Here is a 72,089-nt window from a genome sequence, read left to right on the forward strand (position 1 = left end):
ATTGGGAGGGCAATGTCAAAATATCCAGACTAGTGAATAGGGGTTGACAAGAGGTTCGCGAACTTACACCACTTACTGTTGGAACTGCCTGTTTCTGAGCCAAAAATATCCTTTTCGAATGGGAAGAGTTACCCCAAAATATTATACCATATGACATAAGCGAATGAATATAACCAAAGTAGACTAATTTTCGTGTCGAACGATCACTCACTTCAGATACCGTTCGAATAGTAAAAATGGCAGCATTAAGTCTTTGAACAAGATCCTGAACATGTGCTTTCCATGACAGTTCACTATCTACCTGAACACCGAGAAATTTGAGCTGTTCTGTTTCACTAATCATATGCCCATTCTGTGAAATTAAAACGTCAGGTTTTGTTGAATTGTGTGTTAGAAACTGTAAAAACTGAGCCTCCTGCGATTTAGCGTTAGTTTATTTTGTACAACCCGTGAATTTAGGTCATGAACTACACTATTTGAAACAGAGACAATGTTGCACACAACATCCTTTACTACCAAGCTAGAGTCATCAGCAAACAGAAATATTTTACAGTTACCCATAATACTAGAGGGCGTATCAATTATATACATAAAGGAACAGGAGTGGCCCCAACACTGATCCCTGGGGCATCGCCCCCCCCCCCCCCCCCCCCCCCCCCCCCCCCGTTGACAGTACCCCACTCAGACACCACATCACAGCCATTCTCAACATTGTGAATAATGACCTATTGTTAAAGCAACAGGTGAACCAATTGTGAGTTAATGGTCCAACTTCTGGAGCAATATTTTGTGATCAACACAATCAAATGCCTTAGTTAAACCAAAAACTACGCCTAGCTTTCGAAACCTTTCGTTTAAACCATCCAGTACCTCACAGAGAAAAGAGAATATAGCATTTTCAGTTGTTAAACGACTTCTAAAGCCGAACTGTACATTCGATAGCAAATCGTGTGATATAAAATGATCAATTATCCTCACATACACCGCCTTTTCAATAACTTTAGCACACACTGATGGCATAGAAATAGGTCTAAAATTGAACGTTATCACTATCTCCATTTTTATAAAGCGGCTTTACTACTGAGTACTTTAATCATTCAGGAAACTGACCATTCCTAAAGGAAAAATTACAAATATGGCTAAATAGAGGGCTAACATGTGCAGCACAGTACTTCAATATTCTGCTAGGCACACCATCATATCCATGAGAGTCCTTAGTCTTCAATGATATAATTATTATTATGAAGATGAAGGTCGTACTTGTAGCAACAGGCAACAAATGACTAAAACACAGTAGGCCTACAGAACGACAAATGGGATGTCAATCCTTTTGTACGTAGAGGCATATGTCTATGCTTCTTATGTGTGAATCTGTGTTTATATTATTTTGATATCAATGTGATGAGCTACATTTCTATTCAACGTCATACTGTGTTTCTTCACAAATGCATTGTAGCTTGCTACTGGATTCATGATTTTCATCCCTATTTGTGCTTATTTTTGAATTATTTTTAGAAACATCTAATCTTCTGATATTAAACAATTTCTAGAAGGTGAAAAAAATAATTCAATTATTTCGGAAACCACATAGGAAAGGGATACAAAACAAACATTGTGCTTACCACGCATCTGACGTTCTCCTTTCTTGCCGCTTGGAGCCCTAGTGACCATCCAGCTGCCTAAAGGTAACAATTTTTACAGCAGTAAGTGTCCCGGCTATTATGTTAGACTGTGGTGAAAATTGCTACCGCAGTTTTAGCGTCTGGAACGATCCCGAAAGTCGATACGCAGCCTCTGTCGTCATAGGCCAGAGACAATATATAGTCTATGACTATCGTATGCGATTGTATTGTAGGCTTTCTTGGCGTATTTCAGCCATGAACTCTTAACGGGTTATCAGCCGAGTGGCGTCGTGTACTTGTCGCAACGTTTCAGTGGACTGCGTATCAATCATCGCCTGAAGATGATGAATACGCAATCCATTGAAACCTTGCGACTAGAAGATGACGCCACTCGGTTGATAATCCGTGAAGATTTCATGTATGCCCATCGTTTTCGATACAACGCGTACACGTCATAATGACGTCAGTCGTGATTCCATCAACGTGGAGTAAGACTCCAGCGCCAGGCGTTTTACTGGCGTGATACACTCCGTGTATGGACATACTTTTATTTCTAGCTTTTTTAATTTTCTTTCAGGAGTATAATCCCAAGCGAAGATATTTTATAAGCCCCAATAAAATGACTGACATATTGAATGTGGCCTAAACTCGATACTGCGTTTTTACGGTAGGGTATATTCTGCGCTGATTTGCTTTCAGATTGTCCTTACTTTGTATTCAATGAAAAATCGTATGTATGCGATGAATAATATCAAGTTTAATACTATGTATCTTATAAAAAGTAATACGAAAAACAATTTTTTCATTAATAACTAGTAGTAACATTTTCCTGAGAAATAAAAAATGTTAAGTAACTCATATGTTCAGAATGTGACAGTTCCAATTATTTTTACATACGACAAATTTCTTTGGAGCGACTGCAACGATTCAGACAGAACTGAAGGTCATTCGTTCAGTCAGGCAATCACTTCGATGGGAGTGGCTGTGTTGGTACTAAATAGGAGGGCGCTGTTGTGCGGAAGTTCTGCAGTGTTGCACAATTTGACAGACAGTCGTTAAGTGGCGTCTGCTGTATAGCTTTGTGTGGAAGGCCTGTGTAGCGCATCGCATAGGTTAGTCACGTATTTGAGTTGTATGTTTCCATTGCCGTCGAAAATTTTTTTTGTATGTGAATACGTCTTAAAGAGGGAAAGCTTGCTAGTGTAACTGATATTGCTTTTTAACGTTGTGATGCAGCGTATTTCGTCGATGCTCAGAATTCTTAGAAAAGTGTAGCATCGTTCCGTCAAGTTGCTCTCCGGCATTCAACTAATAAGGTTCCGTAAAGCAGGGATATTTTCCTCGGCTTCTAGACAGATTATTCAAACTAAATCGTGTAATCCATAGTAGTATTGCGAAAAGACTTTTGAAAATGTAAGTCTATTCTAAAACAGTGTCAAAATCATCTAGTTACATACAAAGACAGCAGATTTGTTTGATAATGTTTTAAAAATTGCTGGAAAATAGTCCCTGGAGCGGGTTACTTTGCTCCACACAATGTAAGTATTAAGACAAGACAATCACTTGAGGCAATGTTACCGTCTTTGAAATTTATGCTGTAGGACCATAGTATCACCATTTATATAGTTTTTGGTGTTACAGACCAAAAATAAGAAATCCAGGGTAGTTCAGTTTTAAGATGTTAAAAGTAACAAGCGTGTACGAAATTCAGTGTTGTCATGCACTTTTTAAAGTTTCGTTAGGTATGTTGGCATGTCAAAATATCAGTAACTATAACAGCAAAAATTTCTCGTATTACTCACCGTTAACTCTACCACTGAGGAAATGGCTGTTTCGTTTAAACTTTTTAGAAGGTTTATTTCTTAAACTACATCCTCCCATTTATGAAAATGTAAGAGACATCCGTTTTTTCCCCACAAAACCCCAAATTGGCATTCGTAAGAAGAAGAAGAAGAAGAAGAACGCAACGGGAACGTAATATGTAAGAATATTGTCCACGCAACCTGCCACTGATGATGCCTTGCAGAAAATAAAGGCGAAACGCGCATGGCAGTAAAACTGTTTTATTCAGTTGCTGTCAGACGGTTCATAAGTAAAAATTATCGATATACAATGAAGTGAGTGTTATTTGCTCAGAACTCCATGATTATAAGCAAGTACTGCCTACATGTAAGGACGTACAGCCTTTTGCTATCTGGGACTTCTGTTTGGATTCTGTGTTCCATTAAATCAGTCCATGGGCACAAGAACATTTAACATGAAAGAAAAGATATTATTCAAAGTTTTGAGGTAGTTTGGAATTTGAATCTGAGCTCTTAGCTCATTGCTGCCCCAGAATCATTTCATATAACTTATTGGGCCTTGTTTTGGGGTGACTTCTAGTGACTAGGTAGACACAATATTCTGAATGAATGAACATTGTATAGCAAGCAGTTCTTCTTTTGAGCAAAGCTGTTAATCTTTCTCCATGGATTTGGTGGCAAGAACAACACAGTGTTAAATAACACACTTTGTTTATGGAAATAACAGTTTTACCCAGTATGTATGTATTCATGCATCTCTGGAGATTTGAATTTAGAGATTCATTTGACATAAAATTAAATAAACACAGTATTTGTTAAAAATGTTGTATTTCGATAGTTGCTATCTCTTCATGAAAATATTGCCATTTAGAAGAGTGCAGAGAATGAATGGGGACTGCCACTGATTAAATTATTCACATTTTTAATAGTGTGCCAAATAAATACATAATGTAGTAAAGCAGTTTCATTGTTTAATTAGATCATATAAATTTGTCTAAGAAAAAAAGACGAACTATTTTGCAGGAACAAAAGGTGGTGTTTCAGGCTTGACTCAAATGCCATACGTTCTAGTTAGAGGGAATCTCGCATCTTACGGACAGAGGCAGCCGTGGAGAGTCCTAGTGTCTGGATTAAAAGGTAACTATAGTAGTTATTTTTTAAAATCACAACTGTGCTTAAAATTTAAACTAAATTGTCATTTTTGAATATTTACATTTATCTGTAAATGTACTCTGTAAATTTTTGTCACTTATCATTTCTTGTACCTCTGGTAATGTTTCTTGATCTGAAAAATGCTGATTTACATTGTGGTTCAGAATCCACTTTAAAACATGTCTCCCCGTATAATTGACTGGATAAGCCAGTTAAAAGATCAGCGGAAGGCAAAGGCACACCACCTCCAGCAGGACAATGCACTGTGCTGTTCACAGCTTTATTTTTTTTACTCTTGTGAGATTGTTTGCAGTGTGACGGTACTGGTACTATGTGGAGATGGTGTAGTCATGTCCAGCCTTGCTGGTCTTAACAAAACACCGGCTGTGAGCAGCCAATGTGGCACTTAAACAAAAAAATGGGGGTGTGTAGGTGAGGATAGAGGCAGAATCTTGATGTGAAGACATGTGTTCTAGTTGAGATGTAAATACTCCTTTTTGTGGAAATAAGGCACTTGGAGTTCAGAATGTAAGAGATCTGGTCTGACAACTTGTTTCAGATACAGATTTAAGAAAGTAGTACCAGTGTAATACGTAGTTACGATTATCAACTCTGCGTGTCACTACAAATTTTAGCTGTCGTGCTCTGCAATGTATTCAATTACTGTTGACGCTACGCTGTTGCTGGCAGCTGCTGCAGTGCATAATGCAGTAATAGAAGGCTGATTGTTTGCTTTCTGTCAAGAGATGCTTGATGTACAATATTGAAAAAGTGAAGAAGGGGGGAAAAAACACGGTGTACAGGAGGAATAAATGTGGTATCTTTTAGCATGCGGACACAGGTGGGCAGTATTGCAGATGTACTGAAGTTCGTAAAATTTTTGGGTAAAAAGCCAAAGAATTGCTCAAGGTGGGTCAGTGTGGGATCTTGTTGCTCAAAATCTCTCTCTTCTCAGAGGACACCAAAGCACAGCAATCTTCAAGATTGCTAAGTGCAGATACCAAAGTGTCAATATTAAAATTGTGTTCTGGCTTTATCTGATTTGTTTCTATACCTAAATGCGAAGCAACCTTTAAGGCACATTTTTGAGCCCAACAAAGATGCTAGCCCCCCAGGGGGTCACAATTCTTTTGTGGATACGTGCATAGTGGGGGGCACCTCCAGCTGGTGTGGCCCTCCTTCGTTTCCGGGCTGCGTGCCTTCCTTTTCCACATCCTTCCCTCTCCCCCCTTCCCCCCTTCCCCCCCTCCCCACCCTCCCCCCCCCCCCCCCCCCCCCCCCCCCCCCCCCCCCCCCACCTCCACCTCTTCCCTTCCCTTTCTCCCCCTCTGGGAGTTTGTTTAGTGCATATGTCCAGAGACGGACACTCAAAACTGTAAAACAGTCTCTCTTCTTCGCTTTCTGTGCTGGCAAGTCTTTGTCCTTCTCTTTTCCTAACCTCTTCTCTTTACCATTTTCTCCGCTGCAGCGTTTGAGACCTCTCTTCTTTCCTTTCCATTTCTTTGTTACTCCCTTTCCTTTTCTTTCCTCTTTGTGCGTGTCTGAAGGCTGACCCATGCATTCCCACACATAGCCAGTGACGGGGTAACGCGTAATTCCCCACCCCAGGTAGACAGGTAGGGCACATACGTACCCCCTGGCAATGGCCAGGCGCAGGGAGGGGTGATTACCCGAGCTGATACCTTCCGAAACTGCCGATTGGTCCCTCCGTCCGTTTCTCGGGAGGTGTGGTCTGAGGGTGACAGAACAATCACCTAAGGCAGGAGTGCCCTCAGAGAAGGCCCCCACAAGGAAGGAGCGCGCCACCGGAGATGCTGGTAATCATGGGGGATACTTCCGCAATGGTTTCCTCATCATCTACTATGTCTGCTTACAAGCGAAAGTTAAATGAGCCTCAGCCATGGACAATTCTTCCATCAGTGCCACAGTTCCTTGTTGTTTCTTGGTCGGATGAAGGTCAAGACTTCTCCACAGTCAACCCTTTCATTATTCAGAAAGGTGTCGACGCAATTGCAGGTCCTGTAAAGTCTTGTTCCCAATTACGAAATGGCTTCTTGTTGTTAGAAACAGTCAGTGCCCTCCAGGCACAAAAATTGCTGTGTACTTCACTGCCACACACCTTCCCTGTCCGGGTGGAAGCGCACCACACTTTAAATTCATCACGTGGGGTCGTTTATACACGCTCCCTCGACAGATTGTCCAACGAGGAAACCTGTCAGACCAGGGCATAATGGCTGTTCGTTGAGTCATGAAAAGGGTTGACGAGGACATGGTTCCAACCCATACTGTCTTCTTGACATTTGACAGAGTTCAACTTCCTTCGAACATAAAAGCGGTCTATGAGATAATTTCTGTTCGCCCTTACATCGCAAACCCTGCGCACTGCTATCAGTGTCAGCGGTTCAATCACACCAGCCAGTCATGTTCCAATCCGGCCAAATGCGTTAGGTGTGGCAAGGATGCCCATGAGGGTGCTTGTCCACCTCCATCCCCTTGTTGCATCAACTGTAGGGTGACTACGCTGCTTCCTCCAGAGATTGCCCCATATTTAAAGACGAATGCCTCATTCAGGAAATCATAGTGAAGGAAAAGGTGTCAGCCTTTGCTGCTCGAAAGTTATTCGCCAGTCAAGAGCCGACTGTGCCTCACGCAGGTAAATACAGCACTGTCCTTGCCTCTCCTCGGCCTACAAAGGAGGCAGCCACGCAGACTTGTGATCTTACCTTTAGTGCCACGGTCGTCAGATCGGCCAGCGCAAAGATCGCCCATTCAACCTCCCTACTCCCACCTGCTCACTCTATGGCTCACCCTTCATCGGGTTCTGCTAAATCCCGAGCCCCAAGATCAGACACCCGGACTTCCAAAAAAGAGCCTACTTGCGAAGATTTTTTACGTTCCCCAACTTCCTGTTTCCAAGAAGGCTCATAAGAAACTCAGTTCCTTTCCTTCTCCGCCATGGCGTGTCTCATCTACAGCACCACCTCGTAACTGCCCTCGGCTGTCTTCTGTGTCGCCAAAGCGCACTGCAGGCGGCCGCTCAACCGGCTGATCACTGGTGGCAGGAGCTGCTCCTGAACAACCTATGGATCAGGATCTTCTGCCTTCGGCTGAATGCCGTTCCACGCTGTCGGCCGCCGGCTCTGAGCGTTGTTGAGTTGAGGGCAACCTTGGTCACATTCTTCCCTTTTCTGTCCTTCTTATGTCCATTATCCACTGGAATATCCATGGCATTAGAGCCAATCGGGATGAATTGTCGATTCTCTTACGATCATACTCGCCGGTCATTTTCTGTCTTCAGGAAGCAAAGCTGCGTCCCCACAATCGCTTTGTTTTCCCCCATTTTCAGTCAGTCCGATTTGATCTCCCCTCTGTTGAAGGCACTCCAGCACATGGAGGACTCGTGATTCTTCTCCATGATACTCTCCATTATCACCCAATCCCCGTAAACAGTTCCTTCCAAGCTGTCGCTATCTGTCTTTCCCTTTCTGGATACACCTTCTCTCTTTGTACTGTATACATTCCATCGTCCACACCAATGGCAAGAGCTGATCTCCTTCATCTTCTTGGTCAGCTTCCGTCCCGCCCCTCCCCCGCCCCCGTTTGCTGGTTGGGGACTTCAATGCCCACCACCCGCTTTGGGGATCTCCTTGTACGCGCGGCTCACTATTGATAGAAGTTTTCCACCAAGCAGATCTTGTTTGCCTCAACACAGGGTACACTACGTTTTTGTCTGCCTCCACGACAAATTTCTTTCATTTGGAACTTTTGGTCGGTACTGTTCCGCTAGCTCGGCGCTTCGAATGGTTCACTCTTGCTGATACACACTCAAGTGACCACTTTCCGTGTGTCCTTAGATTGCAACCACAACTGCAATATATGCGCCCGAGACGCTGGAAGTTTGCCCAAGCCGATTGGACACTTTTTTTGTCCATAGCAACATTCGATGACCGTAACTTTCCTAGCGTCGACAATGAGGTCACTCATATTGCAGAAGTTATTCTTACAGCTGCGGAACTTTCAATACCTCGCACCTCTGATTTGCCCTGGCGCCCCCCAGTTCCTTGATGGGATGAGGCATGCCGTGACGCATTACATGAGCAGCGACGTACTCTTCGCGTTTTCCGCCACCATCTTACTTTGGCCAACTGTATCTGCTATAAGCAGTTCCGTGCGCGATGCCGTTGAGTCATCTGCGATAGGAAGAAGGCAAGCTGGGGCTTCTTTACTAGCTCATTGAACACCTTCACTCCCTCCTTGGAAGTTTGGAGTCGGATTCGATAGTTATCTGGCGCACTAATTTCTCCTGGACCCCCCGTTGCAATTTCTAGCTCATTGGATCAACACTTTGCTGAGATTTCAAGCTCTTCAAATTACCCGCCAACTTTTCTCCCAAAGAAATGTGTAGCGGAAGTGCGACCTCTTGCTTTCTCCTCTGAAAATCGCGAAAGCTATAATACTATTTTCTCCGCGCGGGAACTCCAACACGCACTCTCTTCTTCTCGCTCTTCCGCCCCAGGACCGGATGGTACCCACATCCAAATGTTGCTGCATTTATCATTACCTGTGTTACCTCCTTCGCCTTTATAATGGAATTTGGACCGAGAGTACCTTTCCCAGAAGATGGCAGGAAGCTGTCGTCATTCCTGTTCTGAAACCTGGAAAGGACAAACATCTCCCCTCTAGCTATTGCCCCATTTCTCTCATGAGTAGTGTATGTAAGGTTTTGAAGTGTATGGTGAATTGCCGTTTAGCCTGGTGGCTGGAGTGCTGGAGTCCCGAAGCCTTTTACCACCTACCCAATGCGGTTTTCGAAAGCATCGATCTGCAGTTGACCATCTTGTTGCTCTCTCCACTTATATCATGAACAATTCTCTCAGGAAATGCCAAACAGTAGCAATATTTTTTGATCTCGAGAGAGCATGCGATACCTGTTGGAGGACAGGCTTCCTCCGCACACTGTTCTCTTGGGGTTTTCGAGGTCGGCTGCCCCTTTTTCTTTGTGAGTTTATAGCAGAGCGCACATTTAAAGTGCGGGTGAACACTACTTTCTCCCAAGAAAACGGGGTACCCCAGGGCTCCATGGTAAGTGTTTTACTGTTTGCCATTGCCATAACTCCAATTATGGATTGTCTCCTTCCTGATGTCTTGGGCTCCCTCTTTGTGGATTATTTTGCGATCTTCTACAGCTGTCAACGGACCAGTCTTCTTGAACGATGTCTTGTCTCTCTAGAAGTAGCAGGGGGGAATGATAGAAATATTAAATGAGCAGCATCCAAAAAATTAAATTCACATTGGAGATGGAGCAATTAACTGTCTTTAGTTTCATACTAAGAAGTGAGGTAGGAAAGCACACTTTTGAAGTTGTGCCTGCCCAGGTAGTATTATAGGGGGTGACTCGCACCATCCAGCCTAAGGGTGCAAGGTGCCAAACATGTGTTTACTGAAATGAAAAAAAAGTTCATGGACACAGGTGGTCAAAGTAAAAAGTTTAAAATTAAAAAGAAGTTTGTCACTTTTAGATATAAAATGTGTGTTGGAGAGAATTGCTAAATTCGTTCTAATGTCGGTTCTCATCCCAAACCACAAAACGTTTAGCGCATGTTGATCATTTTAACGCAAGTAATATTAAATTTAGTAGTTTGGAATGTGAGCATGACTGTAATTAACAACCAGCGAGTGGTTTTCTCGCTATTAGGTACAGACCGGAGCCACTTGTTGCAGCAGCTGGTACAGTAATTGAGCATAATGCTGTGAGAGCTGCCATTCTGATGGGGAAGAGCTATTGGAGCTAGTAACAAGATTATTAGCTGTACTTGCCCTGGAAGCCACCTAAGATGGTGCAGAGGTTGCAGAAAATCTGAAATTGAAATTTAGTTTGTGAAGAAGTCAGTCAGCATTAGAGTTTGGTGTGGAACACATTATGTGTGTCTTACATTGAGCTTGTAGTGGTGCCATGACTTAATGTGCTACTAAACTGGGCGAGTTTGAAGGTGAACTTTGGAACTGTGCAACATCACAAATGATGATTATGATATATGTAGCTGGAGTGATGAGTGTAGGTGAAGGAATGAGAGTTCCATAAAAATTGTGCAGTTGAAGATGATTACATCCACAAATGGATTACAGTTGATGGAAACTTGTTTTTTTATTAAAGGCAATCACACCATAATCCACCAACCAACCTAAGTGCAAAAGCAATTAGTTTTCAGCTGACAAGTGCTGCATCTGCAGTGGACAAGCAGTGACAGTATGAGAGGTATGTCTGTCACAGACCATACAATGCTAACCTACAGTTTAGTGCAGGTACTTACTTTATCCAAACTGCACCTTCTTTCACAAGATACCTGCCAGAGCAGTTTTATTGTTGCATCAGTGCAGCTTATTGGTAAAATGGTAGGACAGAGATGTTCAACCATAGAGCTTACACTCAAACTTACCTCTTCTGTAATAGTGCTAGCAGCAGAAGCTGCAATCCTTGTCTCTTATGATCGTCACTGAATGAAACGTGGTGGATGTGTGAAAAGGTGGTCACCATTAAATATTGCAGACAAGCACTTCAGCAAACACAAATGATCTTGATTGAGGTAAGACATTTATAGTCACTCTGAGCCCAGACTCACTACGGAATTAATAAATATGAAGAATGGTTCTGGGAAAGATTTGCCATGACTATTGGGTCCCATACCATCACCTCAAATGCAGGATATACTATGCAGCATTTATGAGCACCAGTCATTGTCAAGTATCCCAGATATCAGGGTGTCATTGAATTTGCCACCTCCTCTCCCCACCCCCACCCCCCCCCCCCCCCCTTCCATGGCAGTGTGTGTGTATCCATCCTTCAATCCTCAACCCTCAGTATCATACAATCATACAATGAGTAGTCTAACAAATCTAGCACTGCTCAATGCTTCGGTGTAATGCCACAAAACGGCACTGTTTCTGTCTGTTTCCATAACTATTTTCTACATTAATGCTGAGAACACAAACATAATATTATTGCTAACTAAATTGCATCTGGAATGAGGGTGGATTCCCCACCCCACAATGGAATGAAAGCTTAGTTATCCCAGTTTAAAAGTGGGAAAGAACCAGCACATTGTGGATGGCTGTAACCTCATTTGTAAAAAAAATTCTTTATGCAAGTGGTGCAGATGAATCGTGAACCCACAACAGATTTGAACTATATAGACTAAGGGATTTGTATTTAGATTTTAGGCTAGTTTTCAGGAAGACTGATCTACCAGCAGTCACTTAATTTGCTTGCATTCTGCTCTGAAAATGGTTCAGCTTCTGTCTACGCTTTATATGTGTGCGACGTTAGATTGTTATCTCTAATTTAGTCTCAGTTCTGCATTCAAACAGGTGTTTTCCACAGTCTTCACCACACACAGAAAACAGCCTAAAAGATTCTGTTCTTCGTGTAGATCTTTTGATAACAGCAATTATAAATTTTTTATAACATTTAAGGCCTGCAAAAGCTTACCCTTCGGACTGGCACCCCCCATTGGTGCTACACCTTATAGGTAAAGTTCCTTAATGGGAGCTTAAATTTGCTACAAGTTCCTTATTATGAATCTTGTATCTATATTCACTTAAAGGAAGTGAGGATTCCTCCTCCCCTGTAGGGATTTGGTGGTGCTAGCTACTGCTTTAACAATGATGTTCACATACATACCCTCAAAGAGCAAATTAATGATCATATTATCTTCCCACATAAGAGCACTATCTCCACAAAAATTTCCCTTGGTCTGATGTTGCAATGTCTGTACATGTCCAGTTCCTCAGAACTACATGTGACCTTTCTGAACTGTCTCACTAAGATCCTCATGGATGTTTATTTTCCACAAATTCATCTAGATGCATTATTCAAAACCAAAAGCCGTGATAGGACCATCTATTTTACAACAATGGTTTTATTTAGTGGTAAAATAATTTGAATTAGAAGATTATCTACAATGGTGCACCATGCATTACTGATTGAACTGGCTATGCCTTCACACATGTAAATGACAGTGAAAAACTGTCCCTGTCACAGGAATATAGTGTCCTTAGTGTAAAACTAGTACTCATTATGTGTGCTCTTTATGATGTCTGCACTTTTCCAGTTTTCAGTGCACCATGAATAGTTTCCAAGCCATAACTCAACTTCTATCTCTGATATCTACTACTACCACTGCCACTAAAACTACAACTACTACTACTATCACCACCACCACCACCACCACCACCACCACCACTGTCCACTGAAGACCTTGCTGAGCTCCAAAATACTGGAACTTGGATCACATTTCTCTGGATCCCTAATCATGTGGAGTCTCGGGAAATAAGTTCTCAGGTCATTTGGCCAATGAAGCTACCAAAAAGGATGCCTTGGTATTAAATACTGGATCCTAGAGGCAGGTTACCCACATAGTACATGCTACAGGCAATGTGCTGATAGGGTCACTACAGCTGCACTGCCCAAATTTTCAGTGAAAAAATTGATTACCAGTTTTGAATTGAAGCACAATAATACTGTGCAGTATACTTTTACTGAATGATAATTCCATGTGAGATTATATGTGCACGATAATAGTCAGAAAGCGAAACAGTCTGATAAGCAGAATACTCAAGAGTCTGATGGCTATCCATTTGAATGAAAGTTAATAATATTCGAATGCTGTTTTTTACTGTACTTTCACCAATTATAATTTCAGCCCCATTTGCCTTCGTGGTATCACATTCTGCTCCATTACTATTGAAGGAGAATTTTACTGGCAGGTCTGCAGTATTTGTTTCAAAAACAACCATTCCACAGCAGCATTTTGTTTTTTGTTATAATAAAGTAAAATAAATCAAAATTTAGGTGTGGATGGCCTACGTACTAAACAAATCCCTTATGGTATGTTTGCCTGCCATTTTGAGCATGTTTTATTGTTTAACCCATTCAGATATTGCAATGGGGTAATTTTCTCCCACATGTGCCACAGTGTTAATTTTCCAGCATGAAGCAACATCTGTACTTATCAGCCAGAACGTAATGACCACTATCGATGTAAACCCGTCCAGGCGATAGCAGCATCACCTGGTGAGGAATGATTGCTAGCCAGACGCACCCACAGTGCATATAGTAAGAGCAATTGTGCTATCCATTAGTAGAATGAGGAAGGCAAACAGTCTATCAGACTTTGACTGAGGGCCGATTGTGATAGCTCAAAGGCTCAGCACAAGCATTTCGGGAACTGCATGACGTGTTTAAGAAGTGCTGTGGTGTCATCAACATGTGGTGAACCACATGCAGATGTCATGGGTTTGGGCAGCTACCCCTCATCTACATCTACATCTACATTTATACTCCTCAAGCCACCCAACGGTGTGTGGCGGAATGCACTTTACGTGCCACTGTCATTACCTCCCTTTTCTGTTTGAGTCGCGTATGGTTCGCAGGAAGAACGACTGTCTCAAAGCCTCCGTGCGCGCTCTAATCTCTCTAATTTTACATTCGTGATCTCCTCGAGAGGTATAAGTAGGGGGAAGCAATATATTCGATACCTCATCCAGAAACGCACCCTCTCGAAACCTGGCGAGTAAGCTACACCGCGATGCAGAGCGCCTCTCTTGCAGAGTCTGCCACTTGAGTTTGCTAAACATCTCCGTAACGCTATCACGGTTGCTAAATAACCCTGTGATGAAACGCGCCACTCTTCTTTGGAGCTTCTCTATCTCCTCTGTCAACCCGATCTGGTACGGATCCCACACTGATGAGCAATACTCAAGCATAGGTCGTACGAGTGTTTTATAAGCCACCTCCTTTGTTGATGGACTACATTTTCTAAGGACTCTCCCAATGAATCTCAACCTGGTACCCGCCTTACCAACAATTAATTTTATATGATCATTCCACTTCAAATTGTTCCGCACACATACTCCCAGATATTTTACGTAAGTAACTGCTACCAGTGTTTGTTCCGCTATCATATAATCATACAATAAAGGATCCTTCTTTCTATTTATTCGCAATACATTACATTTGTCTATGTCTCATTATAGATGTTGGCAGTGCTTTTTTCTAAAAAAAAAGTTTGAGGGTACTCAGACATTAGATATAATGCAGCAAAAATTACTTGTAACTGAAGCATGGGATACCACGCATCTGCTATTAGCCATGACGTCATCAACATGTTGAACTACAAAAAGATGGTATCAGACTTTTCAGTTGACTTTATAGCTCAAATGAAGCAGGTGATACCGGGAAACACCCAGACATACAAGAGAATGTGGTATCGAACACTTCAGATTACATCATCTTAAATGAAGCATGCAATTCCCATCAACCACTGAACAATAAAAGAAAATGGTATTGTACACTTCGATTGACCTATAATACACCTCAAATGAAACGGGTGAGTCCAGTCAAGCCTCCGACATACAGAACAATACAAGGAAATATTACCGAACACACATTTCAACCTATAAAACACCACTAAAAGACATGATACAACAAAAACCATCCACACCTATCATGGACATCAATAGAAACTACACTACAAAAATCTTTTGTAACCTTGTTTGGCTCCCGAAATGGCATAGATGATGGGTGGTATCCCGATCTTCAACTGACCCATTTTTTAATACAGCTGAAAACTTATTTAACTATAAAACTACAGTGTAACTTACATTAATAGCATTACAACAGTTTCCAAACTGACTTGAGTTCATGGCTGCTGTAGTCTTTGCGCCTTCTTACTTTAATCTTGGTATCAGTAGCAAGATGTCTTCCTTTCGTGAATCAAGGGTGTACATAGTCCATGGGCTGGAACATCATCAGTGGAGGACCAACCAACTTTACGAACATCAGATTGCTGACTGTGGAAAGATGAAATTAAACTCTTGTTGGCAAAACGATCATATTCATTTGGGAAAACCCATGTTCACATTCACTCATTGATATGGGAACACATTTCAGTACATTCTGAAGAGGAAGGAGGGATACTGGCTGCCAGCAATTCAGTTGTCGAGAACAGTTGCTGCAGCTTCGAAATGCTTGAAACAGTCAATGACATCGCTTTTCCCACCAAAAACTTCACTGGTATCATTCGTATTGCAATTACCAACACGAAAAAATGAAATAAAAAAATTTACGTCCTTGAAATAAATCTTTGGTACTCTTCCAAGTTCTCAACATTGTAAAAAAATTACTTTGTCGACGAAAAAGTTTAGGGGTACGCATCCCCCAGCGTTCCCCCAGAAAAACAGTACTGGATGTTGGATGCTGTAGGATAGACAGACTGATAAAATAGGAAAGACTGCGAACGGTGACGGAACTAACATCTGACTTTAATGCAGAGTAAAAGTGTGTTTGAACAAACAGTGCACTGTATGTTCCTAATGATGCGCCTCTGCAGCTGACGACCCATGCATGTGGCAATGTAGCACCATGACATTGTCAACTACAACTGAAATGGAGGTCTGATGAATCCCAGTGTCTTCTTCATAATGCCAATAGGTGGGCATGAGTCAGTTGTCTTTCAGGGTAACAGCTTCATGACACCTGTACTGTGAGATGGACAAGCTGGCAGTAGCTCCATTATGCTCGGGAGAACATTCATGTGGGCATCCATTGGTCCAGTGGAGCTCGACAAGGCACCATGATGGCGAAGAAGTATCGTACACTCCTTCGTGACGATCATGTTTCCTGATGGCAGTGATATTTTTCAGCAAGGTAATGCACCTTGCCACAGTGGCAGGAATGTAATGGAATGGTTCAAGCATTGTGTATACAACCCGGGAGATCCGGGAAAGACCCGGGAATTGTTTAGAATTCCGGGAATTGTTTAGAATTCCGGGAATTTTTCATTGTTTTGGTTTTCAGTTAAATTTTTGTGATTTTTGACTGGTAAGAACCAATACTCCAACTAAGGATATTACTGTATCCCGCTACTGCAGAATAATACTGCAGCAACAAAACATGAACAAGAGAAAAAAAAAAAACGAAAATAAAACTTCAGTTGCAGAGGAAATGCGCCGTATACAACAACAAAACACAGTGCTCATACAAGCGTCTGCCAACAGCACAGTGTGTCGAAGGCTTAGCAAGACTATGCAATGCTTCATAACAACAAATTGCCTCCGATGAGCCTGATGTGACAACTGTTTAAATTAGTCGTTTGAGAGCCGGCCGGAGTGGCCGTGCGGTTCTAGGCACTACAGTCTGGAGCCGAGCGACCGCTACGGTTGCAGGTTCGAATCCTGCCTCGGGCATGGATGTGTGTGATGTCCTTAGGTTAGTTAGGTTTAATTAGTTCTAAGTTCTAGGCAACTGATGACCTCAGAAGTTAAGTCGCATAGTGCTCAGAGCCAGTCGTTAGAGCAGTTGCAGGCGGGCTCTTGTGCATGCGCAGTTCAGTCGCGTATGCGTAGCACCTTCTCCTGTTTCTGGTTACCGAAGTGTGGCTGGGCACCACTACCTAATATTGCCCCGGTTTGGGAATATAGTAAATCTGGGGCTGACGCACAGAGCAGAGTTGTGGTGGGGAAGTGGGTCGTCTCCACGTGACCCGTCTTTCGTTCAGTGATTTTGTTGTTTCGTCTTCGTTTATTGCTCTCACGTTAAATGATGATGAAACGGATTTTTGTCGTCGAGAGCTATCAGATGAATTCAAATACGTTCGCTTCGTAACGAAAGGTGTTGGCTTAGTAACGGAAGGCAAAAATGTTATTACTTTCAGATTTTATGTACACTTTTCTGACAGTCAAGTATTAATCGTCTTGCAGAATAATGAAGTTATTTTTGTCGGTTTGCTAAAGAGATTTGGCTTTTATTAATCTTTTCTGCTGAGGCAGTAAATTTATTTGAAACGAAGAGTTTAATTTCACACTCTTGGTTGGTTTCAACTGTTCGCTGCATTTCAAGTGCATGTATGGCATTATACCATAATAAAGAACCAAACATGAGATAATACAGCACTGGTACTCCAAGAAAATTTACATCCGAATATGGACATACGAATGTGCACTATAAGCCAAATTATTCATTTTAGTGTGGTTTACGAAATTCCGATGCTCTTGAAGTATCCTCTGATGTCTTGTTTCTTTTATGACATAATATAAGATCTTTTAATATTTACACGTACGAACATATGGGCTTCCTGCGTCATCGTAGCTGCGCAAGTGCAGTGACGCCTGTTATCTGGCGCTCTCTTGCAACTGCTGAAATGAACCAATATCTAACAGGTCGCGGGAAAATATTGCGGATGGTGGTTTGAAAAGCTTTACATTCAAAGCAAATTTCCTTTTGCGCAAGATGAACTGTGTGCGAGAATGTATGATGAATTTCTTAAATCACAAAGCGTTTGACTCTCATTTAAAAATCAACTCTTTGAGGACGACCATTTAGAAGAATTTCGAGCCCAGATCAGACATTTATGTCGTTATTAAGAATTTTATTGGCACATTTGTGTGATGTATCTTAATTTAAACCATGAACTTTTCTTATTTGTGTGTTCGCGCTACTTAAGAGTGATCTTGCTATTGACTGACTAAATCACGTGTCCTATGCTGTCATCAGCGGGCGCGGTCAAGTGACATAAGTGATGACTGGCTTACAACAGCGCATCGCAATCTCAATTTCAATGCTTTGGAAAGTGACATGCGGTGTTTGGTGGAATTCAAATTTATACCTTCATAATACGAAAATAATACCCCCTCCTGGCAGTTTTGTTTTCTGAAGTGCCTGGAAATTCTACGTCGGTATATAAAACCATAAACATTCAAAGGATTGAGTTTTACAGTGCCGAGAAAGAGTGTACTGTCGCTTAACACAGAGAAAGTGTATTTTCACCTGGGAGAACGTGTATTTTTTACTGGGAAATCCGGGAAAAAGCCAGGAATTTTTTTTCTTTGTTTCTTTGTCCACCTATACACCCTGTCAAGGTACACAGTGGTGAGTTCCAGTTGATATACTCCCCCCCCCCTCCCCCAACTCTCCCCAGATCTGAATTCAATTGAACATAACTGGGATCTGATTGAACTCATTGCCCCCCATCCCCAGAATTTATGGGAATTAAGCAATATGTGTGCGCGCGCACACAGGTGTGGTGCAAATTCCTTCCAGCGACCTATCAAGGCCTCGTTACTTCCATGCCATGAAGCGTTAATGCTGTTACCCATGCCAAAGGTGGACAACTGGCTATTAGGTAGGTGGTCATAATGTTTCAGCTGATCAGTGTAGATCAGGCATATAACTTTGGTGTTTCCAGAGATCTTAGTTTGATAGGGCTGTACATTATCCTTTTTAGCATGAGCTGTAATAATTTATAATCAGTATTGAGGTGGTCTGTACCACAAGGTAGCAATCGCAACAGGAGCAACTATTAGTTCTGCTTCTTATTAATTTGAGCAATGCTAAAAGTCTGGAAAAGAATTACTTCTTTCCTTCTACTTCATGAAAACTAGTGTAAGAACGCCCTCGTCTGATGGTAAGAAGGTAGTTATACAAAAATATTATTTCAGTTTTGTGATGGAGATTTTTGTTTGTAAAAGGCAAGCTGAATAACCTTTTTGGGCTCAACACTGTTATTTCAGTTGCAAATAATGTGAATGAAAATTGTGGTCCTCTTCAGCATTTACAAGAACATTCTACAGGGCTGGACATTCATAATATGTTTATATATGAACATTTAATAATTTTTTCTAGACAATGAAACATAAGAAGTCCACAGCTTTGTGAATTTAGTATTTGCCTGGAGAAGGCAAAGAGAAGCAAGAAGTTGAGTTTGTTGCCAGTTACCACCACTCAGTGTTCTGAATATGTGCATACCTGGAATAGTGCAAATAAAGCATGCCATGCAGACAAGCAAAATTACATGGAACATAAAAATATAATTATATATGTGGTGTCTGTTCTTTTAGACAGCGCAGATTAACAGGCGGTCCATGGTTATGTAATCGCTGTGAACACAGAGGTGGCTCACAAACAGAGCACCCTAGAGTGCCCCTGAGAAGTAAAACACTAAGAAGAATCACTTCTCAGCTTTTGACAAGATCAATGTGTAGGTTTTTTTTTGGAATAAGGAAATTTTATTTAATTTCAGTAATAATGGGTTACATCACTGACAATTTATATTTTTACGTAAAGGATCATTCTTAATCCATATTCATGTTCCTTCTTGTTCATTAATTTTGCAATGATTCCTTGTCCTTAATACTAATGGCATTGTAGATGTAAAGTAGGATTTACCCACATCTCCGTTATATACCTCTCCAATCTAAAAGGTATGACAGGCAATTACATCCATACTATTAAGTCTCAAGTCCTGGAACTGTTTTCACTTTTTTGCCATTATATCGCACTACTGCGATAGTTAACCAACCATTACCATTGCAGGTAAGGTTCAGTGCAGATGTACAAGAAGCTCAAGCTCTTACAGGAATCAACAAGTTGCCACAAGTAATGAGGCTAATGATTAGGGGCACTATATCACTAGTGTGTGGTGTTAAGTTGAGAATTTTGGTCTGACAAGAGGCATGCTAAGGTAGTCAGTGCAGTTGTGGTGATCACTGTGTCCAGATTGCACAGTGATCAGCACACCTGTTTAAACTGGAGACCAGGGTTCGATCCCTGATCCAACACAAATTTTCCATTGGCCTGATATAAACCAGTGCCCACTGGCAGCTAATGTATATGATTCTTCTGTGTCTTAAAAATGTAATTGGCTTTGTTCTGAGTCTGGAGGCTGGTTTGATGGAGCTCTTCACACTAGTCTGTATTGTGAAAGCCACATCTCTGTAGAACTACTGCAACCTACATACATTTCAAGTTGCTCTATTGAAGTAAAGCCTTGGTGTCCAAAATTTTTACACTTACCACTACACTTCCCTCCATTACAAGATTAACTATTTCTCTTTACTTCTACTGTTAAATGTTGTGCTCACAAAATAGCAAAACCCTTTCTACTTTCAGCATCTCATTTCCTACTTACAATCTCCTGTCAAGATACTGTCCACTGCACTCAGCTGATCTTCAAGCTCCATACATGTCTGCGACAAGTTTAGAATGTGAGGTGTTCTTACTTCAATTCTTTTTCCACATTTTTCCTTAGTTTCCTTTACTGTTAAGTCTATGCAGAGATTGAACAAGTGGAATAAAACATATAACGCTCTCATTCCCTTCTTAACTACTGCGTCTCTTTCATGTCTTACATGAAACAATGGAAAAGCCAGGATGGAAAGTAACAATATTATGAAAGGAAAGTTGCTAATCACCATATAGTGGAGATGGTGAGGTGCAGATACGCACAATAAGAAGACTGTCACAATATAAGCTTTATACCAACAAGGCCTTTGTCAAAAATGGATGACCCACACACAACTCACACACTTGATGGGAGTGGCAACTGGGTGGGGGTAAGGAGGAGGCTAGGAGGGGGATGGGGAAGGATAGCAGGGTATGGGTGGGGCACAGTGAAATGCTGCTGTGGAGCATGCATGGACAAGGTGGAGAGAGGGTAGGGTGGCTGGATGTCGTTGGTAGGTTAGATGGTAGGCAGGAGAGAGGTTGGAGGGGGGGTAGTTGAAAAGGAGAGAAGTAAAAAGACTGGGTGCATTGATGGAATGAGGGCTGTATAGTTCTGGAATGGGAACAGAGAAGGGGTTGGATGGGTTAGACAAATGACTAACAAAAGTTGAGGCTCATCTCTGGCTGCCACCCCTCCTTCCATAATGACCTCCATCTGTTCAGATTCCACCAATCCTTAGCCCTCACCAACATAGTCCTGCAAAACAATAACAACCAAGCTCAAATCTCCTTGCAAATCTTCTCTCCATCTGTACAGTTCTCCTTCTATGCAATCTCAAATTCCTGGAACCCATAACACACACAAACTCTTGCTCATCAGGAACTAGAGCAACATGCACAACGCCACCTCAAAAAACTTCACTGCGCTCACGTCCTGCTCCCGCTTTGGAGTACCACTTCCACCACCTCTACAATCATCTCCAAACCTCCCTCACATTTCCTCATAGCTGACAAACCCTGTCTCGCAGACCTATTACACTTACCCCTCCCTCCCTCCACCACACACAATCCAGAACCTAAACAGACCCAAAACACAGTTGTGAAGTTTTCCTATAGAAGCCGTAGCCCCACAGAAATATCAGTCCTTTCCAAAGGCCTCAGCTTTTGCCCCACTCCCAATTTCAATCATGCAAGACTTGGTGGAGACGTTCTCTCCTTCTTCCAGTCCCTACATTGAAAACACTTTTTCACCACCAACCCTACTAATCAGACCAATGTTGAACCCTGGCAGACTCAGTTCACTCCTCCATCCAACCGTGATCAACCCACACTGCCCCCAAATCACTCCCTGTTAACTTTCTAGAATTTCTTAACGTCAAATCCTGCCTCACCATCATTCCCCAAATCCCGCAACATGCAAACTAACCCTACATCTGCAAAAAGAACCGCAGTCCACTGCCTAAAAACTGAACCTGACCTTCTGATCCTACTTGTGGACAAATGCTTCACCATTGTTGTTTTGAACCACTCTGATTACCTGGCAGAAGGACTCCGCCACCTATCAGACACATCCACCTACAAACCTTGCACAGTGACCCCATTCCAGAAATCCAGCAGGATCTCCAGTCTCTCCTCAAATCCTTAGGCCCATCCCAGAACCTCTCCTCGGAGTCCATCTCTCTGCTCACCCCTACAACTCCCTGCATTCTCCATGCTTCCTAAAATCCATAAATCCAACCACCGAGGAAGCCCCATTGTAGCCAGTTACTGTGGCCCCACGGAGAGAATCTCTGCTCTTGTAGACAAACATCTTCAGCCTATTACCTGCAACCTACCCTCCGTTATAAAAGATACCAACCATTTCCTGTCCTGTTACCAGAGGGTGCCCTGCTCGTCGCTATTGATGACACCTCCCATTTACAGGAACATCCCCTATGCCCATGATCTTACTACTGTTCAACACTGCCTTTCCCAGTGCCTGACAGATTCCAGACCAACCACCTCCTTCCTAGTCGCCATGACCAACTATACCCTCAACCACAATTACATCTCCTTTGAATGCATTACCTTCAAAAATCAGGGGTATGGCTATGGTCACCTGCATGACACTATCCTATGCCCACCTATTCACGGGCCACCTAGAGTAATCCTTCCTAAACACCCAGAACCCTAAATCTCTTACCTGGTTCAGATTCATTGATATCTTAGCAATGGTGAGGACACCCTATCTACATTCCTCCAGAACCTCAACTACTTCTCCCCATCTGCTTCATCTGGTCCTACTCAACCCAACAAACCACCTTCGTAGATGCTGACCTCCACCTGAAAGATGGCTACATCAGTACCTATGTCCATATCAAACCTACTAACATCATGTGATACCTCCACTTGAACAGCTGGTGCCTATTCCATACCAAGAAGTCCCTTTAATACAGCCTAGCCACCCATGGCTGTCATATCTGTACTGATGAGCAGTCCCTCTCAAAATATACCAAGGGTCTCACTGAAACCTTCACGGACTGTAATTACCCTCCCAACTTTGTACAGAAAGATATCTCCCATGTCTTATCTCTCCAGCCACCTACCACTATCTCAAAGTCCCAACATCTGGACACGAGGAGAACTCCTCTCATGACTCAGTATCACCCAGGAGTGGAGCAACTGAATTACATTCTCTGCCAGGTTTTTGACTACCTCTCGTTGTGCCCTGAAACAAGAAATGTCCTGCACACTATCCTTCCCACTCCTCCCACTGTGGTATTCTGCTGTCCACTGAACCTGCTCAATATACTCATTCATACCTAAACAACCGCTGCTCCCAACCCCTTTCCTCATGGCTCATATTCCTGTAATACGCCTAGAGGCAAGACCTGTCCCATACATCCCACCACCACCACCACCTACTCCAGTCCAGTCACAAGCATCACCTATGCCAGCAAAGGCAGGGCTACCTATAGAACCAGTCACATAATCTATAAGCTAAGCTGCAACCACTGTGCTGCATTCTATGTGGACATGACAGCCAACAAGCTGTCTGTCCGCATGAATGGCCACTGACGAACTGTGGCCAAGGAACAACTTTACCACCCTGTTGCTGAGCACACTGCCTAATGCAGCGTCCTTCATTTCAACAACTGCTACACAGCCTGCGCTGTATGGATCCTTCCCATCAACACCAGCTTTTCTGAATTGTGCAGGTAGGAACTCTCCCTGCAATATATACTATGTTCCCATAACCCTCATGACCTCAATCTTCTTTAGCCATTTTTCTCACCTGTTCAGCCCCTTCTCTGTTCCCATTCCAGCACTACACAGCCCTCATTCCACCAATGCACTCAGTCTTCTTACTTCTCTCCTTTTCCACCCCCTTCCCTCCTCCCACCTGTCCCTTGTCAACTGTCTAACCTCCTGACTGCACCTGTCCCTTGTCAACTGTCTAACCTCCTGACTGCACCTCGTGTGTGTGTGTGTGTGTGTGTGTGTGTGTGTGTGTGTGTGTGTGTGTGTGTGTGTGTTTGTTTTGTCTATTTTTGACAAAAGCCTTGTTGGTCAAAAGCTTATATTGTGACAGTCTTTTTGTTGTGCCTATCTGCGACTCAGCATCTCCAATTCAGGTCCTTCGTCCTTAGACTCTTAGCACCACTGTCTGGTTTGTGTGAGCTGTCGTTAACCTTGTGCTCTCTATTTTATCTCTGACAATTTTAGAATTCTGGGAAGTGTGTTCCAGTCAGTACTATCAAAAGCTTAGATAGTTAGAACATTCCAATAAAAAAACATATTCATTGCGTATTTACCTTTAATTGGGAGATGGAAAAAAATTTCTTATACATATTTGTAACATGGGCAGAATTTTTGATGTGTCTAGTGATGTAGCAAGTTCTTATTACGAAATACATGGATGATGATCTGTAGCTGTAGTAATATTATGAGATTTTGTCACAATTTCAGGTTTTTATGATATCAGCTGTATTAGTCATGGAAATTATACCTATTTGTGACATTAAAATTTGTGCCAGACAGACACTATGGCATGTGGAGATTTGTATTTGTCCTGGATGTGTGCGTGGATAGCTGAGATGGTTAAGGCGACTGGTTGTGATAAGCAGGAAATCCAGGTTAAAGTCTCAGTAAGACACAAATTTTCTTGCGTCTCCAATAGGTATGATTTCCATGCCTAGTACAGTTGATGTGAAAAATATTTGGAATTGTCACGAAAGTTCATAATGCAACAAGTAGTCCCTAGAATGCAAATAACTTTTGCATGTTCCAGTTTGAAAGAGATAATTCAGGCAAATGGTAAACTCTAATAACACAATAATAGACAGATGCGTAGATTGTAACTGCATCTGCATGCTAAAATACTTTTATTAAATAATGCTGGTCAGCATGATCAAGGATATTGGCATAAGTTTCTTCAAATGAACATCCAGCAAAGTATTAAGAAAATGTGGGTTTGAGAATGGGCTGTGGATTAACTAAACTTTTGTTTAACAGAGTGCACTACTGTCTCATTACATTAATGCTTTTATGGTGGCAGCTGCTTCAGAGTATAATTAGTGTTGTCATCTATGTGCATGTATACCAGAAGCTGTTTCTGTACCTTCACCACACTTAGTGAGGCCTTGGTTAAAGAAGAGTCATTAGGGGCGAATATTGTCAATTACATTGAGAGTTGTGAAACACGAAATCAATTCAACTTGTCGTATTCACTGTGTAATATAATCCTAGGTATGACTCTTAAAACAGCATTCTGTTCTGAGAGACATTTTCTTGTAGTCAGCAATTGAAGGAAGTCCAAAAAAAGACTAAATACAGGGTGCACATAAAGTCCGGGGACTCTTTCAATTATTTATTGCACAAGAACCAAACATTTTACAGATATCATACATATGTCATTTTGAACAGAAACCCTTAGTTCCCCCCCCCCCCCCCCCCCCCCCCCCCCATGTATACCATCACAGTGTAGTTTGGTGATTTGCTGATAGTCGGCGCAGGTCGCAAACGTGGTGAGTTCAGGTGCGGAGCCAGCTTTCTGAGTACTGTGTCACCCTGATCACCAGATCTCTCTGTGACTTTTTTCTGTGGGGACACATTAAAGAGCTGGTGTATGTACTGCATTTACCACGTGATGTAGCAGAGCTCCGGGAGAGAACACGGGAAGCGACTGCCACAGTCGACAATGTCGTGCTGGGACGGGTATGGCAAGAATTTGATTACCATATTGATATCTGCCAGGTCACACGTGGTGCGTGTATCAAATGTTTGTAAAAAAAAAAACTTTGAGTTTCTCTGAGTTTCTCTTCAAAATGCAATATGTATGACATCTGTACACTGTTAAGTTCTTGTGCAATAAATAATTGAAATGTACACCCTGTACATTACACATTTATTGGTTTGTGATATGTTTATCAGTTTTACGACCATTTGTTATCCTGGAGAGAGTGGTAAGATTTTAATTTTCTTTAACTCAGTTTGACTACACCGTTAATTCACAAATTTTGTCCAGATGTATTCTGAACAGACATATCAGCTGAAAATCTTAACTCTTAAGCATTAAGATATTATTTTAGATTCATTTTTTCTTTGCATTTTTATAAGAATGTAGTGAATAAGAGGCATTTTTGAAAGAGCCGATTTGTAATATTGTACTGTGCTTTTTTCGTGTCATTATGAAGCATCAGATATTGAGCAGATGGACAGGTTTGCTTCAGGAGGTTATAGTGATGAATCTACTATTGTATATTTGCAACACCCCTGTGTTATTTTGACAGCCCTTGAAGTTTTGGGCTATAAAGTAGTTGCATCTTCATCTACATCTGTCAAACAGGACTATAATGAATACATGTGGACACTGACAAAGGATTTTGCTCAACAGAAAGCTAGTGAGTAATACTCTTGCTGATATTGTCTGCTGTTACAACTTTTTGCAGTATCTCACAGCTGTTTTGTAGTGGCAGTAATTGATTTGTGTGCCCTTTCCTCACTCATAAAATTTTGCATGAATATCTTTCATCTGATTGAATGACTTTAACCACACTCATTTGAATGAAAATTTGAACCTCTCTCCTCCACACAAAAATAGCTCTTTTGACATATAAATAAAATTTTTGTTCACAAATCTGCAACTTCATTTATACTTGTTAATAACTATGTGATAACATCATCATTGAGTTCTAAATATTATTGGAATAGTATACTTATTTTGTCTTTGAATTTTTGTAAATAATAGAATGTATACTTGATATACTTCCTTGTCTCTACTACAGCTATTCCATCACAGAGTTCTTGATGGTGAGCAGATGATTAAATATCCTAGAAGGACTTAGCCAAAAGTTGGGATTGCGTTTGAATGTCCCAAAACAGGTAATACAGTCTTTGAACATACAGTGAAGAAAGAGTAACTGATTGACCCTTTCGCTGCCAAGATCTCCACAGCAAACGAATGGCATACCTCAGGTGTGATAGACTGCTACAGCAGTTTGACTCAGACATGTTCATGATGCACACAGCTGCTGTAAAAGTTTTGAGACTCATGCTTATCATTTAGTGGTGATTCTGTAATGTCTGTCTGATGGCAGCCCTGCTGACAGACTTGCCAAAGTATTCCATTTCATTTCAGTACAACACATGGTGGATCAATGTGTAGCAAATGTAGATTTTTTTGTAAACTCATCAAATGCAGCTTCAAACCAACGTCATTATAAAAAATGAAATAGTTTAGTTAAACATGTACTACAAACAGCCAACAGTAAATTACCTGTCTAAAGATTGATATGAGAATGTATGAATGCAAATACTAAAATAACAAACCTAACTCTCCCATTGTTTGCAGAAAGAGCAGATGAAAAAGTTGAGAAATGTCAAGTGTATAGAAAGAATTCAGTATCTGAGGCACAGCCACAAAGTGTCATGTGCCACACTACAAATGTTATTGCCATAGCCTCAAAATTGGCAGCTGATATTCTAGTGGATATTTGCTCTTAAACTTGATGTAAAGCAAAACTATTTCACCACAATACCACCTTTGCTTCCTTATGATTGTGCAATATTGGTGTAAATAGTGCATACTTTGATGGATCCTCCCCCTGTGTGTTAACACATCAGGCTGATACTTGATTACATGTCTTGGAATATGGCTTGCCAGACTGTATTGGATGTGCCACTCACTGCATGTTAGAATGTCTGCATTGTTTGTGTGGGTTTTGTAGCCATTTTCTTATTGCATGGATTGTTGATAGACTGTGTTGCTATTGCATGCCTATCTGATTACCTGAATTGATTTCATTAGACCATTTTTGTATGTTTGATTTGGAGGGAGAGTGTGTCTGAAAGAAGATGCTCATTTTATCTACTTAGTCACATAATCAAGAAAGGGATAAGTCCCCTTAGTGTGTGCTTAAAAGCCATAACTGGGAAATTGTATTGTTCATATGACATAGTTTTCCATCTGGAATGTTCTTGATTGTTAAGATGTTGTACTGGACAGAAATAATTGTTAGTGACTTCTAGCAGTGATGGAGAATTTTTGTCTGCCAACACTTGGGGCCTGTGAGCACATACTGAGATGTGATATATTAGTCACATTTTTATTAACTGATAAATATTAGTTTGTTTTTCTAGTTATCTTTACTACATTCACAGTTAGAAAAACTTATAAACTTTCATAAATTTTATATATTGGATTTGATTTTTATACAGGGTGGTCCATTGATCGTGACCGGGCCAAATATCTCACGAAATAAGCATCAAACGAAAACACTACAAAGAACTAAATTTGTCTAGCTTGAAGGGGGAAACCAGATGGCGCTATGGTTGGCCCCCTAGATGGCGCTGCCATAGGTCAAACGGCTATCAATTGCGTTTTTAAAATAGGAACCCCATTTTTTATTACATATTCGTGTAGTACGTAAAGAAATATGAATGTTTTAGTTGGACCACTTTTTTCGCTTTGTGATAGATGGCGCTGTAATAGTCATAAACACATGGCTCACAATTTTTGACGAACAGTTTGTAACAGGTAGTTTTTTTTAAAATTAAAATACAGAACGTAGGTACGTTTGAACATTTTATTTCAGTTGTTCCAATGTGATACATGTACCTTTGTGAACTTATTTCTGAGAACTCATGCTGTTACAGCGTGATTACCTGTAAATACCACATTAATGCAATAAATGCTCAAAATGATGTCCGTCAACCTCTATGCATTTGGCAATATGTGTAACGACATTCGTCTCGACAGCGAGTAGTTAGCCTTCCGTAATGTTCACACATGCATTGACAATGTGCTGATGCATGTTGTCAGGTGTTGTTGGTGGGTCACGATAGCAAATATCCTTCAACTTTCCCCACAGAAAGAAATCCGGGGGACGTCGGATCTGGTGAACGTGCGGACCATGGTATGGTGCTTTGACGACCAATCCACCTGTCATGAAATATGCTATTCAATACTGCTTCAACTGCACGTGAGCTATGTGCCGGGCATCCATCATGTTGGAAGTACATCGCCATTGTCATGCAGTGAAACATCTTGTAGTAACATCGATAAAACATTACGTAGGAAATCAGCATACAGTGTACCATTTAGATTGGCATCGATAAAATGGGGGCCAATTATCCTTCATCCCATAATGCCGTACCATACATTAACCCGCCAAGGTCGCTGATATTCCACTTGTCGCAGCCATCGTGGATTTTGTGTTGCCCAATAGTGCATATTATGGTGGTTTACGTTAGCGCTGTTGGTGAATGACGCTTCGTCGCTAAATAGAACGCGTGCAAAAAATCTGTCATCGTCCCGTAATTTCTCTTGTGGCCAGTGGCAGAACTGCACAAGACGTTCGAAGCCATTGCTATGCAATTCCTGGTGCATAGAAATATGGTACGGGTGCAATCAATGTTGATGTAGCACTCTCAACTCAGACGTTTTTGAGATTCCCGATTCTTGCGCAATTTGTCTGCTACTGCTGTGCGGATTAGCCACGCAAGCAGCTAAAACACCTACTTGGGCGTCATCATTTGTTGCAAGTTGTGGTTGACATTTCACATGTGGTTGAACACTTCCTGTTTCCTTAAATAACGTAACTGTCTGGCGAACGGTCTGCACACATGGTGTTGTCCAGGATACCGAGCAGCGTACATAGCACCCGCCCGTTGGGCATTTTGATCACAATAGCCATACATCAACACGATATCGACCTTATCTGCAATTTTTAAACAGTTCATTTTAACATGGGTAATGTATCATGAAGCAAATACCGTCCGCGTTTGTGACTATTACAGCGCCATCTATCACATAGCGAAAAAAGTGGTCCAACTAAAACATTCATATTTCTTTACGCACTACATGAAATGTAATAAAAAATGGGGGTCCCTATTTATAAAAACGCAGTTGATATCCGTTTGACCTATGGCAGCGCCATCTAGTGGGCCAACCATAGTGCCATCTGGTTTCCCCCTTCAAGCTAGACGAGTTTCGTTCTTTGTAGTTCTTTCATTTGATGCTTATTTCGTGAGATATTTGGCTGGGTCACTATATTTTCTTCTGCGAGTTTGATAACATTATTCTTGTGCCCCCTGCATAATATTAGGAATCATCTAAGTAAAAAGCCCCATTCAAATTGTTGAAAAGGCTATTCCAGCAGCCATTGAGAGAACAGGGTGCAAGCAACTGCAGTTTGTGGCACATATTGGAACAGATGCTGCCTGTCGTTTAGGCACTGGGCTCATACTTGGGTCATCCCAGTGACTGGCAGACAAGGTTGAGAATACCAGCCTTATGCGTGGAATTTCAACGAAGCCTAAATGGGTCAGGTGTGCACTACACAGCAGAGGCTGCTACTTGGGTAACTGACTGTTTCTGGCATGCACACATGGTGTGTTTTTTATTAGGCAGCTCTCCATCCAGTCCAAATAACAATAGCTATGGGAAACCCAGAAGTAAAGTGTAACATCAAAAGAAATGCCTGCGATAGGTGAGAGTATTAAAATCATGATGGTAAATTGTTGAAGCATTTGCACCAAAGTGCCAGAGTTTGAGGCGCTCATGAAAAACAGTGAAATTTGCATAATACTAGGTACAGAAAGCTGGTTGAAAGCTGAAATTGATAGCAGTGAGATTTTTGGTGAAAATTTAAGACTGTAGTCAATGTATTGACTAATGGGAAATGTAGATGGTGTATTTGATGCAGTAGGCAAGAAATTCAAATCAACAGATATAGAAACTAGAGCTACATGTGAGATTGTTACTGAAGACGCTGGCTGTGAAAGCCTACACACTATGAACAGTGTTCATTATTTCAATGACTGCTTCACAACCTGCGCCCTCTGGATCCTTCCCATCAACACCAGCTTTCCTGAACTGCGAAGGTGGGAGCACTGCCTGCAACATACCCTACATTCCCGGAAGTTCAAGAACACAGGATCGGCTGTTGACCTTCTGAGGTCTAGTCGACCAAAAACCTCAGCAGACAGGCTGGGTGCTGTAAGGCAGTCTTTCTGCAAAGTCCGAAGAAATTGGTGCGCAGGGCATCACATGAATTACAGATGCCAAAAAGCTCTCTCCATGACATTTTACACAAACGTTTATTGTTTCATGCATACAAAGTGCAAATCGTTCAGGCCTTGTTGCCCAATGACAGTACACGTCGATATAACTTTGCGGTCGAAATGCTATCATGTATTGAGGACAATGATGGTTATCTCAGATGAATTGCCATTTCCAACGAAGTGACCTTTTCTGTCAGTGGAGTAGTGAATCGCCATAATGTGCGCATTTGGGGGTTCACAAACCCCTGGCGAGGTCATGGAGTGCACCAGAGGCAGTCCAAAGTGAATTTTTGGTGCACGCTATTGCACGATCGAATTATCGGGCCATTCTTCTTCGCTGAGGCTACCATCACGTCTGCAGTGTATGTGGACATGTTGCAACTGTATGCTGTTCCTCAGCTGCTTCAGTATCACCCCGATGTCTTGTTTTAGCAAGACTGTGCACCGCCTCATTGGGGTTTGGACGTCCGTGCCTATCTCGATATGACCTTTCCTGGGCGATGGATTGGTCATGATGGGCCAACGGTTTGGCCTCCACGCTCTCCTGGCATAACCCCATTAGACTTCTTTTTATGGGGTTTTGTCAAGGACGAGGTCTACCGAACAAGTGTACCAGATCTTGAAACCCTGCGGCAACGGATAACCACAGTCGTTGAATCGATCCCTCCAGTGATGTTGGCTAATGTGTGGACAGAAATTGAACATCGCCTAGATGTGCTACATGCTACCAAGGGTGCTCAAGTGGAAGTTTACTGATGTGTGAAAAAAAACTTTGATAGTCTGTAAACAACTAGACTCCAGTTTCATATTTGTATCTTACTTCTAGCCCGAATTATCAATTTACGTAATCGGGGAAAGACTTTTCGGACACCCTGTACCTCTTTAACAATACTATGTCCTGTAATTTATAAACTATTGCAGCTCTCCTTTCCCATCTTCTTTTTTCTCATTATCTGTTTTAATTAATGTCTTTTTTGATATTTGAATGTAATACTGGAATAATCAACACATTCTCTTTAGGCCAGTCGATCTACTTTAACGAAGTTTCAGCTTTGATTTGTTTGCCTAAAATCTCTATGGGTGCTACCCTGGTAACTGAATAGGGGAGTTCATTCAGAATTCTTTCAAAATCAGTCACTATCTCAACCCACTTGGAGTGTTTACTGGCCCAGTACATTAGACATAACCAATTCCTGCATCATATGTTTCAGTGGGCTTAGTTATAAATTATCAGAGAACAAATGTTTCCATCTCCCTACCTGCTTTAAATGATGATCTCTTCAACTTCAGTATGACACTGTGGGTCATAACTTTTCTTGATAAAATTTAGTTTTGGCCAGCATTCCAGGATGACAGAAATGAACCCCATACCCTGTCCCCAAGGCAGTGGACCATAAAAGTCCACTGCTACTAATTCCACAACTCATAGAGTATTATGGGATGAAGTAAGGTGTGCAGTTTCATCATCTTTATTTTTACTTTTTGGCAATATATTGTTACATTCCATCCTGGATTTTCCATTGTTTGATTTTTACTTTTTGATGCATCTCACATAGTTTTAAAATTTTTGTATGTCATTGGAGTATGTTTTTAAAGTAATAATGTTTGTTAATGTGCATGGTACATTTCTTGGGATCAGAGTGACCATGACCTAGATATATGTACCAAATTATTAATTGACTACAGTTGTATGGTATACATACTCAACCAGTTACTTGAAGAGTGACTTCTGTGGAACAGCATTCCTCAGTGGAGCTTGCATCTCATGTTTAATTCATCAATCCTATCTTCTGACCATTGAGTATGTTTAAGTAGTGCTTGATCTTTGTGTTGTTCTGTTTGAAAGTTATGACAGACATATGACAGCCCTGTCTAAACCGTTGATTTAAAAAAAATATGTTGTGAAAGTGCCACATTCCTTGACATCGTCTTGTTGCCGTCAACCTATTGAAGCTGGGACAACACATTGTGTACTATATTTTCATTGCCTTTGTCATATCTTATAGAAAAAATGAATTCCTACAAGAACATTGCCCACTAGGGAAGCTACTGTGTAGCAACTTCCTTTTCAAGAGTAGCATTAATGATGTATGATCACTATGGAAAATGGCCTTGTCCTGCTAATAAGTATTTAAGCTTCTTAAATGCCTACACTACTACAAATGTCTCTTTCTTGCCTATGCCATAATTGCTTTCAGTATGTGTGAGCATACAGCTTGCAAATGTTATCGGTTTGTGTTCTACATCTGACTGTTTTGTGTTACACTTGGGGCCCCAAGGCCATAATCCCAGACATTTGCTGAGATCAAATGGTGTGCTGAAATCGGGATGCACCAATAATGGTGTCAACATCAAACTGTCCCTGGTGCTAAGAATTTGGCGGTGCTTTCCTGTCCATTGAAGAGGCAGTCACTAACATTACCTATCACATCAAAGGCAGGGCTACCTGTGAAACCAGTCATGTGATGTACAAGCTAAGCTGCAATCACTGTGCTGCATTCTATGTAGGCATGACAACCAACAAGCTGTCTGTCCGCACGAACGGCCGACAAACTGTGGCCAAAATACAAGTGGACAACCTGTAGCTGCACACGCTGCCAAACATGATACCCTAATCTCAATGACTGCTTCACAGCCTGTGCCATATGGATCCTTCCCACCAACAGCAGCTTTTCTGAATTGCGCAGGTGGGAATTTTCCCTGCAATACGTCCTACGTTCCCGTAACCCTCCTGGCCTCAACCTTCGTTAGTCACTGTCCTCACCCATCCAGCCCCCTCCCTGTTCCCATTCCAGCACTACACAGCCGTCATTTCACCACCACACCCAGTCTTTTAATTTCTTTTATTTTTATTTCTCTCCTTTCCGCTACTTACCATCTTCCCCCTTCGCACCTTCTCTCCTAGCCTCCGTCTAAACTGCAACTGTTCACTGTCCACCACTCCTTCCATACTATCCCTCCCCCTCCCAATCCCAGCCTCCTCCTTACCCCCACCCAGTCACCACTCCCATCATGCACTCGTGCTGCTGCTCGCATTGTAGTTTCAGTCTGGGACTCCAGACATGTGTACAAGTTGCGCTTGCGTGTGTGTGCGCTGCTGGCAAAGGCCTTAATGGTCGAAAGCTTTTATTGTGTGAATCTTTTTATTGTGCCTATTGTGACTCGGCATCTCCGCTATATGGTGAGTAGCAACTTTCCTTCTCCAGAAATCCTAAATTAAGATGACCACACGTGGGTTTGAACCATTGTCCTCCTGAATGCCGGTCTAGTGTGCCAACCTCACTTGATAAAAGACCTGTGTGCATCCACATCAGATAATGTTATGCATCTGATGGAACAGCAGTGGAGTGGTGTATTACGAATTGCTTCCCTGAGGTATAACCATCACTGCTGACATTTGTCAACAACTGAGATTTCTTGTAGACACAGTCCAAGGACAGTTACCAGGAGCTCTGCGTGAAGTGATGCTACCTCATGATACCGCCAGCCTGCATTCAGCTAGACTGATAAAAAAACACTATACAGGAGTTGAGTTGGGAAGTCATTCTGTGCACACCATATTCACCTTATCTTGTGCACTCAGGTTTTCGCCTTTTCCAGTCTCTGTTGAATAGCCTTCAAGGAATCTCCTCTTTTGATGAAAATGCACCTGAACATGGCTTGATAAGTTCTTCACCTCATAACTACGTGATTGCTACAGTCGCTAAATGGAAAAGTTACCAAAGCATTGACAGACTGTTGTAAATAGTGAAGGAGTATTACGAGGGTTGGAACTTTAATAGTGGCAACTATTTATTTACAGCTCATACAAAATAGATATATTTTTCAGTTTTACTGACCTTCAAAGTGGTCACCAGCATTGTGCATAACCCATTGCCAGCGATGTGGAAGTCGTAGGATACTCTTAGCAGTACCAGTTGTGTTGACAGTTCGAGCAGCGTGGTCTACTGCCCAACGAATTTGTAGCAGTTCTGAAGCGAATGCTATGAAGTGTTTCCTTCAGTTTAGAAATGGAATTGAACTCGTGAGGGCATAAGTCAGGAGAGTGCAGTAGGTGGTATAGTACTTAGCAACCCCATCAGTTAAACAAATCGGTAACAGCTTGCACTGTACGTGCTTGAGCATTGCCCTGCAAAATGATGGTCAGGTCCTGCAGAAAGTGTCATCACTTCTGTCTCTGTGCTGTTCATTTTTGGAACACAACCTATGACCAGCTTAGAGACAAAAATGATGATACTTTCTACAGGACTTGGCCATCATTTTGCTGGAAAATGCTCAAGCAAGTACAGTGCAAGCTGTTACTGATTTGTTTGACTGATGTGGCTGCTAAGTTCTATACCACCTACTGCGCTCTCCTAACTTAAGCCCTCGTGAATTCAACTCAATTTCTAAACTGAAGGAAATATTCCACAGCATTTGCTTCAGAACTGCTACAAATTCGTCGGGCAATAAACTGCGCTGCTCGAACTGTCAACACAACTGGCACTGCTAAGAGTATCCCACAACTTTCACATCGCTGGCAATGGGCTATACACAATGCTGGTGACTACTTTGAAGGTCAGTAAAACTTTGAAACACGTATCTATTGTGTACGAGCTGTAAATAAATAGTTGCCACTATTAAAAGTTCCAACCCTCGTACTATTGATGTCTAAAGTCTGTTACATGTATCTGTTGTTTTTATTAAACTTGTAGAAGAACACTGTGAACTTCTGCAACAGCCTAATAGTTGAAAGGATTATTCTACAAGAATGTAAAGATTTTGTATTTCAGTAAATGTTTCTCTCCAGTAAAACTACAGTAAATTGTCACATTGTTTGTGTCCCAAAGCATTAAAAATTAGTTATTTATAGTCAGATAAGCTTTTATTACAAATTTAATAATTTTTAATATTTACTAGTCTTTTTGCACCTAAGTATGTTGCTCATATTTGCATGCCGTTGAAAGCTTAGTGTGACTAGAGGCATGAAGAAAAAAATGTGCTTTCTTATCACATTAGAATTTAGACATATTAACATTTTTGTATATTTGTGAATGTAGAATCGGCAAATTAATTCTGCTGCATTCAGTTTAATCCTAGATTGTTCAGATTGAAAGAAAAGCCTATAGGAAGAGTAACCATGTTGAATGATGTTTACATTTTATTCTTTGCAGCTGGAAATGGCCACTCAACTTTCGCAACCTAATGATTTAAAGATGGAAGACCTGCCATCATACCTGTATGTGGCAGTTAAAGGCTCATTACATGCTAATGACTGTTCAGTCTTCGGACTAAATTGTGATGAAATACAGGCACTCACAAAACGTTACCAGAACACCTCTGCAGAGACGCTTAATGGAGTTATAATAAAAGGTAAGATTAATTGCTTTCCATTCCTTTAGTATTTTTTTGTAGGTATGTTATGTTAATTGCATGGGAATCATTTGCACATGTCTGATACGAAGCTGTTGCCCATGTGTTACTTTTGGTTCTTCCACAGTAATGGAAAAAAAAGTGCAAAAAGTGGGGAATGACCAGAAAAAGTGGATAACATAAAAAGCTTCAACCTTTTAAATTTTACTGGGAGAAAACTGATAATATTTGTGTAAACACAGAAAGTGACCTGCAACCCATGTAAAATCTCATTACTAAGTAAGAGGAGAAAGTTGGAAAATGTGCATAAACCTGAATTTTTCATAAGCAGTATCTGAAGACATAATAGAAGAGAAATAGGTCCTCGTAGTTTTTTGTAACACCTATGAAGGAAATGTAAATTTCATTTAAAACATTCTCACAAAATAAATTTGTAGTCATAATTACAAATTAAATGTGAAATATTATTTAAAAGGTTTCTGTTATAGGAGATTATCTACTCATGCTTGTATACAGTGTCATTTGCTCAGTGGGCTATTGTTATATCTACAGGGACTATGAAAATCAGCACTACTCCGTGTTATATTGTTGGAATATTATCTGCTTTGGAGTATCCATAATTGGGCCTAGATGTTCTCTCTCTGGTATTTGGGGTGTTAGCTTGTCTAACTCATGTATAAAATAATTTAGATATGGTACTGCGCAGATCTAGGTGCACGGTATTGGTATTCTTAAACTGATGAGAATAGGTGAAGTAGTAAGAACTTCCATTAGTGAGAAATTCTGGGGCACACATTGTATGCAGTACATTGTGTATTTGTCATGGTTGAACTCTATGTTTAGTTATAGGTTTTTGTGTTGTACGCCACAGTGGATAGGAGTGAAATGTTTAGTAAGAAGGAAGTTGAGAGACAGTTCGAACATATCATGCCCCATTGTCAGCAATAGAGATCTAATGCCTGGTCATTAACTAACGAGAGCACCTTCTTGACTTGTTCATGTTGTTATACACAACAAGAGTGAAAACAAGTGGATACTCAAAAATCTGTGGGATGTCTATGTATATCTTCATTTCACTGTATCACATAACTATTACATTTAAGGTAAATATACATTATAAAACTGTTTTACTGCACATCACAAGTAATTGCAATAAGATTAGCTAGTTTGCTGCACTTGATAAAATATGACAGTTTGAACATGCCAATTTTTTCATCTGAGAACTCTGTTGTCTAGTGTTGAGAATGTTGTTATTCGGTTGACATACACTGTGTGTAACAAGGTACACAACACACACAAAAGCTAAGAAAGTGTTAGAAGCATTATAATCCTAAGCGCTTCCACGTCCTTATAGTCTGTCGTAACAAAAACTCATCAGTATGTCAACGAAACCACCTAAATTACTGGAAAGCATAAATATGTACTTGTCAATATGCTTGTTCAAAAATAATTAATTTATCTGTTTGAAAAGAAATGTTGTTGCAAGTCTTTTGGAACTCTTAACAGCCACTTCCTCTGGTGCTCACATTAAACTGTAAGTTATGGTGACCAGATTTTTTTATATAAAAAACTGGACATGTCTGAGAAATGAAAAACGGAACAAAACAGGATATTAGTTACAAATAAAATATACTTGTATATGTTAACAGTGCGTTAATGAGGTAAATGAAAACTTTAATATGGTTCTTATCAACTCTAATTTTCATCCATCTAAAGGCAGTTAACAATTGGAAAGACTCTTTCCTTAGCAACATTTGTGCCTGGTACAGCAAGAGCAAAATTCACAAGAACCTCTATATTTATATATGAAATATCCACATTCTTAAGCATAGTAATACCCTGGCTCAAGTTATCCCATTTTACTCAAATCTGGAGTTATGTGATTCATCTGTTTGAGCACCACACACCTCTATTCTCCTTCACTGCCTACATAGTGTTGGACTTAGGACAGGTTAGTACATGTTTCACGCGGAATCATTTTAGCCATGGAACTGGCTTGATTAATGGTTCCTAATGATGGCATCCAAATGGAACAGAACTGATTCATTTACGTCAAACAAAAGAAAGAAAATCATTATCTGTGATGTAAACTTTAATATTAATGGGGACTTTGATACCAAAATTTAAATTTGTGTTTGATCTACCAGAATCAACAGTTATGCCATTTATAAAAGGTTAAGAAAAAATTCTTGAAGCCATGGAAAAAGCCTCAGTCTTTGAATTCAAACATCATTCGTATTATCACCCAGATGGGAACAATGTTAAAATTATGGTGTGGTAATCCAGTAAGAATGAAAAATTGCTCTGTTGATCAGAATACAGTGTGCTGTCAAGCTAAGCACATTTCTGAAAGATTGAAAGAAGCAGCTGGGAGTGTGGCCAAAAGTGAAGTCGTAAAAGCTGGTAACGGTTGGTTTAGCCAATACAAAAGTTGTTGATATTGGCATAGCACCACAGAAAGTGTGGATGCAGCAAGCACTAATAAAGAGGCTGTGCTGTTCTATCCAGAAAAACTAGAGGCAGTGACAGAGGGCGGTGGTTGTACCAACCAAACCATATTCAACGTAGATGAAATTGGCCTGTTCTGTAAGAAGATGCCTAAAAGAACTTCTGTTGTGCATGAAGAGAGAGCCTTTGCAGGTTTTAAAGCCGCTAAAGATCGATTGACAGTGATATTTATCAAGAATACAGCTGGTGGTTGCAAATGAAAACCTGTTAGCTTATCACTCAGGAAATCAAAGAGATTTAAAAACCACATCTAAAGCTGGGTTGCCCGTTTTTTGAAGTCAATTGCTAAAGCTTGGGTGACAGCTACCCTTTTTGAGGACTGTTTTGGTCTTGATTTCATACATAAAGTCAAATGTTATTGCCAATTAAAACAAATCACATTTAAAGTGATGCTATTGACACTGCACAAGGTCATCCTTCTGTTGCTTTAATTTTGATGTGAAAGTAGTCTTTTTGCCACTGAATGCGACCAGCCTGCTTCAGCTGATGTACCTGTACCAGGAAGTCATTATAAAACACGTTAGTTGGAAATGATTCAGTGTTTTAGATGTTGTGAGAATTACTGGAAAACTATCCAATTTTAAAGATAAAACCCTGGATGGATAGGAACCATATCCTGATCAAATTGATATTGTGACTAAAGAAGTGGTCAACCTTGGCAGACAATTAAATTTAGAGGTGTATGGTGATGACAATCGAGAACTGCTGGATTCTCACCATCAAGAGGTGACAGTTGATGAGCAGCACCAAGCGAGGTGACGCAGTGGTTAGCACACTGGACTCGCATTCGGGAGGAGGACAGTTCAATCCTGCATCTGGCCATCCTGATTTAGGTTTTCTGTGATTTCCCCACTTCAGGCAAATGCCAGGGTGGTTCCTTTGAAAGGGTGCAGCTGACTTCCTTCCCCATCCTTCCCTAATCCTAAGAGACCAATTGTCTCGCAGTTTGGTCTCCTCCCCCAAATCAACCCATTGACCAGCCATATTCTTTAAACAGTTCAAATAGAAGATAAAATTATAGTTGCAAACTTGACAGGAGACTTCAGTTGAGTTGAAAAAGGGTTACAAATTTTAGAAAAAATACATTCCAACGAAATGTGCATTTCTGCTGCAAAATGGAGAATAAAAAATTGGTTAGTGACTAGGAAAAAAAAATTTTACTTGTCAGATGACAATTTAGATTTTGTGAAACCTTTTATATCACAATAACTTCAGTTTACTTTGTTGAAATGTGTCATACTGTACTGTAATTTGTTGTATTTTTGAACATTTTTTTCTAAACAACATTGTTTTCTTTAGTCACTGGCCCTAATTGAACATAGGGCCTAATTGGTGTGTATTTATATGCAAAATTGGATCCGGAATTACACAAATTTAGCTTACATGATTATCGCTTGGTCTCGCCTGTCGCATCATTCTGGGGTATTAATGTATATGGAATACATTGAACCATCTTTTGTGGTTCAGTGAAATGATTTCAGAGAAACCCACTTTTCTGAATAGGTTACAAAATTATCATAAAATAAATTTGTTATAGTTTCATGTTTTGATAGAATGAAAAATACCTCCATTTTCTAAATTAATTAACATTGAAGAAATAACTGAAGTTTGAAACATGCTAAATTTCCTTTAATTGATTATTTTCTTCAAGCAATTATAGTTCCTCAGCTGATTTGATAGCAAATTTTTTTGTTCTTTCTACTTTTTGGAGTGACTTGGAAAGCATTTTTAGTTGGCTTTATGTAAAATTAAGCCAAGGAACTGACTATTTTGGGTTCTCAAAAAAACTGTTTTAGGAATGTAGGACACATATCCTGAGACACGAAATAAGACTTAAGGGGTTCATACATATCAGTGTCTTGTAACTGCTGGCATCAATGACAACCATCTAGTTTTAACACTACCCAGAACTTGCTTATATCAATAGCAACTAAAACACAAAATGATTTCATTTTATCCACACATACAGTATAAATATGAAAATATTGAAATATTTTATTTACTAAAATTTCTATATCTATAGGAAGATTGTCTGCACTTGGTTGTACACAGTTGTGTACCATGTGAACTACACAACTAATGCCTTGAATTTTCATTTTGAGCACACTGTTCAGTTTGAAATAAACATTGTCCCAGCTCTCTTGTACTCACCAACATTAGTGATACAGTGACCTGTGCAAAAGATGATGATCTTTTCCACTAAATCACACTTTAAGATGCGTAGGATATAACTGGGTAATAATTCTGCTGTTTCTCCAAAGAGATTATTTCACACTGCATACCTTTGGCAGGAGTGAAATGTTTAACTACACTACTGGCCATTAAAATTGCTACACCACGAAGATGACATTCTACAGACGCGAAATTTAACCGACAGGAAGAAGATGCAGTGATAAGCGAATGATTAGCTTTTCAGAACATTCACACAAGGTAGGTGCCAGTGTCGATACTTAAAACATGCTGACATGAGGAAAGTTTCCAACAGATTTCTCATACACAAACAGCAGTTGACCGGCGTTGCCTTGTGAAATGTTGTGATGCCTCATGTAAGGAGGAGACATGCATACCATCACGTTTCCGACTTTGATTAAGGTCAGGTTGTAGCCTGTCACAATTGCGGTTTATCGTATTGCAACATTGCTGCTCGCATTGGTTGAGATCCAATGACTGTTAAGCAGAATATGGAATTGGTGGGTTCAGGAGGGTAATACGGAATGCCATGCTGGATCCCAATGGCCTGGTATTGCTAGCAGTCGAGATGACAGGCATCTTATCCGCATGGCTGTAATGGATCGTGTCGTGCAGCCACGTCTCGATCCCTGAGTCAACAGATGGGGATGTTTGCAAGGCAACAACCATTTGCAAGAACAGTTTGATGACGTTTGCAGCAGCAGGGACTAGCAGCTTGGAGACAATCACTGCAGTTACCCTTGATGCTGCATCACAGACAGGAGCGCCTGCGATGGTGTATTCAACAACGAACCTGGATGCACGAATGGCAAAACGTCATTTTTTCGGATGAATCCAGGTTCTGTTTACAGCATCATGATGGTCACATACGTGTTTGGCAACATCGCGGTGAACGCACATTGCAGGTGTGTATTCGTCATCGCCATACTGGCGTATCACCCAGTGTGATAGTATGGGGTGCCATTGGTTACATGTCTTGGTCACCTCTTGTTCGCATTGACAGCACTTTGAACAGTGGAAGTTACATTTCAGATGTGTTATGACCCTTAGCTCTACCCTTCATTTGATCCCTGGGAAACCCTACATTTCAGCAGGATAATGCACGATCGCATGTTGCAGGTACGGACCTTTCTGGATACAGAAAAGGTTCGTCTGCTGCCCTGGCCAGCACATTCTCCAGATCTCTCACCAATTGAAAATGTCTGGTCAATGGTGGTCAAGCAAGTGGCTCGTCACAATACGCCAGTCACTACTCGTGTTGAACTATGGAATCGTTTTGAAGCTGCATGGGCAGCTGTAAGTGTACACGCCATCTAAGCTCTGTTTGACTCAATGCCCAGGCGTATCAAGGCCGTTATTATGGCCAGAGGTGGTTGTTCTGGGTACTGATTTCTCAGGATCTATGCACCCAAATTGCGTGAAAATGTAATCACATGTCAGTTCTAGTATAATATATTTGTCCAATGAATACCCGTTTATCATCTGCATTTCTTCTTGGTGTAGCAGTTTTAATGGCCAGTAGTGTATGATCGGGACTATTATTTTAAAATTTTGTGATTTGGTGCATCTTTAAGTTCTGACTGCACTTCAAGTGTTGCATTATGGTGATAAAATGTGCCCTAAAATTGACTCGGACTTTCTCCTGGAACACGTGAATTTCTTCTTAAAAGTTCTCCCACAAGAGCTGTGCAGACCATTGAACAGAATAAATGATTGTTTTGCAGTATGAAACACTAACAGCCCTTCTTCAGCAGTGACACTTTCATCTTGCTCAGTTCTTACTTACAAAAGGAAATTTTGCTATTGGAAGTTCTCAAGGAAACTGCTAACATGTGCTTCACATTCTTTTTGTGTTGTGTTGTACTGACACATCCTCCACGTTAGTGGAAGAAACTTAACAGCATAAAATACATTGTGTTTGTAGTGTTGGATTTTGCTTCAAGAAAGGAAACTCTACATTTTCCCCCTCCATATTAACACACGTATCTAACGAAGTGAACACTAAAAAAATTGAATGCACTGGTGCCAGCTCACTGCTCTTCCTTAATTAGTTGTTAGTACTTTTTGGTAGTAACTGGAAGAAAGAGCTGCATGCATTTGCTGTCAATATGAGATCTGACAGTGTGTAGCTGATTCATGTTTGTTACTACAGATAAGCAGGACATTAGTGTTCTAATGTGCCTATAATGGGCTTTCACAAAATCTTATTTCTGTGTGTTATTTCTACCACAAAAAAATGATAAATATGAAGCTCACGCCAGAGTTGCCAGAACTAAGCAAGCTAGTGAAATGTCTTCTCTTCTTACTTCCACTGTCAGTGTGTACTTTTGCTCTCTGCTATATTTATGGCTCAAGGGGAAAACTTAATACCTGAAAAATGACAGCTAGCAATTGCACTCCCTTGAACATTAGTGTGTCACATGGATGTCAGTATGAAAGCATGAAAAACATAAGAGACAAAACTGATGCATAGAGCAAATAAAAACCCTTAGAGAACTGAATGAAAAAGTTAGTTACAAGTAAGGACCTAAGGAAAAATGATTCATTTATTGCCGGGACAACTGAACACACAGTGAGAGAAAGGGACAGTCCTTTTAGAAATGGGACACCTGGTCACCCTACTGAAGGTTGGAGGAAGGCCACCTCCAAAATGGCTATGGTGGCGGATGGTGGTAAGTGGCTTAAAGTTTCTCTTTCCTTGCTTCATTCATTACTTTACTGCAAATGTGAGAAATAAAAACATCCATTTTAGTAACTGGCAAAGTTAATCTGGTCAGAGTATCTTGAGGCTTTTTGGTGATACTTCAGAGCCATGAAAATAGTAATGTGTGTAAATAGGCAGAACAGTACATATATGACTACACAATAAGTGATCAGTTACTGAAAACAGTTGGGACCATAAAACATCCAAGTTAATCTGCATGGAACATATTAAAATGAACCACCACATAAATGTAGCCATGGAGAAGGCACATGCCAGGATGAAATTTATTGGAAAAAGCCAAAGCAGTGTTATGCAAATTTTTCAACAAATTGTAGTTGCTTCTTAGTCTAGTCTGAGTTTGATGAATGGGAGACACGTTGAATTTTCAAGGAAGACCTACATACTTTGATACACGAGGTAATTCCACAAGAGTTCAACACAATACTCAACTCGACCATCTCAGATTTCTTTCAAATTTGGTACCATCAGTGATACAGATAAGAGGCATAAACTAACAATTTGCAGAGATATGGTATCACCCCACTTTTTCATTCCCCAAATTAACGTTTTCCCACCGTTTGACATGCTTTATCGTTCAAATTTCCTATGTTCACACTGTTAATTCACAACTGATTTTGCATTAACGTATAAACTTTCCCGTGATTTATGCTTTATGAAAAAAATGTTTATGGAGAAAAGAACTTGCATAATTGACATTAAATTATGATGGCATGGCACCAGCCATCAAGTAGTGTTTACAAATGTTATGTGGTTGTTTCTTGACTCTGGGGTGCTGCAGCAGATCTAACTGGCAAATGAGTAAAAGTTGGAACAATTTGTGCTTTATCTCCTGCCACTGCAGAGTGCTACTTGACATGGTGGCTGATGGGAGTAACTAGTTTTGTTCGAATAAAAATATCATGACCAATCACAACCATTTACAAACTATCTCCACTGTGCATGTGCACCTTCGTGATTGTTGTGATCGTCTTGAGTTGCATTATTCAAACCATATTTAGTGTGTTTCGTTGTCCGGCCACTTGTAATGCTAGTTGACACATTTGCTCACCTTACGTCAAATGTTTTTGTTTGAAACGCAGCACTAGTTAAGTTCTTCCCCCTTCCCCAAGATTTACGAACACATGCTCCAAAGATTTATTCTCGTTGTCAAGTGCAAATATTTACATAAAGATTTTTTGCAATGTTTCTCAAACAAACATTGTGAGTGATAGTTTGCAAGTGTGTGGTTTTCTACGTAATTGAGGCGGCACAGTATCTGATAACTTCAAAAAGATTACTACAGTGCAAGAGATGCAGAACAACCCATATGCAGACACCACACAAAATACTTATGTAAGTATTTGCACTTGACAACAAGAAATAAATTCTTGTAACATGTCATGCTAAGCAAGAAAAATATGTAACTGAGGCAATATTTCACTATTTATGTAACAGACTTCCAATAAAACATCAGTTTTGTCATATTAAATTAAGTCAAACACTTCTAGTTCCCAGATAGTTACACTTTCAGTTAAGTCTTCGGTTTTTATTAGCTAATAAACAAGTCCCTGACAAGTATCTTGGTGACTATTATGTATGTATATCTTACATACAGAACAAAAATGCAAGGGAGGTTGTTAACTTTTTTCCGACATTTTACATTTTCCCTCATTTTACACAATTTTTTCATAGATCCTTGAAAAGTGTAAAAGCGAGATTTCACTGTATAAGACAATTTTGAAGAAAATTACAGGTCTGCAAAGTTCAGTAATTGTGTGAAATTTGTGTGCCCCCCCCCCCCCCCCTCTCTCTCTCTCTCTCTCTCTCTCTCTCAGCATAAATGAATATAATTCTGGATCTAATCCAGATAAAAGGTGTGACTATAAAATAAAATGACAGTTGCAGTAAAAAATTTTATTTAAAAAATGTATAGGTTTAGTTATTGTCATCCTCAATATAAGCCCCTCCTATATGCTTAAACAACACTCCATGTGAATTTTCTATTGATGGAAACAGTGCTGGAAGTCTTCCTTATTAGCTCCTTGAGGACACTTGCCACTTTTCTTTCACTGCTTAAACAGACTGAAACCTTGTTCCTTTTAATGCAGGTTTGACCTTGGGGAACAGGTAAGTTACATAGTGCTAGCCCAAGCGAATAAGAAACAGTTGTCATCACTTTGAATCTTGATTTGCTCATTCGAGCTTTTGTCACTCTGTGACGCTGGGCCCTCCACTGCATGGATCGGCACGCACTTAGTAATAAACCAAGGTTTGTGACATGTTATCGCTCTTTCACGAAAGTATTAGGATCAATTTCAGCAGTATTCAAAGCGTCAATACAAACATATCAAGAACTTCTTTTTGTTTGAGCGTGACAATTTTTGGCACCAGTTTCACACACTCTTTCCTCTTGTTAAACTGTTCACTTTGAAATTTGCTGCTTTTTATATTCTTTGTCAATTCCTACAGTTTCAGCAATTCATTGAATCTCAACAGGCGACCAGATGGAATCAGATTACGTACTTTTTCGATATTCTTATCAGTTTCTAAAGTTGAAGGGTGTCCTGAGCAAGAGTCATCTTTTCAGTGGTTGCTCAGTCATCTTGGAAACACCCAAACCACTCAAAAACTCATGTACATAATTAAGTCTTCACGATACACTTCTTTTGGTGAAAGAAAGATATTAGTAGCAGCTTCTAAGTTTCATGTGAACTTTGCAATAATTCCTTGCTCTATTATTACACTTACTATTTTTTTCTGGCAAAGCAGAATAACAGCTCTACACAGACTAAGGCCATGGCTATTACTGATTCGTCAACAGACACCAGAAATGCCATACTTCATTTAGAAAGCTTCATGCTTCTCAGCTACTGGCCATTCATCTTAGGTGCATGCTTGCTTACTCTGTGATAGCATCAGTCCTGTAATTTTATAACCACACTTTGTACATCAAGGAAACTTATATACACTGAAATGCCAAAGAAACTCGTAAAGGCATATGTGTATTCAAATACAGAGATATGTAAACAGGCAGAGTATGACGATGTGGTTGGCAATGCCTATATAAGACAAGAAGTGTCTGGCGCAGTTGTTAGATCGGTTACTGCTGCTAAAATAGCAGGTTATCACGATTTGAGTGAGTTTGAATGTGGTGTTTTAGTCGGTGCACGAGCGATGGGACACACCGTCTCCGAGGTAGTGATGAAATGGGATTTTCCTGTACGACCATTTCACGAGTGTACTGTGAATATCAGGAATCCGGTAAAACACGATGTCTCAGACAGTGCTGCTGTCAGAAAAAGATCCTGAAAGAATGGGACTGATCAACTGAAGTGAATCCTTAAACATGACAGAAGTGCAGCCCTTCCTCAGACTGCTGCAGATTTCAGTGCTGGGCAATAAACAAGTGTCAGCGAGTGAAACATTCAATGAAACATCATCAATACAGGCTTTTGGAGCTGAAAGCCCACACATTTATCCTTTGTCTGCTAGACACAAAGCTTTATGCCTTGCCTGGGCCCGTCAACATGGACATTGGACTGTTGATGACTGGAAACATGCCTGCTCGGACAAGTCTCCTTTCAAATTGTATCAAGCGGATGGACGTGTACAGCTGTGGAGACAACTTCATGAATCCATGGACCCTGCATGTCAGCAGAGAACTGTTCAAGCTGGTGGAGGCTCTGTAATGATGTGGGGCATGTGCAGTTATAGTGATATGGGTTCCCTGATAAAGTCTAAATATGACACTGACTCTGACAGGTGCGTATGCATCCTGTCTGATCACCTGCATCCATTCATGTCCATTGTGCATTCTGATAGACTTAGGCAATTCCGGCAGGTCAATGCAACACCCCACACATCCAAAATTGCTACAGAGTGGCTCCAGTAACTCTTCTGAGTTTAAATACTTCCGTTGGCCACAAAATTCCCCAGACGTGAACATTATTGATCATATCTGGGCTAGCTTGCAACGTGCTGTTCAGAAGAGATCTCCACCCCCTCATACTCTTATGGATTTATGGACAGCCCTGCAGGATTCATGGTGTCAATTCCCCCCAGTAGTATTTCAGACAAGAGTCAAGTACTTGCCACGTCGGATTGTGGCACTTTCGCATGCTTGCAGGGGCCCTACATGATATTAGGCAGGTGTACCAGTTTCTGTGGCTCTTCAGTGTAATTGAAAAGCTAATGAGTAGAGCTTTACATGGATATGCAACATGGTGGGCTTCTAAGAATTTTCACATGCAAGGTCCTTGACCTTTGACTTCGAATATCTCAAAACATCCCTCCTTCAAGTTCATGGGAAAAAACTTCTATTTCTTCAGCATGTTGCTATAAACATGATGCATATGAAGAATGCACATTAGACACAATGCCCAAAATTTATTTCATGTACAGTACTACACTAACAAAATGCAATAAGCAGCTGTTTTATTTATTACTCATCTTCGAGCATTAAAAATGCAATTGATGTCATCTTTTGTGTCTGCACACAGTTAAATATAAAATTACACAAATAATATGTGGTACAAAAGGTATTTTAGATCATTTATTGCTTATCAAGACACAAAATTTTGCATCATATTGCATGTTATATATTCACATGAATAAGTTTTTATCTAAATGAAACTGTATTAACGCTTAAAACCATGTTTAGGGAAGATTTTGAACTCTTCTGTTGTAAAAAGTGCTTATTCTGTGAGCCATTTGTGTGTGGCATTTTTAAATACTGTCAGTGTCATATTGTGTGCTTGTATTTGCAATATTTAAAGAGTTTTACCTCGTGTATTTGTAACTACCTTGAGTGTTCTTAAGTCTAATAACTGTGATGTCAATATGTTGTTATAGGTGTGGGGTATGTTAGTGGACAGATTGTTGTAAATTTATGCCTGCCTTGGTTTCTTTTGTATGTATTAGACAAATTTATATATATAATGTCAGGTTGATGTGGAAAAAGGCATAGTACGTATTAAGCAGTAGCTTATTACTAACACAAGAACTTAGTCCACCTAACAAATATATAACACTTGCTAACTTAGTACAGAAATCATTAGTATGAATCATCCATGTTAATTTTGAGTAGAGACAGATCCCAAGAAGTTTAGCTGAATCCGTCATTGCCATCATCTGTAATACCTGAGTTAAAGAGAACATTTGGAGCCTTTTTTCATGATTAATACACCATTCATTGATTTGGAACCACTTACTGGCTGCTCAGAGACGATTTATACTTTCCTGCTTTAATGTTCCCAAATCCTTCCTAGCTGTAACAAAAGTAGTATCATCTGTATAATGTGGATTTACACAACATAAGGTGTGATATCAGACATTTGACCTCTTATTGTCACTCAGGTAGGGTCTCATCAGAAATAGTCTGGAGTCTATAAAACCATAACAATAGAGTTTTCTAGCAGAATTCCTTGGCTAACAATCGGGTGCCTTGCTGAGATCCAAAAGGATAGTGTTAACTGACAACCTCTCTTCAAATGATGGTAGTATAAATGAAACAATATTTTCAGTTGCCTTTACTGTTGACAAACCAGACCCGAAACCATACTTTCACTGTGAGTGATGCACACACGTCGTCTGTATAATTGGAGCTGTGTAATGACTGTCATAGCCACTGACAAACACCCAGTTTATAAGAGAACATAGTGGATGTGCTATTACATCCACAGTTTTTTTGATCACAGCATTTGAGAGACCATAAAAGTCTTCAAATTTTGAGAAACTTAATTTTGTTACTGTAGTTGTTACTATTGCTTACGTTTACTCCTTTCTGTTTAAAGACAGGAATTACTTCGTCAAAATTTTATAGGATGGAGTTCACATGATTTATGGATGTTGACATATTTATGGCTGTGTTCAGTTGCAGCAAGTGTTATTCATATTACCAGCATTAATGAAGAATGTATTGAAATTGTCTGGCGAGATACCAGCATCACAGGACTTATTTTTGCTAATCTTTACTTCCAAATGAGTCTTGACAACAGTTCAGGCTGTTTTCCATTTATTTTGGGACTTATTCATCATAATTTGTGTTGCACTTACTTAATCTAAAGTCTGTTCTGTATTTGTTCTTCAAGATTACGTAGTTTGCATCATAGGAAATCATTGACAGAGTGCTAGGCCTTTGTAGATCAGGTGTGAACCAGTTGTGCTCATACATAAGATCATGTTTCATGGCAGCTGTCCCAGTTTTTCTCACTGGTTTTGGGCAAACAGTTTTGAATGTATCTGACAGTGCACTGATGAATGATGTAAATGTATTTTTAGTGTGAGTGCTTTCAAGCAGACTGTCATTCCACTTCACTTTTGAGATGTAATTCCTGTCAAGTTGACAGTTGATTGGTTGGAGAGATATCACAGTTACAGGTAGTCTGCGTAAACCAGTTGTTGGCCACTGATCCATCAGATATATGGATCGTAGCGCATTGAAGTGCTGAAACTGGTAGATACACAATAATGACCACATAAGTGGCTGTAAGAGTTTCATTTTCTTACAGTAGTGAATGGCCATAGCCCCCAGATCTCCTATTGCAAAGATGGACATACAAAAACTCTTTAGCTGTGTTGTGTGTAGTTATTGTTCACCTTGTTCAGAAGTCTCATGTACTTATTTTGATTTAATTTTAACCCAGTACTTCATGGTCCGGTAAATATTACATATTGAACAACCTGTATCCAGTTCATACTCTCCCTAACCTTGAGTGACACAGACATTTGGTAATACAAACTGTGTGTGCTCCGAAGTAGTGTCTTTAAGCCAAAATTGTATTATTGCAATCCATTTAAAGGAGAAGGTCATGAAAGAGTATAGAATAGTTCAGGAGTGGATGATAAACAAAGGCTAGGTAAAAGAAATTGCAGTAAATATCACAAAACACAGCAATCCCTGCAGCTGTAACCTTAGCTACACTTGGTACTTCCACAGAAGACGTATGTGAAGATGAAATAGTATCTGATCTGGCACTGGATTATTTAAATACTAGTCTCCAGTTTTTAGGTAAATCTACTGTGAAAAAGAGGTTTAGGCATGAGGAAAAGTATGAGAAGCAAAAACTGAAAAAGCTGCCTCAGTGCTGAAGCATACATACGTGGCACAACTAGAAAAATAAAGTGCAAAAAAAAAGCAGAAAGTGAAATCATAGCCCAGCTGAAAGGCAGTTTTCAGTATTCTGACAGTTTGTGATAAAAATACAAAGATTGACTGTACATTCAAAGAGATGGACTATAAGGAAAATTGTGGAAGAATTTCCACTCCAGATTACATGGTATGAAGAGCAAAACGGAATATGGTATCTTAGTGACACCAAATTAAAATCAAAGTAAGACATTGTGTAAGAAAACATTTCAACATGTGTATGATTTTTTACTGTTATAGTAATGAACCATGTGATACCAGAGAAGAAAAGATTGTGTGTCTGTGACAGAAAACTGAGTTAAGAGTACATAAGCAGAAGCAAGCAGTATGTTGCACAATCTTAAGGAACTGTGTGCGTGTTTCAAAGATACCTACCTTGACCTAAATATTGGAGTCTCAAAATTCTGTTAGTTGTGGCCAAAGTGCTCTATTCTCACGGAAGTGTGTGTGTGTGTGTGTGTGTGTGTGTGTGTGTGTGTGTGTGTGTGTGTGTGTGTGTGTGTGTGTCCGTCCATCCATCCATCCATCCATCCATCACTTGACCTCTTTACACACACATCCTGTTCCTTTATTCTGACATTAGCTGTTAATGAAATATGAAGAATGTCATAGCTTTCATACTGCAGTTTTGTTGATTAAGTGTGGGCAAGATTTTATTCCACTTCTTATTAATGTAGTGCATGTACCTGTAGTTTTGGACAGGTAAAATGTTGGTATCTCAGTTATGAAATGTACAGTATATTGTGTACTTTGTAGTGGTCCTTGTGTAATATGATTTTGATTTAATGTGTAAACCTTAAACTTTATTAAACAGATTTTTACATGACATGACATAACATTGTATGTGATACAGTGAAATCTGTTCCACAGGACCACCTATGCACGTCATAAATTCCTTAAGTGAACTAGGCTATCATGTTGTGTGCAGCACTGGTGAAGCAGAAATTGTGTGGACATTGCAACGTGAAGTTTAACTTATTGTGGGCATTGCTGAAAATAGTAACAAGTAGCAAGTAGCAAGTGAAACAGGAACATACTTGGACTGAATGGGCTGTCCAAGAGGAAGTGCATGTATGTGTCCATACTGTGATCACTGTGCCAAACTTTCACATCTGTTAACAGTCTGAATATACTCTGTTGGAACACCAGGAGACAAAATATGCAGTACAGAACCTGTAATTATGCCAGCCAGTTTCCTGATTGCATTGTATCCCAACAAATTATTGTATGCATGTCTGCTAACAGCACTTCTTATGCTAGAAGGGTGTTTTCATCATACAGCAAGCATCTTTTTGTGGAGGTAAGTTAAATTTCACTTGTTTTTTGGCAACAAATTATTAAATTATTAGGTATTGATTGAATGTGATTGAGTTTTCATGAAATATTATTATATCATCATCGTCATTGCCATCACCACTATCATGCTAAAACAATTTTCATAGCCTTCCCCCCCCCCCCCCCCACTCACTCCCCCCCCCCCCCCCCCCCCCCCCACCTCGCCGCCATTTTCTTCTGTCTTCTCAAAAACTCGTTAGGGATCTACACTGAATTACTGTTCTGTGAAGGCCTCGCTTTGTGGCGGTACAACATGCGCAGAGTGTGGTTTTCATGAGCAATAAAAAGGGCAGAATCCTGTGTAAAATATTCTATTAGTCTTGAGCAACCACAGTGTCCTTCTGGATAGTGGGTGTTAACCTGATCAAATATTTTGTACATTTATAAAGCAGCTCAGATTCCTTTCTTCGTGACCTGCTTGATCCATTGGAATCAGATCTCTTAATCAGTCTTATTGATTAGGGCCCAAGGTAGTGAAATCTTTCCCGATTTACTGTATTGATTACTGTTTTGTGCTAAAGTTTTGGAGGTGAAGTCCCACAGATTCTCACATAATTTTAACTGTGATTTTGAGTTCTGTAAGATTAAATTTTCATTAATTATAGTTTGGGAAATCATCTTTTGTCTGAGACTGTTATCAAACTGTGAGATACAACTTGTCCATTAATGTTTTGCTTATAAAACCTATGAAAAGCATTGTAGTGTTGACTTAACAATAACCAGGCTTTGTCATAAGTGGCCATACTGAATAGAGTATTATTACTGTATGCTTGGTAAGAAGTGGCCAGAGGTAGGAATACTCTTCACTGCTTGTCTGTTGTAATTAGTGCCAAATGATACACACATTATTGAACTCTGCCTTATAGCCAGAGGGCACCATTATCAAGACTGATTCCTTGAAACAGCGGATGACTATTAGAGCTACAATCTTGCAAAACTTTGTCAGTTATTACTGGATACTTACTTGGACAGACCATATCATTGTTTTTTCCCTTCTGAAAACAAAATGAACACTTCATGTTAATGTGCTTATTCTTTGATCAAAATGGTTATTTAATCAACAAGAATCATTTTGGGTTCGTGTTTCTGGCATTATGTTAATCACACTTGTTTTCAGCAGTTATTTTCACTAGTGTGTCTTCAGTATACAAGTAATGCTTATAGTTCCTTATTAAGATCATTTTCTTGTGTAACAAGCAAAGAATTATTGGTTTCACAGAACAGAAATCTAGTGATCATCCAGTTTTGATACTTAATAATTAATATTTTTGGTTGATTGTGAATAAGGCCTTTATACAAGGGGTGTTTGAAAAGTCCGTACAAAAATAAAAACTACTTACCTGTTTGGGGTAAACCTTTTCTATTTTTTGACATAGTCTCCTTTTAGACTTATACACTTCGTCAACACTGTTCTAATTTGTTGATCCCTTCCAAATAATAGGAATTGTCCAAGTCTGCAAAATAGCTATTAATTGTTGCAATCACCACCTTGTTTGAATAAAATCTTTGTCCTGCCCAGCCATTTCTCCAAATTGAAGAACAAATAGTAGTCCGAGGGAGCCAAGCCTGGCGAATAGGGGGATGTGAAACGAGTTAGAATCCTATTTCCAATAATTTTGCTACTACAACTGCTGAGGTGTGTGCTGGTGCATTGTTGTAATGGAAAAGGACTGTTTTGCGGTCCAGTTGCCGGCATTTTTCTTGCAGCTCGGTTTTCAAACGGTCCAATAATGATGAATACTAGGCCCCTGTAATAGTTTTGCCTTTTTCCAGATAGTCAATGAGGATTATCCCTTGTGAATCCCAAAAGAGTCGCCATAACCTTTCCAGCTGAAGGAATGGTCTTTGCCTTTTTTGGTGCAGATCCTTCCTCGGGAACCCATTGTTTAGATTGGTGTTCAGTCTCAGGAGTATAGTAATGTATCCATGTTTCATCCACAGTGACGAAACGAGGCTTAAAGTCCTGTGGATTCTTCCTGAACAGCTGCAAACCATCCTTTCAACACTTTTTGGTCAAGTGTGAGCAATCGCACAACCCATCTTGCGGATAGCTTTCTCAGGTCCAAATGCTTATGCAAAATATCATGTACCCATTCATTCTAGATGCTCACAGCACTAGCAATCTCAGGCACCTTATCTCTTCTGTCATCCATCACCATATCATGGATTTTATCAATGATTTCTGGAGTCGTAACCTCCACAGGGTGTCCAGAATGTTCAGCATCACTTGTGCCCATATGGCCACTCCGAAAATTTTAAAACCACTTGTAAACTGTACTAATTGAAGGTGCAGAGTCACTATAATGTTTATCAAGATTCTCTTTAGTCTCCTGAGGCGTTTTGCCTTTCATAAAGTAATGTTTAATCACCACATGACATTCTTTTTCATCCATTTTTTGACAGTCACTTGACTTCCTTGATTCACATGAATTCCAAACACAAAGAAATAGACCAATGTGGCTGAAATTTGGTGTGCGTTCTTTCCAAAGATGCTAACAACTAAACATGACCCTGATACATGTTAGTGGTGCCATCTCTGACTTTGCACGGACTTTTCAAATGCCCCTCATAAATGTACAAAATATTTAAGTTGGTGAACACCTGCTGTCCAGACTGGCACTGTGGTTGCTGGTCCTATGCTCCTATTGTGGGTTTTGATTACCCATTAACTGCCTGGCCTGACTGCCACACATTTGTTTTCATAATTATTTGGTGGTACGTGAAAATAAAGCTTTAAGCTTCGAAACTGGTTGTGGAATAAATTTAGAAAAGTGCTAGCAACTGAATCAGATTTTTTCTTTAGAATGTTTTTGTTGCCCATGCATTTAATATGGGCATATCATTTAGGATTCAGTGTGGGACATAGGAAGCATTATCAAGTTTGTACTTGTCTTTGTCAGACTGAAATGGTGTGGTGTAAAAGTTACAAACTGGATTTTTGTAGGATTGTGGTATTACTGGATTGTTATATTGATATGGACAAGAGACGTATCAGTGTGTTCTTGCAGAACATAGTGTTTGGGATCATTCAAAAAATGAAGTTGAGTGCTTTACCAGTTTCATGTAGAAGAACAGCAGCCAGATATAAACTTCTGTTGATAATGTTAGTAGACATTAGCATTTAATACTCATATACTTTAGTATCCGCCTACAGCACAGGTGTGAATATGTATTTCTAACCATTTTTTGTGTACCTAATCTGGCTTTTATTATGTACTGTATATTGTATGTAACCTCTTCAGCTAACTGATTCTCCCTTCTTTTGATGCACTAGTTTTCCTGTGCCGTTTAAAATTATTCTGCAACAGTGTTCCTTTAAAAATATTTAATTCTGCACATCCTAAAAAAAAAAAACCAACAAGATCCGACATTGCGTCAAAGTAACTCAGTATTTTTCCAGTAAAATTATTCACACTGCTAATTTGTATGAATGTACCAGAGTGACTGCAATCGTACTAAATGAGTTTGAAATGAAATTATTGAAAGTGACAGTTGGGATATTTGTAGATAACCAAATCCAGTATAGTGCATTGTCAAAATGTGTTTTGTATGAACACTAATTATGTAGTCAGAATCTACTTGGTCTTGGTAATTATTCTTCTTCTGGAGTTTTCTGTTTGGAACCTTGGTTGCAATTTGATATTAGCACTGATCAGTTGTCTACATAGACAATATTAGTTGGACCCATAATTTAACACAATTTCATTTGGGATGTCCTAATGCTGGTCTCTTTTGTTTTGTGATTCAAATTTAAGTTAATGCCAAATGACAGATTGCAGAAGATGAATGAGTAAGCCAGCAGACAACCCTTAAATATTTATGCTAGGAACTTCATTTTAAAAGATCTCTCTCAGCATTCCAGTGGACAGTCTTGATTTTTCCTTGCCAATCTAAGACATAGTAAAACACAATTTATCTATTAGTTGCTGTAATTAACTCTTTATCCTTGTTGTGACATCTTCCTTTCAAGGATTAACCTGTTGCCTGTTCTGAACCCACAAGCAAAATCTTTCCCATCTTTTTGAAGTCTTCCAGTATCTCTCTTCTCATTTAGCTTGTAGTTGAGGATCTTCTGGGGAATTCTGTGACTTGGTATTCTCATGTGTTATCTCCAATCTTCACAATATTTTTTGATCTTTTTCATTCATGAATATTTAATTTGTTTTGATATTTTCTTGTCTAATCATCTCTCTTCTTGTGCAGCTATTTGTCTTCCTTAGGAACCACATCTCTGCTGTTTGAAATATTTGCTTCTTTAGGAACTGCTATCACTTTATAGAATTTCATGATGGTCTCTTTTTTGTACTTTATGGCCCAATGTTCTGCAAATGGTACCACAGACAACTTGGAATTTGTGTATTTTATTTTCAGTATTGGAGTCAATCAAAACTTACAGTACAGCCTAAATAAGAGATTTGAGAGGCTTGTTCTAAAACTGAATTATCCAAAACAGTTTTGGTTGTTTTCTTTTGATTACTAGACATTTTTAAGTTGTTTCACTTGCATTTTTGATCAGCTGGTATACCAATATTAAACAGTGCTTTAAAGGTAATAACTACAAATTGTAGTTTGAAATTTTATATACCAAAAGTAATTGGACGTGAGAGGCATTCTAAATTTTTTACAATACATATTCATCTAAGATTTGTGATGTTTTCGCAAGATGATGGAAATGCTGTTTCTTGTAGTCTTAGGGTAACAGTGATTATTTTCAGTCATAATTAATGTTAGTGTCCACCAATTTCCCAAGCCATCTATATTGCAAACTGCATAAAAGCGTAAATGATCAGTGTGTATTGTCTTGTACTCAGTGTTCATGAGTGTAATAGGTCTCTTAGGAAAAAATTGTGGACTTGCCTTTTATTTTTTTGTGATATTTTTCAAAACCGTTTCATGTCTTGTAAAATTCTTATTCTAGGTACTGCTGCTTATTAGAAATGTGCTATTATTTACATCAACTGGAAATGGCTGATAAACAAAGAACGTTTAGTGCTACATAAGCAATTGTCAATGTTTAAGTGAATTGTACAGAAATTGTAAAGTTTATTGTTGAAGAAAATAAATTTGTGTTTAGTGTATGTGGCAGATTTAGCCTAGACTATAAAATTGTTAACTTCTAAAAATGATTTTTTTGGTTTCTAAGTATGAGAAATTCTAATGTCCTTCCTGTTGTTAAGAGTTTGTCTGTTTTTTGACTTGTCTGAACTGCAAGACCTACTATATGCACAATTATTCACAATATCTGGGTACGTAAAATTAACACACAATCATAGATGCTATCTCTGGTTAAATGGTTTGCTTGAAATAAAATGTACACATAGTGTGTGGTTTAAATGGTTTAAAATGGAAGAAAAGCTTACCTTTTCACAAATCTGCTATGTTACCTATTTAACATGAACAACTGATACAGTCTGTAATTTGTCATTTTGGTATGATGTGTATACTTTGGCGCAAAGAAATATACTGCCAAAGAAGTTGATGCTATGCAAGAACAAAAAATGTATGGTATTTTCAACAAGTAAGGAAAATACTGGAATTAAGTGTATAGAAGAGTTCAATTTAAACTTCTTGTAAGGACCACTTAAATGAATTTATAGTTTTGTTTGTTGGATTAATTGTTAAGAATAATTATTAAAATAAAGCTTATTGTAATTTAATGTTTGTACATTATAATTGTAGAATGTTTGTATAATTGATTATTCGATGAGTTACTTTTTATACTCTTCCATACTCTGATACAAATTGGTAATAAAAATTTTGGTATTATCAGCTTCTTCAAAATGTTCTGCAGTCCTGGAGTCATCCAGATTTCATGTTATTGTAAAGTGTCCAAAACTAAAACAACTCAAAATAGTGATCAGTATACATTATAGGGAAACACATTATTTTTTTTGTGACTAATAATTCCTCTCCCAGATCAGGACGATTTCCTGTTTAAAGAGAGTATAATGGTAAGGGGTATTCCATGTTTAGTCTCTTCAAAACCCAACTTTGTTTATATTATTGCCTGTCAATGATGTAATTTTTGCCAATGAAATGCAATCAGATTTTTTTTTAAATTTCAAAAAAAATCGCTGGTCACTATTTTCAGTAGCCAGTGACCTTTCCTGATAAAAACAATTTTTATGTAGATTCCTTTTAATATTGTTCGTAGATGTTCATACTGTCCAGAATTCCATATAAAATTCTCATATATGCAGAATAGAAAACCTGCCACACAATAAATAAATAACTCATTGAGTCCGTAGAGATCACATTGATAGGAATCAGAACAGAACATTTAAGTTTGGCAGAGTAAGTGTGTCAGAAAAGGTTGTTGTTAATATTCTAACTAGAAAAACTTCTGGATTCTATAGGGAACACTTTATCAGTGAAGAGGAACTAAAAAAAGTGGCTATAATAGCTGACAGAATAGTAGAAATGAATCCCCATCGTGAAAAGTGAGGCTTGTAGCGAACAGGATGTTCTGGTAGCTAGGAGTGACATAATTACAAGAATTTCAGGGCTAGAACAACAAATAACTGCAATGTCAACTGTTATCGAGGCAGGTCTCGCCGAAGAAGCTTTGACCACTGATGTAGTAAAAGACACAGTAAGTCTCAAAATAAAACCCCAAGGGCAAGAACTGTTATTACCATTTTTGTTTCAGGCAGCACTACAGACTTGAAAAATGCACATTTCCATGTAAGTGGTCCAAGAAGGGAAACACAGATCAGCAGCTGAATTAGCAACAAGTTCTGCTACCTGAAGCAGTGGCCACAAAACCTGTTTGTTTATAGTTGACAGTGGAGATGTAATTCCAACTAACTCAAAGGTTTATGTTGAGTCACCATATAAATTGTATGCTGCTAATGGTACTGAAATTCTTAGATTGTGGGATCGAACTTTGTACTGTCAATTTTGGAGTGAAATGTCTTAATGAAACAAAACTCAGTTCTCAGGGTAAAGTTGTATCAATCTCAGAGGGCGGCGGGGTGGGGGGGTACTGTCTTCAGAACCAAGATTCAAAAACCAAAATTTATGGACCTATTTTCACAGTATCCAGATATAACTAAACCTGATTTGGTGCCTGGTGAAATTAAACATGGTGCCAAATACAATATTACCAGTTTTCTGGGGTAAAACGGTTAGACCCAATGCCTATGGAAATGGCAGAAAAAGAACTTAAATTCGTGTTGGTCAGTGGCATCATTAGACCATCTAAATGTGTGTGAGTCAATCCTCTTTACATGGTACCCAAGAAGGATGGTTCAATACGTCAATGTGGAGATTACAGATGGTTAAATGAAAGACAGTTCCTGTACCTCGAACAATTTCCACTGGATTCTGCAAGAGACAAACGTATTTTCTAAAACTGCTCTATTTCAGTCTTAAACCGTTAAAAAATAAAACACTGAAAAATATTTGTACAAATGCATATAAAGTCAGAAGGACCAAAATTTAACATCACTATGCCATTCCAATGCAAATTAAAAATACTAATACTACTTACATTTTTGGTATAATTAACTTTAAGTGAAGTCGTCATAAAGATCTATTAAACTGGGTGTCCCAGTATGCAGATAAGTACAAAATCACAAACATATATGGCACACAGGTAGCAACCATATTTTCCAACGTAGAATAAACATCAGTGCAGTCATAACAATTGTGCAATCTGAAAATATACTATCCAAATTACTGGTTGACTGATGGTCAAAGATGAACAGCGGAGGTTGTAAGTCTATGTTGCATATTGCATGATTATGCAAAGGTCATAGGTACATAAAATGGGAACTCCTTCATACTTCTGTGGAAGAACAGTGTAATTGGTGAATACAGGGTGTAAACAATGTGTCTGTAGCATGAAAATGACATTATGAAATGAGTACCTTACATCATATATTGGTTTCAATGAAGAACACCCATCCATCAGTGCAGTGTTAAAAGAGTGACAGAAATCAACCATCTTGTGGGGTGGCGGGTGGAAAATAAAGTTATTACTCTATTATTTGTCTGTTGCTGTTCTCAAAACAGGCTCTCTAACTACAATGTTGGCAACCAGAAAGCGATTAGCAAAAACATGATGCCTGCAATTAAAGTTCACTGCCCACTCTGATGGACAATAAAAGTAATTGATAATTGAAGTTCATTACTCTGAGGATTTAGGATGATGTCTGGAATTCATAGAAAATGCAGTTTACTATAACAATTTTCACTATATTCTGAAAACGATAAAGCATAAAATTCCAGACATATGATTACCCACGTCAGCTATTGTACTATCAGAGCTGTTCAGTGTCTATTGTGCGGATCCTATTATCCATAGATAACAAAACTGTTCAATAATCCTTATAGATGTAAATGTTCAAAGTGAATGCTCACCAAAATTGATAATTAACACTTTACCCCATTGCGAAGTCATTGTTAAGTGCATATCGAGTTACGTAATATGGCATCCAAGGCTGTTCCTTGCAACTCCACAAACGCGATGCGGCTTTCGACATGGAGTGCACGCTGATACGAATCTAGAAGAGAACTGGGGGCCTTACTCTAGCTCGCACGTTCTTATTTATATAGCCGCGGTGCGGACCGCCGAAGGCACAGCCGACAATATTTACCTTACTGACTAGCCGCTGGGCTAGCAAAACACCACTTCAAGTTACTAAATAATTAATTGCTTCATTTGCTGAAGGCCAATGAAGCTCTAGATTTAATTGCGCAATCAGCACACAGGTTAGTAACTATAATAAATTCTAATGTGGCTAGGTTAAATACTTTTGGGGAGAAAATTATTTTAATTGTGCTGCATGCAATAGATGAACTCTGAACTTGCCCTTTGGAGAGATGCTACAGCATTGATGTTTTGTTTTTATTATACTATTGTTCAAGAGTCCTGTGTGAGATGCACACATGACAGCATCTAGCTGGAATGCAACACGTGTAGTCAGTTGGTTAAAGGAAGTACATTATAGGAAATACATTAGGTTCAACTTCTCCATGTGTGTTATTCTACTGGAACAAGAAAAATCTTTCAGCATCTTCGATCCAAAAATGATACTTCCAGCATGTATGGCAACTGTGAGAAAAAGTAAGAGGAGCATAAATCCTAGCAATATACAGAAGTTACGGATCAACTACTGGGCTGCTTAAATGGCCTGTTCCTAACACCCCAATTAGGAAAACATTTAAAGTTCATTAGTTCACAATAATTCATTAAAGTAATGTATGGGCATAGAAGGGGGGGGGGAGGGGGGGGTTGTAAAGAGTAGCAACTGGGGAACATCACAGAATATGGAATGTATGGCCAGGCATAAATTAACCATAATAATGATTGTGGTACAGCCACAAAAAAACAGGGAGAAGAAATAATAATGTAATGTAAGAAAGCATAAAGTTACATAATTCATATTGCAACATAAGTCATAAATGCTGAAGTATGGAACCTTATTCCAAATATGGAAATATTAAAATCTGATACAGTAAGCAAGTCAAATTTATTGTACTACTGATGAACTGGTATACAGGAACATATAGTTATAATATATAAAATATTGAAAACATGAATGCAGGATATAAACATGTACAGGCTGCTGACTTTCAAAGTTACATACCATATAAGATGCTGTGGACTATAAGATTCAGCTTAATTTGTATGCAATTTTAAAAAATGACATTTTTACCATTTTTATTAGATTGTGCAGCCAGACTAAAAATAAAACTGAACTGACCTTTAAAATCCCTTAAAATTGTCATATAAACTTTCTCCTCCTTGTCTTTGTTGTCCTCTTCATATATAAGATATTTTTCACTGACATGTAGAGCGTTACTTATGCTGCATTTCTTGAAAGATTTAACAGTAATGATTTTTCTCACTCTAGACCATAACTGTTTTATCCACTGGCACACTTGTTTGATTGTAGGTTGTTTTAAAGCTCCATTCGGCATGAATTCCTGTTGGGTTTCATCTATCATCTTCATTTTAAATGGTTTATTTATTGAATCATCAAGTGGTTGCAATTGCGAAGTAAATCCTCCCAGAATAACAGCAAGTTCTGTATGTCCGTGTCTTAATTTCTCTTCCACAGAATTTTTCAAATGTGTATTAACCTGATGTAGCACGAGAAGAGAACTATTCTTCAATAAAGCACCTTTCTTTCTCTTCTACACTCTGTTAATCCATAATTTCATACCAGCCTTGTCCATGCAATGCTTGTCATGTACGCGAACACCACCTGGTGATATTTCAGGTTTTGGCATTGTTTTGTGCTTGAAAATGATCATTGTATCAAGTTTAATACTGTCAACACAACATGAAAGGACAGCAGTGAAGTGCATTTTTCATGTCCACTTTTTTTATAGTTAGTTTTAGCACCTCTCATGGCATCAGTTCTCTTACTCGGCACGTCAAAACTTCCCCACCCACCCTGATTTATGTCGACCTGGCTGTCCACCTAGTTCCCTGTATTGCTTGCAGCTTTTGCTCGTTCTCTTTCATCCTTTTTGGCATTTAGGTCCCCACTTGAGGTTTGACTTCCACTTCTAAATTTTCTGTTTTTAGTGTGAGGCATTTGGGGTAGAACTCCCTCCCTAGCATCTATGGCATGAATTTCTCTCCCGTCTTAATTCCCCTCTTCCTTCCTTGCCATAGCCTCCATCCAGCCCTGCTAGGTCATTAGTAGATGTAGCCAGTCTATTCGGTGGGGCTGTTGTGTACCCATCTGGCTCAGCTCTGAGACAACACAGGTATCGCACAACTGATATCTGAGCTGTTCCCTCCCCATGTATGCCAAGGAGTGGTTACTTGTCTTCCTGGAGCATCAGAACTTCTGGCAATGGCCACAGTGCCAGGCAGCCCTAGAAGTGGCTGGGTGGCACCCATGGGGTGAGCCCCTGACCAGAGTAGGTGGTATCAGGGCGGATGCTTGGAGCACGAAGCATATCAAGCTGCAAAAATCTGGCCATTCTCAAATAGCCAACTCTTTGAATGCTGAAGGATCACTGAATGCTTCTTCGTATAACCTGACAGCCTTCCCTTCCCTGACTACACCCTGGGAGGAGGGCCAGGCTCGCCGTCTTCGGGTGAAACACTTTCCCTGCTACCTCATCCCTCTAGGATGGACGCGGACACATTCACCATCACAAAGTCATTGTTTTTTATGGAGAATGTCAAGAACAAGTTTGGTGAACTGGAGTCTCTCAGTAAGATGCGGTTGGGCCCTGTGTTGATCAAAACTGCTTTTGCTGCCCAATCTGCAACTCTTCGTGCTTGTGATCATCCTGGCAGTGTCCTGGTCAGTTTTACTCTGAATCTGGTCCAGGGAGTGATTTTCTCATACTAATCTCATCCTGCAAACTGATGAAGAGTTCTTGGCTAATCTGGAGTGACACAGCATTCATTTTGTTCCATGTGTGCAGAAGGGTCGGAAAGACAGCTGCGCAGATACCAGCACCTTCATTCTGGGTTTTGAGGGGGATACCCTCCCAGAGAAGGTCAAGGATATGTGCTATAGATGTGATGTGAAGCTGTACATGTCATCATCCATGACATGCTTTCAATGCTTGTATTTTGGGCATGTCTTTCCACTATATAGCGGACCCTCTGTGTGGTGACTGTGACCCCCCACTCCATGAGGGAAGTCCGCGTTCCGCCACCTGTGTGTGTCAATTGTCATGACCGCCACACTCCTTACTTGCCAGAATGCCCAGCTGACGAGAGAGAAGATCACTGTCTTATCCTGAGGCTTGCCAAAAACATGACAGACTCCACCCCATGTCACTTTCTTTAACTTTTGCCTCTGTTACATCATTTCCCCCTCCTATCTCTTCCTTACCCCAGCCCCCCCTTCCACCCCCTGTCCCATGCAGCTCCAACACCTGCCCCTCCGGGAGCAGCTCTCCCTCCCCAGTCAAAAAAGTGCTCCCCCTTCTTCAGCACAGAAGAAGAACAAGAAGAAGAAGAATGCTTGCAATGATGACCTCCCCTCAGCTTCTTTGTGTAACTTGGACTCTCAGTAAATAATAATCCAGTGGAACTGAAATAGATATTATCATCACCTACTGGAAATATGCCTTGTTTCCTTCTATTCTGCATTATGTCTTGCTCTTCAAGAAACGCACTTCCTTGATGACCACTCTCCAACATTTCATGGTTATCGGGTATTTTGTTTGAACTGTGGCGGCCCTGGGATAGCAACTCGAGGGGTCTGCACTTTGGTCCGTGCCAATGTCAGTAACTGGTGCCCCCTTCATACCAGCCCGGAATAGTGTTTGGAGAGGAAACAACTCTGGCAATCACTGTCCCCAATGCCTACCTCCCTCAAGGTAGGCCTCTTTCTTATCCGCCCCTGTATCTCCTCCTCAGGACTTCAGTGCACACCACCCGCTGTGGGGGAGTGCTACTTCCACAGGTAGGGGTCTTGGCGAACCTATTACAAACTCTGATGTTTCTCTCCTCAATGACGGTTCCACTTCCCACTTCAGTGCCGCTTCCACTCCCAACTTCAGTGCCGCTCATGGTACCTTCACTGCTATTGATCTCCTCCCCCGCTCTTATGGCTTCCCTACATTGGTCACATCATGATGATTGTTGTGACAGTAACCACTTTCCGGTGATTCTATTGCTCCCCCTGCTGCTGCGAGGCAGACAGGCCCTCACGTTGGGCATTCCGTAGGGCCACTTGGCCTTTATATATGTCTGCTGTGCACTTTGACATATCTCTCTTGAACTGCATTGAGCAGTCATGCAGGGTCTCTCTGCCACCTGCTGGTACAGGTTTCGTCCAAGCTCCATAGTCTTCCGGGCCGCTGGTGACAGGCAACTGTCCAGGCCCTTATCCTCCACGGTGCTCTGTGTACTGATCCATTAGTCCTTGCAGAACATCTCGTGACACACTTTGTGACGGCATCGGTGTCCTCCTCCTGTCCTGCTACCTTTCTCTGGCAGACACAGCAAGTTGAGCAGATCTCCCTCTGTTTCAACTCCCATGAAGTTGAACCTATAATTAACCCTTCACTGAATGAGAATTCTTGCAGGCTCTTACCTCTTCACATGACATGGCCCCAGGCCCAGATTCCATCCACAACCAGATGATCCTGCACTTGGATATTACCCAGAGGCAATATCTACCCAGGGTCTTCAACTGCATTTGGCTCCAGGTGCCTTCGCCTTGCAGTGGTGAGACAGCAGAGTTATCCCTGTCCTTAAGCCCAGGAAGACCCCAATGTCTCTAGATAACTGCTGCCAGATTAGCCTGATGAACATACTTTGTAATCTGCTTGAGAGGATGATTAGCTTCCAATTATATTGGGTACTCGAATCTCGGGGCCTTTTGTCACCATATCAGTGTGACTTCCGGGAAGGATGATCTCCAACTGACCGTTTACTCAGATTGGAAAGAGCAATCCAACAGACTTTTATTAACTTACTGTGGTCTTCTTTGACCTACATAAGGCATAAAACATTGCTTGGCGCCATCTCATTTTAGTTACCCTCCATGATTGGGGCTTCACAACCCCCTTCAGATTTTTATCCGCAAGTTTTTGTCCCACCTGCTCGTTCAGATTTGAGTTGGCACTTCGCTCAGCAACCCTCAGATTCAGGATAATGGTACCACACAGGGTTCTGTGTTAAGTGTCGCACACTTCCTCATGGCCATCAATGGGCTCATAACCTATGTTGGACCTCCATTTACCCCAGCAATGTATGCTGATGTTTTTTGCATCTGGTGCTGCGCTCACTCAGTAGCATCTGCTGATAGCCGGCTCCAAGGCACTATCCAACAGGCCTCTGCATGGACTGCCTCCCACGGCTTCCAGTTTTCTCCCTGCAAAACGCAGGTCATGCATTTTTGTTGTTGACCCACAGTACACCCCAATCCAGAACTTTATTTAGACGACCAGTTCCTAAATGTTGTAAAACAGTCCCGTTTCTTGGGCCTATTTTTGGTAAAAAGCTGACATAGCTGCCCCATATTTGCCACCTGAAGACTACATGCAAGTGGAAGCTTAATGCTCTCCACATCCTAGCTCATACATCTTGGGGTGCAGATTGTGCTACTCTTCTCCATCTTTGCTTTGCTCTGGTCTTGTCTAGACAAGATTAGATTATGATAGTCAGGTTTATGGCTCAGCAGCTCCTTCCACTCTAAAAATACTTTACCCTGTTCACCATTGTGGGGTGCACCTAGCTATTGGTGCCTCTCACACTAGTAATGTTGACAGTATCCTCGCAGAAGAGAGGAATCCTCTTCTATAAATATGATGGAGCCAACTCCTGGTTTCGTAAACAATCATGATTTGTCAATTCTCTGACCATCCGGTGTACCCAGTTCTCTTGCAAAAGAGGGATATCTCCTTCCTGATAACCTCTCACGGGTGCGATTGCTGATTGGTATGCATCTCACTTCCCTCTTTTGGGATCTACATATCCACTCACTGGAATATGCCCCGTGTATTTCCCCACTCACCCCCAATTGGATGGTGCCTAGACCACGGATTAGGACTGACCTATTTCAGGGTTCTAAGGTCTCTGTAATCCCTGTGGTCTTCCAGCATCTTGTATGTTCCATCCTTGCAGAGTTCCAGGGTGTTACCATTGTCTACAAGGATGGTTCTAAGATGATAGATAATGAGGGATACACTTTCATGTCTCCTACTGGCTTAGAACACCATTTATTGCCAGGATCACATAGGGTGTTCATGGCAAAGCTGATAGCCATCAACAGAGCCCACCATTTTGTTACTCAAGCCTCCCCCCAAGTGTTTTAATATGTAAAGACTCGATGAGCAACCTGCAGGTTATCGACTGATGCTACTCTCATCGGCCTTTGGCCTCTGCTATCCATAAATTCTCTTTGCCCTTGTCCATGCCACCTGCTCAGTTGTCTTTCTCTGGGTCCTAAGTCATGTGGGCATCCCAGACAATGAACTAGCTGACTGTTTGGCTAGAGAAGCACATACTTTCCCCATTCCATTTCATGATTCCAGCTGTGGATCTACGCTCTCGGAAGGAGTCCATTATCTTATGTCATCTACACATTGGTCATACCAGGATCACCCATTGTTTCCTCTTGTGTAACGAATCACCTCCACAATGTGGTTGTGGAGCTGGACTGACAGTATCCCATATATTGATGAAATGTCTCCCTCTATTGGCCCTTATAACTATTTACAGTCTTCTAGATTACTTACTTTTAATATTAACAGATAATTCATAGATGGTTAAACTGGTCCTCAGTTTTCTCTGTGAAAGTGGTTTTATTTTCAAATATAAGGTTTTGCTTTACTTCTGGAGCTGGGGCAGGGTGGCTGTGGTTGGGTTCTCTTTCATGTTTTCTCGGTCTGGGACCTATGACCACTCTGCCTTGGAAAGACTGCTCTTTTACCCCTTTTTTCCAGTTTTTAGATTTGATCTACTCTTTTATGCCTTCTACTGTGTTTTAACTTCCACATTTATAGTTTGACTCCTTTGACTGGATCCTTCCACCTTTACTGAACCCTCTCTCTTCCATGAGGAACTTCGGAGTTGCAGGACTGATGACCTTGTCATTTAATTCCAATTAATCAATCAATTGGCACATCAAATTTCAGAGGAGTTTAATCCGTATTCGCTATTTGGCTTTTTTCCACACTGATTTTCTTTCTATGCTGAATAATAAAGTGATGGGAAGATAATATTTCCTCTTCAAATACTTGTGACATTTTTTGAGGTCTTATGCTTTTGGTTTAAATGCTAAGTCCTTGATGCTTCAAAAACATGTAGCACCAATCAACTCCACCCTTAAAATCTGTTATGTTCGACTGTAGCACTAGCTTACGAGCATGTATTTGAATCATTTTTGTGTTAATTCCAATGCCATTTGACAGTGTTCTTGAATCCTTTTCAATATGTCATTTTCCAGTTTTGGCCATTTTGCATCCAGTCCTCTATTTGTTCATTTAGTCTTCCTAATTCTTTTCAGTTGTTCTTTACTAGCCCACCAATTATGAATGTTTTTCTTTTGTTAGTGCAGGGCCAAAATGCAGCTCAGCTGCTCTGCTTCCATGTTCTTCTGCATATACTATTACTTTCAATTTATAGCCCACATCATATGAATACCTTTTATTTTTTGCTGTTACGAAACTATCTGCTAACAAAAATCGTGTACTGTTACCGATAACACAAATTGCTCTCAATTCAAGTTCACTTGCATCATAGACTGCAGTGCCACATCATAGGCTAGACATTAATCTGGGTTTGTTTTGATGGGGCAGGAGGGAGACAGTGTTAGTAGGCTTGTGAATCCTCGTAGCTTACATTTGTGACATCTGTGCACAACTGCTGCCAGTTTAATCCAATGTTGCTAGAGAGAGATAGTCTTCCCACAGCATTGTGTATATGGCCATTTTTAACATTGGCAGGAATTTTAAATGAAATATTGGACATTTTTTACATTAATTTTGAGCATGATGTACCTAAATTTTGGAGGCAATTTTGAAAGAAAAAAGTGTGTCTTACTGTAGACATTCTTTGATGGGAATGTGACTAGTGCAAAGTCTTGAGAAGTTGTGCTAATTGAAATAAACTGGCTGAAGGAAATAAGTGTTGATGTCAACAACATCACAGATGATTTAAACATATTGAATATGAAATAGCTTCAGAGAACAAGCAAAGAAAGCAAACATGGTGGAGTCATAAATGTGAAGCACTCAGACAAAAAAGCAACCTCGAAATTCCTGATATAGCAGGAAAACAAGCAGCAATTGGAAAATCTATCAGTTTGAGAGGAAATGAGCAGATAAAATTACAAGCAGACGAAATAGTTCCTTTGAAAAGGAGCAACTTAAAAGTATGTAAGAACACTAAAAAATATGATAGAACATCTGGGACACGGAAACAATTCCAGAAAACAGGAAGTTCGCATTAATTTATCCACTTTATAAAAAGGTGACAAAATAAATATCAATACTTAGACAAATTTCACTGCTATCCTTAGAATACAAAATTCTGGTGCATTAAATCCTCGATTAAACAAACTGGAAGTAACATGCTGTATTTAAGATTAATAGATTCTGTCCTGAGCAACTTTTAAACTTTACACAAATAATGAGGTGTACGAAAGTCTCAAATAGTAAGATAGTGCTGAACTATGTTGTTTTAAAAAGGGAGTATAATTCAATAGCCAGATAAATCATTCTCAAAATGTTGAAGCAATTTGCACTAGATAGAAAACTAGAGAAACAGCTAAAGAAACTCTCACAAACACAGTAGCTAAAGTTAAGTTTTTTGGAACAACTTCTAGTCCCTTACAAATTCTATCTTGAGTTAGACAAGGAGACGGCTTACTATTGTAGGAGGTAATGAAAAAAATTTGAGTTGTCTCAACTATCAATGTACAACTGTCACAGAGCAGAGCAAATAATTTATTATGCACCAAAGCACTTGTGAGGAGCACAGGTACATACACACACACACACACACACAACATACGCTGAAGAAGCCATGAATACATCTGAGAAGTTCATACAGTCATTTCAATGGAGTTGATCGATTAGTCAATACTGTGTTGACCACAGGAGCTCCCCACTCTTGGAATGCTGTAGAGGCTTCAGCTCGGATCAATGATGCATTGTACCTCATCTGGCTTCTATTCTTCCCAAGGAATTTGGTGGAGATGACCAGGCCCCCTGCGCAGAGGCACGGCTGGCCTGTTTCTTGACAGAGATAAAAACGGCAGGGGCCGTATTGAGCACCTGGGCATAAGTTAGCACACGAGGGGGCAGTGCCTTTGGAGTTTTGGAGAGTAAAGCCATCACACCCCCCCTCCTTTACTGTGTACATGATAGTCTGGTGCAGCAGGAATCTCTGGGAATTTACATGCTATTTGTCTACCAGTGGGAGCGAATGGTGGTGGAACAGGAATCTCTGCATCTGCTGATGAGAGTGTCACTTGTGACAGAGCAGAGGGTTGTGGCTGCAGGCGAGCTTGGCAAAGCCGGGTTGCACAGTAGGTTATCTTGTGGAGGAGCGATGAAGGTAGGTTTGAGTCTTCCTCTTGATACTGTCTCGGAGCCTTCACCCGTGCAGATGATGAAAGTGTTAGGTCCCCTTGAGAGCACCTCGTATGGACCAGAGTATGGGGAAGTGAGAGGTGGCCAAACTTCATCGTCATGCAGCTATCCGTGCACTGATGTGTGTAGTTCTTTGAAGATTAACTGATCACATTGTCCATGGTGGTGTGGGTTGTGTGGGCCTAGTCAACTGATACGTTGCTCCAATTTTTTAAGAAAGTTCAGTTGTTCCCTGTGAATCTGTGCTGGTGAAGGAGCGATGAAGTCACTCGGAACCCGCAGTTGTTCACTGAAGAGTAGTTGTGCTGGAGAGCAGGACAAATCCACTTTTAACACTGTCTGGGTACTCAGGGCAGAGTATCAGTCTATGACTCTTTGTGGCATGTGATGACGGATTTGAGTGACTGACACATGCATTCAACCGTGCCATTGCTAGCAGGGTAATAGCTCATGGTACAAAGGTGAAAGGTACCACACAAGTTGAGTAGGTCACTGAATAGTGATGCCTCAAACTGGTACCACGGTTAGTTGTGATGATGAGAGGAATGCCATGGTGAGAAAACTGTATGTTGATCAGTGCTGTGGCAACAGATTTAACAGTGATGTTGGCGAAAGGTGTAGCCTCGGGCCATCTGGTGTAATGATCAACAGTGGTTACGAGGTAAAGTTTCGTCAATGCATGGTACTGGGCCAACCAGATCTAGCTGGATGTAAGCAAAGTGTGCCGATGGTAGAGGGAAGACCTGAGTAGTGCCATGCACGTGCTGTGAGATTTTGTTTTGTTGATATTCAAGGCAGGAATGGGGCCATCTACAACTGTCCTTTTTTACTCCTGGTCAGACAACCTTGCTCATCTCCAGTTTGACTGTTGCCTTGATACAGGGATGTGACATGTTGTGGATTGCATTGAAGACCTTTCGATGATGTTTTTGCGGGATGAGTGGATATAATTGGTTGCCACCACTGTCACACTACATTTCATATGAATAACCATCAACTGGTACATGTGCCAGATGAAGTGAGGCAGAGTTTGCATTGTGAACATACTGTTGAATGAAGGTGTCTGCGTGCTGGTTGTCTGCAATCTTTGCCAAGTCCACCAAAGTAATATTTGCCATCGCTTGCGAGAGGCAGTCACGGACAGTGTTATCTTGACCTATGGTGTAGCAAATGTCAGTTGTGAATTGAGCCACGAAGTCTGCATTTCTGGCTCGACATTGTGAGGCGTATTCCATTGGCCACTGGAGAGCGGGCGTGAGAGGCCAACCACCACTATAAACTGCAAAGTGTTGACCTTCTACACTCATGCGCATAAATTAAGAATAATGCTGACACATGGTGAAACAACGCTCTGGTAGGCGGTTTGCGGGTTTAGATCCCCTGCGGTCGCCACACGGTGGCGCTGGCAGCAGTCCACATGCGCAGAGGTGTGTTGGTGCATGTCAGAGTATGGTGCAGCGAGTAAGTGTGCAGATGTTTTCAGATTTGCTAATGGTGACTGTGTGTTGAAAATGGATCAGAGAACACATATTGATGATGTTATGAGGGGTAGAATACTAGGGTGACTGGAGGCTGGTCAAACAGCAGGTCGTAGCACGGGCCCTCCGTGTGCCACAAAGTGTGATCTCAAGATCCAGCAGACCTCCATGTAAGTCCCTTTCAAGGACGTTAAGGGGTTGGTATCTGGTTCCTGGTTCACGCCAGA

The 72,089-nt window shown here is 40.3% G+C and overlaps 1 long non-coding RNA gene across 4 annotated transcripts; it reads left to right on the plus strand.

Moving 5' to 3' along the window:
- Positions 1–2,553: 2,553 nt before the first annotated feature.
- Positions 2,554–58,063, plus strand: LOC124776979. 4 transcript variants are annotated; one of them, XR_007015674.1, is made up of 4 exons: positions 2,554–2,734; positions 4,469–4,561; positions 36,272–36,470; positions 57,273–58,063. It is a non-coding gene; the product is annotated as an uncharacterized LOC124776979 (long non-coding RNA). The 4 variants fall into 4 exon arrangements; XR_007015671.1 differs by having other exon boundaries at positions 4,448–4,561; positions 57,273–58,062; XR_007015672.1 differs by lacking the exon at positions 57,273–58,063 and adding an exon at positions 36,598–36,846 and having other exon boundaries at positions 4,448–4,561.
- The last annotated feature ends 14,026 nt before the right edge of the window (positions 58,064–72,089 follow it).

Source organism: Schistocerca piceifrons, chromosome 2, assembly GCF_021461385.2.
Source record: "Schistocerca piceifrons isolate TAMUIC-IGC-003096 chromosome 2, iqSchPice1.1, whole genome shotgun sequence".
NCBI classification, from domain to species: Eukaryota; Metazoa; Arthropoda; class Insecta; order Orthoptera; family Acrididae; genus Schistocerca; species Schistocerca piceifrons.